The sequence below is a fragment of the Cannabis sativa genome, chromosome X, assembly GCF_029168945.1.
Source record: "Cannabis sativa cultivar Pink pepper isolate KNU-18-1 chromosome X, ASM2916894v1, whole genome shotgun sequence".
NCBI lineage: Eukaryota > Viridiplantae > Streptophyta > Magnoliopsida > Rosales > Cannabaceae > Cannabis > Cannabis sativa.
This window is the reverse complement of record NC_083610.1, coordinates 36420880-36492968: the sequence shown is the minus strand read 5'-3', so window position 1 is coordinate 36492968 and position 72089 is coordinate 36420880. Positions and strand designations below refer to the sequence as shown.

Below are 72089 nucleotides of genomic sequence, written 5' to 3'. Positions count from 1 at the left end.
TTTTTTTCTAATAAAAAATGAGATATATTGACTGAGAACTGAGAAAATTCTCTTTATTTTTTGCTTCTCTTTTTTGGTCATTGATGCCTGTAAGTTCTACCTTAAACCAATCATTAAAGAAGAATGAGTTTTTTATTCTTAATAAATAATGAACTGTTGGACATTAGTAGCACCAAAGCTACAAAGTACAAACAATAGGTAACTGTATATAACATTCTATGATTGAGATTGAGTATTTTTAATAAAGCTTCATATCTTTTTTAATTCTTATAGTCAATTTAGTATTGATAAGATTGTAATTACAAAATTTTAATATTTTTTTTAAGGATATTTGCGTTGAAATCTCTAAAATATTTACAATTATTACACATAGTCATCTTAAAAAAGTAGTAGTAAATGTACTTTATTTTATAATTTTGTTGCAGTGGTAAAGTGCCAGTTCAAAAATACGTGATTGTATATTTTTTTAGTTTATTTAATATATAGTCTACTGCTATTTTTTTTATTAGTGTCATATGTAATAATCGTAAATTATAAAGGAGTTTCGCTGTAAATATCTTTATTTTTTATTTGAATTATATTGATTTTTTTATATTATTAAATTAAATAAAATAGAGCAACAAAGTTTATTTAAGGGATAATTTTAAAAAAACATAAAAATAACAAAAAATAAATAAAAAAAAATGTGGTTTGTAAGAAATTTTATTATTTTACGATTTTTTAGATTTTATATACATAAAATACGATTTTTTTGTGTTATATTTTTGTTATTTTGTTGTTGATTTTTTATTATTTGTATATTATTTTTTATATTGTTTTGTTGTTATTTTTTTATTAATTTGATGTAATTTTTTTGTTATTTTCTTGTATTTTATTGCATATCATAAAAATGTAAAAAAAAAATTTAAACATAAAAATATAAATTTCTTTTACAAAAATGAGTGTTTTATGTAATTCCTTTATTTAATATAATATACTAGGTTCAATTCGTATTCGTATAGCAAAGATTTGCTATAACTAAATTTTTGAAGTTTTCATAGCAATTTTATCAAAGATTAAAAATTTAAGGAAAAGTTACATAAAATATTTTTGGAAAATTTTACAATTCACTCCTTTATTCTTATTTATTTTGACATTTAAAATAATTTTTTAAATTTTTTTTCTCATAGTCATGTAGATTATAGTCATTTAAGATATTTGGTAAAATTTTAAAAAATTTGAAAAAAATATAACACGTCGAAAACAAGATTCAAACAGTGTGTTGCATGCGTGACTTTTATTTTAGGCTAATTAGTAATTTTTCCCCCCGAACTTTGACATGTACTAAATTGTGCCCCCTGAACTTTTTTTGCCGTTAGAAATTCCCCCCGAACTATTGAGATTGTTAAATTTAAGAACTTTTGTCTAATTTCATTCAATTTTATTGTTTCAGTGATTGTTTATGTACTAAACCATGCTCCCAGACTTTGATATTTATCAAATCATGCCCCTGAAACTTTGATATGTACTAAATCATGCCCCTTGAACTTTCATCTATGTTAGAATTTTTTTTACTAAAATTAAACAAAAGTCCTTAAATTTAACAATCTCAATAGTTCGGGGGGAATTTTTAACGGCCAAAAAAGTTCAGGAGGCACGATTTAGTACATGTCAAAGTTCGGGGGGAAAAATTACTAATTAGCCTTTATTTTATATGTGTGTGCAATAGACAGTTTGAACACTCCTTTCTATATTGTAAATTATTCTGAACTTCTCAAAATTTTGTAAATATATCTTAAATAACTATAACATACACGAATATATATAAAAAAAAATGGGACTAAATTTTAGTAAAAAAATTCTAAACTATAGAGATTGTTAGTATACCCTTGAACATTGACATGTATCGGACTAAAGTTCACTAAAGTTCAAGGGTATACTAACAATCTCCTGAACTTTTTTGGTCGTTAAAAATTCCTCGTGAACTATCAAATAAACACTGAACTTTTTGTCTAATTTTAGTAAAAAAATTCTAACATGGATGAAAGTTCAAGGGTATAATTTAGTACATATCAAAGTTTGAGGGGCATAATTTAGTAAATATCAAAGTTTGGGAGCATGGTTTAGTACCTAAACAATCACTGAAACAGTAAAATTGAATGAAATTAGACAAAAGTCTTTAAATATAACAATCTCAATAGTTCAGGGAGAATTTTTAACGGCTAAAAAAATTCAAAAGGCATGATTTAGTACATGTCAAAGTTCGGGAGAATCCTAATTAGCCATAGATTTTTATAAAAAAACCGTATCTAAAAAAAACCTTCAAAGTAAATAGGATTATTTTACAATACACCTCTTAAAAATGATGTATTGATGCACCATCAATCTGTTTTAGCATATAGAAGAATTTTTTAGTTCAATTTTTTTTCAGATATTCTATAAAATTTTAAGAAATTCTGATAATTTACAATATAGAAAATAATATTCAAATAGTGTATTACAATATATATATTCACGCGTGTTCGGGAGTTCAGAATAATTTGAAACCTGTTTTTAACACTATTTGATAAAATCATGCCTCCTGAAAAAATCCTTAAATCTAACAATCTCTATAGTTCACGAGGAATTTTTAACGACCAAAAAAGTTCAGGAGGCATGATTTGATACATGTCAATGTTCGAGAAGAAAAAATCCTAATTAGCCAAAATAAATTTTGTATTTGTTCGTTGAACAACTAGAAAATTAGAAAGCAACCTTCTGTATTATTGGAAAATAAAAAAGAAAAAAATCCGTACAAATGTAAAATAATATAAATTCATATTTTTGTAAAACTTTTGTTAATTTTGAGTAATTATGAAAATATCCCTGTATTTAAGTTAAAATTTATGATATCCTTGTTGAATAACAAAAAAATAATAAATAATAAGGAATGTGAGTGGATGACAACCATAGCAAGTGGGGCAACATACGAAAAGAGTAAGTATATCGCAAAAGGGCTTGAGAATAAAAATTGCATGATTCAAAGTGGAATGAAGTGCCCGAATTGTGTGTTTATAAGCTTATTATAGTATTCATAAAGTGAACTTTTAGGTAGAATCACATCACATATCAAATATCTTGTTTTTTTTCTAATTAATTATATATTTGAAAGGGTGTGTTAAGTTGATTTTTCTAAAGGCATAAAAAATCATAAATATCTAAAAAAACAAATTATAAAAAATACAGTTATATAGCATTTTAAATATTTTTATGATTTTTAAATTTTATTTATAAAAAATATAGACTTTTTATATTTTCATATTATTTTTATGCTGTACTCTTGTTATTGTATTTATGGGCTAAAACAAATTACATTTTAAAAAGATTAAATATCTTCCTTTTAATTAAATAATTATATAACAAAATATAAAAAATCTCCCACAAAATATTATAATTTTTTTATCTAAAGTAAGTATAAATATTTTTTATAACAATTAAGCTCCCATAAAACAAAAATCTTGGGTCCGTTATTGATTGTTTTTTTTTTTTGAGATAAAGCCAATTCATTAATAACCAAAAGTTATAATACAAAAGGCTTAATTGAGGAGGGTAATTCCTTCCACCATGTACATTTAGTATCCACCGAGAGAGCATATTTGGCTAACAAATAAGCCGCATTATTAGCAGATCTATAAGTGTGAGAGATCTGAGCCTCTGGGAAGTTGAAAACTAAAAGAGAAATATTATTCAACAAACAATGGAAATCTGAAATATGCCTTTGAGTAGCTTGCAAGCCTTTGACCACCAATAAGGAATCCGTCTCTATGTAATGGACAGGTAGTTGAGAGTCCTTTAGCCATTGCAAACTATAGATTAGAGCCAAGGCTTCCATGATTTCTGGCTTCAAACAACCTTTAAAAGGCATAGCCATGTCAGCTATGATATCACCCGTGTCATTACGAAGGATTGCGCCAAAACCAGAAGTATTTTCCACTGCATTTACTGCTGCATCAGTGTTCAACTTCAGCCTTCCAGACGGAGGATTCATCCACGGCAGTTCCTGCTGCTGAGATCGAGTAGTAGCAGTTGTTGCATAGTCAGCAGGGGATGTGTTGAGTCGAGCTGATTGGAACTCCTCAAGATAATCCATGGCAAAAAATAAAGTCATTTCAGGTGGCTTTGTTTTAGAACCATGTCTTTCCTTATTTCTTTCATTCCAAATGCTCTAAAGGATACAAGCAAACTGCTCAATTTGTTTAGAGGACCAAATCTGAGACATATTTTGCAAAACATCCATTAGAGACATATTATGTGTCACAAAATCTGATATAGAGTAAGAGGAGAGTTGCCAGATTTTTCTTTGCCTCTTGCACCAAAACAGAGCATGCGTAGTTGATTCAATGGCTTGGTGGCACAAGGTGCATGTAGCCGAGTCACTAATGTGTCTGTGGTGAAGGATTTCAGCAACTGGTAGACAGTCATGCATAGCTCGCCATAAAAAAAAATTTATTTTTGATGGGAGAGTCAAGGACCAGAATTTTTTCCACCATTGAAGGGAGTTGTTTGAACTTGCAGAAGGCAGTTGCTCCTCAAGTCTGGTTGCAAGTGTATAGCCAGATTTTACCGAGTACATTCCAGTAGTTTCAAAGTTCCATATCAGTTGGTCATTTTGGTCACACAGAGTAAGTGGAATACTTTGTATCTTTGCCACATCCGATTCTAGAAAACATTGTTGGAGAAGGGAGTGATTCCATTGTCTTTGACTGGTGATTAACTCAGAAACCTTCATAGAAAGGCTCAGATTTTTGAAAATCAAAGGCTTGAAGGAAGTAATTCCAGGGAGCTATGGATCCGAAGCACATAAAATTTGGTTTCCATTACCCACTTTCCAACGCAATCCTTTGGTTAGGAGTTCTTTACCCCAAATAATACTTCTCCAAGTGAGAGATGGATAAGATCCGATCTCAGCCTCCAAAAAAGAATTATATTTGAAATATCGAGCCTTAAGAATCTTATGCAGGAGTGATGAAGGATTGTCAAAGATTAACCAAGCTTGTTTGGCTAGTAAGGCTTGATTATAGTGAACAAAGCTTTTAAAACCCATACCTCCTTCAACTTTTTCTTTACAAAGAGCGTTCCAAGTTTTCCAATTAATTCCTGATGAAGAAGAGTTGGAACTCCACCAAAATTTATTCATCATAACTTCAATTTGGTGAATTAGAGACTTGGATAAGCGAAAACAACTCATGGCATATGTAGGAATCGCTTGAGCCACAGCTTTTAGCAAAACTTCTTTACCGCCAACAGAAAATAGTTGTTCTTGCCATGCCGAAAGGTGATTCCAAAGCTTGTCTTTAATATCTCCAAAAAGAATTTTTTTGTCTCTTCCCGAGTAGGAAGGAAGGCCAAGATAACGCTCATGACAAGGCTTGATAGGCATTTGAAGAATTTGTTGAATATTGTGCTGTATAGCCGAGGTAGTGTTGGGAGAAAAGGATAGGACAGATTTATCCGCATTTAATCGTTGACCTGAAGCACGACAGTAGTAATCCAAAGAGTGTTTAATGGCTTGAATTGATTTTTTGTTAGCCCGGCTGAGAACCAGACTATCGTCCGCAAAGAAGAGGTGGGAAATTGATGGGGCACCACGAGCTACTTGCAGTCCATGTAAATTACCATTAGCTTCTTCATGTTGAAAGAGCCTTGAAAGTCCCTCCGCACATAGAATGAATAAGTATGGTGATAGTGGATCACCTTGACGAATGCCTCTGGAAGGTGTGACATGACCTTTGATAGAACCATTTATCAAAAAGGAGAAGGAGACACTATTGAGGCATCTCTGAATAAGATCAACAACCGGAGAAGCAAAACCCAATGCAATCATCGTACTACGAAGAAAATGCCACTCCACTCTGTCGAAAGCTTTACTCATGTCAAGCTTCATAGCTGCATAGCCTTCTTTTCCCCTTTTTAAATGCTTGAGAGAGTGCAATAATTCAAAAGCAACTAACACATTGTCTGTTATCTGACGTGATTGCAAAAAAGCACTTTGAGAATCCGAGACGACTAGTGATAGGAAAGGCTTCAATCGAATCACAATTGATTTGGAAACCAATTTGTAGAGCACGTTTCAAAGACTTATAGGACGTAGTTGAGAGACATTACTTGGATTCTTAACTTTGGGAATCAAGGTGATTAAGGTCTTGTTAAACATGGATGGATCCGCCCCATTGTTAAGAATATCAAGAATTGTTCTAGTGACTAAATCGCCCACTATATGCCAATAGTTTGTGTAGAACATCACAGACATTCCATCAAGTCCGGGGCTGCTATCTTGTCCCATGGATTTCAGAGCAGAAAAAACCTCATCATCCGTATAAGGTTGAGTCAAAATTTCATTCATCTCAGCTGTGATCATGCATGGTATAGTGGAAATAACCTGTTGAAGTGCCTCAGTATCTATACCTTCAGTAGCATAGATATTGTCAAAATAAGCTTCCACCATTCTACTGATGCCGTGAAGTGAGGAGTGAACAATACCATTGTCATCTGTTAAGGATTTTATTATGTTGAAAGATCGTCTTCCATTGGCTTTTTGATGAAAAAATTTAGTATTTGAGTCGCCGGATTGAAGCCAAGAAACACGGGATCGTTGTTTCCAATACTCTTCTTCTTGCAAAAGTAGTTCATCTAATATTGATTCACTTGATTTCAATAAATCAAAATGAGAAGAACTGGTATCAGTAGAGTTATTAAGAGAAGCCACCTTGTCTTGAGATATTTTTATCTTCCTTGGCAAATCCCCAAATTTTTCACGATGCCATGATTGAAGTTGAGCAGAAACTGTTTGGAGATTTTTGAAAAGTTGGGCAGCAGTATTTGGATCAGAATTAGACCATACCTTGCCAATAATATCAGCAAAATCCTCTTCATGTAGCCATATTTTCTCAAATCTAAACCTAGATTTAGGTTTGTGCACTGACGAATGAGATTGAGTAGTAATTTTTGCCTTAAGAGCTCTATGGTCCGATTGATAAAAATCCAAGTGGTGCAGAGCCACGGCTGCAAAGCTTCCATTCCAGCAAGAGTTGACAAAAGCATAATCTAATCTTTCTTTGACATTTATGCCGTTGACATTCTTGTTGTGCCAAGTAAACCTCTCACCTTCAAACTGAATTTCTTGTAGTCCACAGTAATCAATTGTGTTCCTGAAGTCATCAATTTGTTTTTCATTTTTTGGGGGACCACCAAGCTTATCGGAGTGCGAAATGATTTCGTTGAACTCGCCCATTACAAGCCAAGGTAAAAGGGGAGCAGTATCTCTAAGCTTTTTCAACAATTCCCACGTCAAAGGTCTTTGAGACACAACCGGTGAGCCATAGAAACCAGAAAAATGACATGTAGGACCATCATCAAGAGTCATGTAGCAGTCAATAAAGTTTATTCCATAGTGTAAAATAGTTATTTACATTAGACTTCCAAAGGAAAAGCAAACCCCCACTAAGACCTATCCTAGGAACCTCTATACCATTAGGAAATTTAAAAGCATTACGATACTTAGTAATAGCACCAGCACTAAGTTTAGACTCTATAATAAATAAAACATCAGGACTATTTTGAGAAATGAGCAAACGGAGTTGACGGAATGCCTTCAGGTTGCTCAGGCCACGAGCATTCCAACTAACAATATTCATGGGGATTGGCGAGGCTGACCGTTAGCCTTCGCCAAAGAAACACCGCTGTCATCCACTGCCAGTGAAAGTTGAGACAACTCAGAGGAAGCATCTGATTGTTGGTGATGAATTTGATTAGTAGAGTCATTGAACGGGGTAGATCTAGTGCGACATCGTTTGAGGACATTCCGAACATTACCGCCTGAACTCATCAGTTGGCGCTTTGTAAATAGAGAAGGCACTCTATTCTCAATGAATGAATTGTCGCAATCGGCAGTCAGGTTTGTTGGCTTTTGGTTCACATCATGCATTGATGCAGTAGTTGATGAGACTACAGTTGAAGATGTATTTGGTGAGGGAGGAAAAATAGATGGCAGAGGGGAAGTAGTGTGTAAATAGGCTGGTGGGACTGCTATGGGTAAGGCAATGGAGTCGGTATGATTTTTGGTTTTTGGTGGGTTGATATAGTCTTGGCCTGCCATAGAACTACAGTTGGGACTACTAGCATTTGGTGAGAGAGTGGAATGTGAAATTGAACTTTGACCAATATCAGCATAAGTTGATGGATAAGATGGTGTAACAATGCTAGGATTAACACAGGAAGGTTCAGAAGGGGTTGTGGCAATAGCTTGGATTGAATAATAGGCTTGTCTTGGCTATCAATGAGGAGAGTATTCTGATTCCGAGAGCATTGATGGGCAGTATTTATGCTATTGGATTCCACAATAGCTTTACCTTTCTCACGAATAGTTACTGCATTAGGGAGAGCAGGAAACTGTTTTGGATGATTAATAATCGGAGCAATAGTGTTCCTAGCCAACCGTGTGATAAAAGGCCAAGGCCCTTCTTTTGAAAAATCTTGTCTGTACCTATTGTACCCCGCATTTGGCAAAGCCGATCCCAGCCATCCAAGGGCCATATGGGAGATCTACTTCTAGTCCTTCATCAATCTTCTCCAAAAATTGGGGACATTTATCAAATACATGTCCAATTATACCACATTCATAGCAAAAATCCGGTAGCCTTTCATAACGGTAGTCAATCCATAGTTCATCTTTCATCCATGGGAAAGTCACAGTTTGACCTCTGAGTAATGGTTGTGAGACATCAATGGCCACTCTAATCCTTAAAAAAGGGCCCCATCCCTCATTTAGAGAGTCCTCATGGACTTCGACAAAAGTCCCAATGAGATTTCCAATAACCCGTGCAAGAGATTCGGATTTACTAAGAAAAGGCAATCTGAAAACTTGAATCCAAAAGGGAGTAATGGTGTAAGAGTCCATTGGGGCATTCTGCAGAACACTTGGGGAGCAAAGAACCAGATGCTGGTTATGGAGATGCCAAGGCTCCTTGGATAGAACTCTTTTAAGATCACCTTCACAACCAAAAGTGATCATGTATGATTCAAATTCATAGTTTGAAATAGTGACTGCAAACCTTCCTTACCAGTTTTTATTGATGAAATCATGTAATTGCTTGGGATTATATCCTTTTTTGGAAAAAACCTTGCAGATAAGTTGATGGATCGTCGGACGTGGAGGAGGAGCAGAGATGGATGATAGGTTGACCACTTCCTTTTCTCTAACAGAGAGGGCCTTGGACATATCCGGATGGAAGGAATCCATGAAAAGTGAAAAAAAAAAAACAATAACAGAGACAGATTACCACGCTTGAAAACCAAATATAGATGGTCACCAAAGGAAAAATTGGAGGAGGAGCAGGCGGTTAACAGTGGAAGACAGTGGGGCGGGATCAGTTTTCAGTAGAAAATTTGAAAAAATGATAGACAAAAATAGTTAAGAAGAAAAAACATAACTAATTGCCACAGAGCAACAAAGGGGCAGACAATGCTCAAAATTGAAAGAAGAGAATAATTTCGTCCGTTATTGATTGTTTTGTTGTTGGTTTTTTGTAATTTGTATATTATATTTATATTTTTTTTATTATTTTTATGTGGTTTTTTTATTGTTTTTGTGTTGTTTTTATATGACGACATAAAAATGTAAAAGAAATATATATATATATATATATATATTTAAACGTAAAAGTATTAAAAAGTTTACTAGAAATAATATTTTGTGCAAATTCCTTTTTTAATCATATAGTAAACTTATGGGCACTTCTATAGTGGAGACCCTTAAAACAGACACACCAATGAACACTCCTTTTGTTCTCATTTTATTGGCAGTTAAATAGATCCCATATTATTATGTTGTTGCAACACACACCAGATTGGTAAGATTAAATATTTATGCTTGTTCTGGACTCTTCAACTGTCTTCTAATCGCTACTGGTCTCCAGGGCTAAATGTTTGAAGATTTTTATTTACTAACTAAATACGACCAAATTTATGTTTACTATTATGGGTTTGTTTTGAGGAGATATATTTCTATATTTTCTTAAAAGAGAATTGTATTCCATTATAGGCATTTTTTTTATTGTTTGAATACATTTTCAGATTGTACCTATTAATTCCTTGCCCACTATTTTCTCTCTTTTTTTTTTTTTTTTTTTTTTCCATTTTTCTTTTTTAAAAGGATCTTTCTTCAATTTTTCATTAGTATGTAATTCTGGAATTTTAATTTGAAAATTATGGGTTTTTGGATCAATTGTATAGGATCTTTGGTTTAATGAGTTTATTAGTAGTTGAAACATATCAGATTTTGTTGCTAGGATGGAGTCTTAAAGATTTCAAATGGTTTCAAGGAAACATCGAGATTCAAAAAAATCCCTCCATGAAATATCATTCTGCTAACCAAACCCTTATTTAATTATCAAATTAATTTATTTCTAAAATTTACTGAACACGACAACGTGTTCCAATCAAAACATTAACTAAAGGACACAGGGGTATACCCTTTCTCACAGATGGAGTAATGACATATATATGCATCCACATTAAATGGACCCACAAACATCACTTGTAACCAATAATATAACAACAAAATAGACCTATTATTGTGTCCGTTATTAGGGTGTCTATGCTAGAATTTTCCTAAACTTATAATTAACTCAATAAAATTTATTAATTCATGATTTTACTATGGAGAAGGATTAAAAAGGTTGTATTCTTATTATGGTCTATTATTATTTCCTAGGTAGTAAAAAGATGATAGCTAAGAACATCTATAATGATAATATTGTGTTATATTTGTTACAAAAAAAATTATTATTTGATATATAGAACAATATTTAGCATTATATTGCAATGCAAAATCATAAAAGTTTATGTATTTTTTCTATTAATGTTTATTTAATATTTATTGAAAGTATATAAAAAAATATTAATTTTTTTTATATTTTAGGGTAAATACTATTTTGAATCCTGTACTTTGTAAAAATTATTGACTGGACTCTATGTTTTGTTAAATGATAATTCAGATCCTGTGTTTTTCAAAATGGTACAAAATAGACCCTGAGCTTAATTTTGTCAAATTAAAATTTAATTATAACCTGACCTGTAAGTATTATGACAAGAGTGGTTGTGATTTTTTGATATGTTCGTGCTATAACTGACTTCAGATTAGTTATATTTAAATAATGACGAAAATTGAATTTAGAGTCTATTTTTACTATTTAAAAAATACAAGGTCTGAATTATTATTTAGCAAAACAAAAGGATCAATTAATAATTTTTGCAAAATACATGGTCCAAAATAATATTTACTTATTTATTGGTAATAGCTAAAATTTAGAAGGTAAAATATTTAACATTTCATCTAATAACTTAAGATAATAATAAATAAATTAAAAATTATAGTATTTATATTTATGCAATTTTTTTTTTTTTTGACAAAGTGATTTAAATCACTCATGAATTTACGACGCCCACGTCCGCCACCGGCTCTGGAACCTCCTCGAACCAGGATAGCTCATCGTCTAACCGCAGAGCATGCTTTGCCAACCATGGGCCGCTAAAATCTTAGAGCGAGCCCCATGGAACAAAACTGTCCCCGGAAATTTAGACAATAAAGCTATAACATCTTCAAACAACGCTCCTAACTCAATAAATACTGAAGTTCCACCTGAAAAAAATATCAAAAAATAGCATAAAACTTTAATTAGAAAACTATTCAAATTGAAGAGAATCAACCAACCACCAAGACTAAGCAACTTGATCTCCCTATAAAATACTAGAACTAGCCAAAGGGATTACCCTTTGGCTAGTAACAACTAAATTATGCAAATTTGACACAACTTTTTAGTATACTATTGAAGTAATATTTTTTTCTTTATTAAATGAGTTCTATTTTAACGATGCATAAATAAGTTAGCACATAATTAGAGATGCTCTAATACAGTGGCAGATTCAGGATTAAATTTTAGGGTGGCTTAATTATACATTTAATATAATCCAAAATAATAAATAGTTAGCTAAATTTAGGTAGAATGATGGTTTAGCAACATCCTCTTATTATAGCGGTCATAAGTTTGAACCTAATTTAAATCTTGTATTTCATTTGTTTTTTCTAATAAATAAAAAATAAATACACATAGAAAAAAGGAAGGATTCAAAGGTCTCTCATGTAAATTTAAAGTATCTTAACTAATTATTCTATTTAATTATTATATATATATATGAAAATAAAAATTGGATATTAATATAATATAATATAATTTAACTTTAAAGGAGGAGAATACAATAAATTAACACTGAAAAAACTAGGAAACAAAGTGAGTCACACCATTTAGATTGGTTCTCCTCCAAAACATGAAAAGATTATTGAAAAAACAGGCTGTATTTATAAAACTAAGCTGGCCATAATTAACAAATAATAAGTTTAGTTTATATGCAAATTTTATAAACCAAAAAATAAAATAAAAAATAGTTTTAAGGTCCAACTATATATGTCGTTTATGTAAGGTAAACATATTTACACTCGTAAATATCGAAAATCTCTAGTGGATTTTTTTTTTGAGGAATTTTTTTTGTTTGAATTGACAACTTAGTTGTTCTTTTCTTTCTTTGAAAGTAAAGTTAATATTACATAAAATTTGTCTTGACGAATAAATAAGTAGTGTATACTAAATAAACAATAACGCTGAAAAGTCTAAATATATTTGATTTTAAATATATTTACATATAAAATTATATATATATTTACATATGATTTTTTAGCTGTTATTATTTATTTTAGGGTAAATAGCGGCATAAGTATCCAAAATTTTAAGTTTATAAGCCGCATAAATTTAATATTTATTTTTAGCGGTATAAGTATCAAAGTTTGTAAAATTGTAATTTTCCTATAGTTTTATTTTGAATTTATTAAAGGAATATTCGGAAGCAACTGATACTATATGTTTCTGTCTAGACCTAATGATCTAAAATCTAGACTTTATATGTGGCCTGTTTAAGAAAATAACAGTGTTTGTACTGACAAAATTAAAAAAAAATTACAATTTTATAAATATTGGATACTTATACCGCTAAAAATAAATATTGAAATTATGTCACTTACAAACTTAAAATTTTAAATATTTATGATGCTATTTACGAAAAATTTTATTATACACAACTTATTTAGCTGAGGAGAAGAGACATGAGGGAGAAAGATCCCTTCTTTCTATCAACCTCCAACTTTATCTTTCTTTTCTTCTTCTTCTATCTATGTTAATAACAAACCAAACCATATATCATGCTTATACGCATCCTACTCAATTTTTTCTAAACACTCTTGCTTATAAATTTCCAACCACAAAAGAGAAATTTGCCAAACTAACTATTTAAAATATTAAAATTTTCAAAATAATCTCACTTAATTAATTTTATGCAACCATAATGGTCGCAAAATATAAATCTATGGTCGTTTATGGTCGCACAGTGTAATTTGTGGTCGTTTTTGCGACTATAAAAAGTTATTTTATTAATAAAAATATTTGTAAAGTTATTTTACTAATAAAAATTTCATAAAAACTAGGGGTGTTCATAAAATAGTCGATCCAATTCACAAAGTGCGAATATTCGCAGTTGTGCGGATTGGAAAATTGAAAATTCGCACTTGTGCAGATCGGATGTTGATCGACATGTACAAGTAACCGATCAAATCCAATCCACATATTTATTTAAAAATTAAAAAATATATATATACAAATAACATTTTAATGTAAGAAAATAATAATTTAAAAGTCTAATATATATAATACAATTATATTTCACAACTTAATAAATCATATGTATATTCTATTCTTATATATATATATTTTTTTTTTCTGCATACAATTTTAAAAAAAATTATGTAGAAAAAAATATTAAATATTTCTTTATACATACAATTTTTTTTCTCTTGAATTTATTATTTACTATTTTATTTATTTTAATGTGTCGTTGGAGACATAAAATAACTATAACTTGTTTTATTTTATTGCTAGTTATGTGAAAAAAAAATATTAAAAAGTAACTAATCTAAAATAACCGATCCAATCCGCACTTTTGCTGATTGGATTGGATCAAAAAAATGAAATCCGCACTTAGTGTAAATCGAATGCACTATGAGTAAAATAGTGCGGATTAAATTTGATAAACACTCCTAATAAAAATTAATTTTACATCATGCTTAGATGCACTCCGCCTTTTTCTCTTAGCTTGTTTACCCTACAAATAAAACTAATGTACCAATTTTTGTTATCAAGATTCAAAACACCTATTCACATACTAATTTAGTTCACACCACTAAATATGTTAATTATTCTTAATTTTGTAATCTCTATCTAATAATAAAAATATAATCATACCTCAACTACTATCATAGACATAGTTAAATAACATTCTGTCAAATTTATTTGATATATATTTTTTTTCTTATATTATAAATATATGTGTACTATATTATAAGTATATATGTATGTTGTATAATTTCTCTAAATGAAAAAGTCTCCGCAAACATCATATCTGGAAAGTTGTTCACTTGTGAAAGTCAATCCCAAAAGTAGTCTTGTGGAATGATAGTCGAGTCCAGATGGATGTTCTCATATGATTATCATGTCCACTCCAGGTCTAGTTTTCAAGATTGCTAGCCCTCCCCTAGAAAGAAGTTCAAGCTGACTAATTGTCACTGCTGAAATGGTAGTTCTGGATAGTCGACTCCAACAGACTCAATCCTATCCAAAAGTGTCTTCAGTGAGTGTCAGTGGTTCGTGAGCCTGGGAGCTTATTTATGTTCTCGGAGGCTCTAATACTTAAGCTGATGTGGAGAATTTGCTCAAAGAGGAGTTGTTTAAGTTAGTTATTTCTAACTAACTTAACAATCTTGTTTCTTGTAGCTACCGACTTTAAGATCTTGATCCGAAGCTTATAAATACCACCTTCACTTATCTTTTTCAGAGAGATTGGATACACGTTTGAGAACTCTGTTCAAATGAGATTGAGAGTTTGAGAGAGAAAAGATTGAGAGGTAGAGAGAGAGAGGTGTAGAGAAAAGAGATAGATTGGGTTAGGATTTTGTAAGAGGAATCTTCTGTAGATGAAGAAGATTATTGGGTGTAAAGTATGAGAGTTGAAATACTTAGTAAGGGCTCAACAGAGAATCTCATCTCGACTGTATTGTACCTATTCTTGCTCAATCAATAAAGAAGAATTATGGTGGTGTTCCAGAATTGGAGTAGAGTCATAGATCACATCGATCTATCGAACTTGAACCAGTATATATCTTGATATTAATTTTTTATTTTATTTTATGCATTTAGTGTTTTTTAGTTTTCATTACTCTGTTTGCTCCTGCTTTAATTCGATTGTTATTTTCGATTTAACAATCTTGTCATCGCTAATAATAGAGTTTTATTAATTTAATTATGCACATTTAGTATAATATATCTAAAAATATATATTATAATTTATAAATATATATATGTTAATATTATATATGCACTATTACTCTAAACTCATATTTATATTGTTTTGTTCTAATACTAAATGTTAAATTAGAATCCTGAACAATTTACTTTCAGAATCTACACTCACTAATAATGTTCTTTAGCATATACATGTATCAATCGTGATCATTTTTTTTTTCTTTTTTCTTTTAAGAAAATAATAATACTCTTTACCTTTTTAAATAATCTAAAATATCACTACGATATCCTTAAAAGAAAATCTCAAAATACACGAAAGTAGCAACTTGTAGTATGATGGGGTTGAAGAAAATACAAACTACAATCCTTTTTTTTCGTCTTCAAATAATAATAAATTAGAGTAACATTCTTCAAAATTTTCAGCTCCTTTTGCCATGTGTGCTTCAATACTTGGACAATAATACACTTTGATAGCGTTTTGTTTGCGGCCAGTCTTTTTCATTTTCATTACATATTATTATTATTAGGTAAGTGTTTGTTATTATTTTGTTAGCACTTTAATATATATATGTTTGGAAAATCTCCTCTAGTACACCTTTACTCTTTTTTAGTATTCAGAATAGTTTTTGGTTTATATTGATTTGTATATATACATAATATAATTATGTGGGTTGGAGCATCTACAATTATTTATAAATTTTTAAAAAATTATAAATATTAAAAATAAAGTTTAAACATTTACTTATTATGTCTACACATATAAAAAAAACAATCTGCATCTAAATATTTAAATATTATTTTTGATATTATTAATTATTCGATTTTTTTAAAAAAATTATAGACAATTATAATGATTACATAATTAAATATGAAAATTAGTAGTTTATTAGCAATTAATTAGTTTATTATGAAATATCTGTGCAAATTAGTAATAAGCTCAATTATTAGAAAATAGATAAATATGATATAATTTCTTAATTATGAAAATTTTATTAAATTATAAGTATACTATATATGTAATATATATGATTTAATATTTTTATATTCGGCAATAGTAGAAATTTGATGGATTGGTCAAAAATATCAGTATAAATCAGTATTTAAGAGGCAGATATTTTATTAATACTTGATCATTATGAATTTATGTGGGAGAATTGAAATTGAATATTTTAACCCTAAGTTTAATATATTAGTTTATTAAGAAAAGGTATTTTAGTCATTTACCCTTTTATTTTGATGATATACATCAATTATATGTAGATAAGTTAGAATTTTTAGTAAAAATAAAAAATCAATATAACTCTTCCCTTTGCTCCATTTTTGGCCGAACCAAACAAATTTTCCTCACCAAATTTCTCTCCATCTTTGTGAGAATTCAAGGTAAGAATTGGGGTTTGGTCAATTGAAGAGCTAAAAGAGGAATCAAGGTATGAATCGGAGGTTAATTCTTTAGTTTTTATATGTGGAAGTTAGGTTTTTGTTACGGGAAGATAGAAAAACTTTAACTTATTAATGGTAAATTTTGATTCTTTGAGTCAAATTAAAAAATTAGATGCTAGTCTTGATTATAATATTCTATTGTTTAAGGAAATTTGGTTCAATTTGGATAGGTTTTGGACAAATTTAAGGGCTTAGAATTCAAAATATTAATGTTACAACCTGCCAGGAATCGAAATTTCGGTTGACAATTGGACTTCCAGATGGGGCAGTTTCAAGAACGACTAATTTTTGTATTTTGATCATAACTTTTTACTTCGATATTCATTTTGGACGTTCTATATATGGTTAGAAAGCTTGTGAAAAGCTCTACAGCATGGTATATAATTTAGAACTAAAATATGTGTGTTATTTTAGGGTATTTTCACTACGTAGTTCGGTAAAAAAACTCTAAATTTTACGCATGGGTATTAGAAAGTGTTTTAGAATAGACACTTACTAATTTATTGCTAATGTGACTTAAGACTTTCGATCATCGAGCAATTTTCCACTCAGTTTAACCGACACACTTGAATTTAGAATTAAAATAAGATTAGTAATTAGATGCACATATGCACATGTTTAGTATACATGCATTATGTATTGCCATGTAGCTAACATATCAGAAATAACAGTATTAGTGTACATATAGTTGTACCGAGATACCGATAAATATATGTTAGACAATATTAAAAAGTATGAATTAACGCTACCAACACTAGTACGACTAGAGTACTGAGTGCAGTTTAGTATTATGGTTAATTGTACTATAGTTACAAATGTTCAAGACTCACGAATATATTTCTATGTGTACATAAAGCCAAAGCAAAGACTGAATAATAGTGATATTAGAGCTTGATGAAGATTGTACATATCTAGACGTCTAGACCTAGATGGTTGCAATCTTTGAGACACTACATGCTTAATTTTGTTTATGTCGTTGGACGATACTTTTGTTTAATATGTAAATTATGTACTTTTATAAATAGATTTTGGGATCCCGAATTGGAAGTGTTTTATAAATATGTTGTATGTTTAGTAATATTTTAATTATTACAAGAATTTTATTAAACACACTTTTATAGCAAAAATATTTTACTAACAAAAGATAGCACGACAATTAAGAAAATACCATAACGTGCCTTAGCTAGTAGGGCGTTACAATTTGGTGTCAGAGCTGCAAAGTTTGTTCTCCAAAGACCGCTAGATATGTATAATCATCATCAGAGACAAGCTCGACTCACAGTTCAGTAAGCTTTTATATGTTTTAGTAGCTCAAATAAGATAGCATGATTAGAAATACATAATAGGAATCATATTAGTAGTATGACAGTTGAATAACTATAAGATTACATTTCCATGTTATGCAATAATTATGGTATGCTTATGATCACTGCTTGACCGACCTAACTTATGAATACCAGGCTCGTCCTATAGAATGGACACCCAACAAAATAATAGAAGTTAGGGTGACATGGTTGAGACTGGAGGTGGTTGGAGAAATCAGAATCCCTCTCATACTCGTAGCCAAGGAAGAGGCTGTGGTCGGGGTCATGGCGATAGTAATGCCAATCTGCATTAGGCTCTGGTAGACTGGGAACGAGGGTTTGCAGAAATACAAACTAGACTTCAGAGACAAGAAGATGAGATACAACAGCTTCGGTAGCAAGCTCCTCCTATTACACCTCCTCCTCCGGCACCCCTAGTTCTTGTTCCAAAGTTGCCAGTAGGACAACCTGCTGCTGGTAACAGGATGGAACCTCTTTACGGAAGGTTTCAAAAGTAGGGACCTCCAAATATAGATATGCTATGAATTATCTATTGTTACAATCTAAACAGTCATTGATCCTCTATAGGCGATTTATATTGAATAAGGATGAATTTACTATTTTACCCTTCAATATATTTTATCCTTAAAACACTTAGCTACATGTAAATGATATTTTAGTAAACTAATAATTACTAAAATGAGCATTAATGCCCTGGAAAGAATATTCTACTTATAAAGTGTAAGAAAAACACATCGTTGATTATCAAGTTAGTGTAAATCCAGTGCACTAATAAATCATGAGACTAAATAGTTTAAAGCATATAATAATGATTATTTTCCACTGTGTAGAAAATACTATAATCATGAATAGCTATATGTTTGAGATTTAATAAAATTTATATATTAAACATATAATCATGAAAGTAATTATGTGAACCATACAACATAAAATGATTTCTGATCTTTTATTAGTTAATAAATCTGATTATATTGAAATGGATTTTATTTAGGGCATAAAATCTCAAAAAACTCCCACTTACACTAATATAAAACTAAATACATTTCAATTAATATCGTCTTCTTGATGTCCAAATCAAGAGTGGTATGTAGTATTATCTTTGTAATAGGATCTGACAGATTGTATTTAGTATCGACCTTCTCCACCATTACATCCTCCTTAGTCACAAAATCCTTGATATTGTAAAACTCCTATCTATATGTGTACTCCTCTTAGGGTATTGGATTCTTTACTATTTCACAACTATATCCGTGTTATCAGGAAGTAACACTAGTAGTTAATATATGATTGGAATAACGCCAAAAATGGTACAGAACTTTTCATAGGCTGAATAATTATCTAGTAGCCTTCTGGAACACTTTAATATTCAGTCTCACTAGTAGAGTTAGAGACTCTGGATAAGTTTTTACACTTTCCCAAAAATTACTGCTCCACCCCAGAGTAATCACTATCCCAAATTTGGAGTTTCTAGCATTAATGTAAATCTTAGAAATCTGAGTCGGTGTAGTCTAAAGGGTTCCAAAAAATATCAACCGTATAGACTAACATATAAGTCTTCCTTAATCTTAAGATTTATTTGATTGTCTTCTAATGTTCCTTTCTTAGATTATACCGATACCTACTCATAACTCCCACTCAACATCATGTGTCTGGTCTAATGCATACCAAAACATACATGAGACCTCTCATTGTTGATGCTCAAGAAATTCTTTCCGTAACTTTTATCTTTTATAGGAATAGTTGAAAATGTTCCTTAGATAAACTCTATGTCTGGGAGTCAAATGACTTCTTTTAGAGTTAGCCATTGAAAAATGCTCTAACATCTTACAAAAGTAAGTTGCCTGCACTGGAGTAAGTAAGTTATCAGGTATACCACAAGCCATAAGTTCAAATGATCTCAAACCTATGATACTAGGATCAAGAAGTTTGCTTAAATCCATTGAATAGACCTATTATTAGAATTTCTCTTATTATCCTTATAATAGAAAACTTTTAGTTGCTCTATGTGAATAGTTTTAACCATAGTTATCTTGGCTCCAATTCTTAGTCCCTTACTAGGACTATCCATTGCTTGTTTAAACTAACAATGAACTGTCATTATTAGTGTCTTTCAAGTCATAACAAAGTGGGTTCTTAGAAAACCTCCCACTACGACGAGATACTGTGACTTTCTATCTAAGAATATCAGTGGTATTGACCTTATCGGTTGTGTTAATACAACAAAGACAGTGAGACCATCTTACATAGAATAAGATGATAGAATACTTTGGGATTTAATCAAATAGTATCTCCTCTACTTTGCTACTTTATTTTCAAATTTAGTTATGTTCTTAGAAAATTAGTATTTATTGAAACAAACACTTTCTTATCTTAATGGCCATAGGATGGTCCACCTCTAATCACTTTAGAACAGCTATTAAGTATGCAAATCTTAGTTAACAGTTCTAACTTTTCTTGAGTTCATGATCAAGGCATCCCTGAATCTAGTAATTGTACACTAAGTATACGACCATTCCATCATTTTAAGGTTTTCTTCGAATCAGACATAGATGGGACAACCTATAGAATGTCGTTTGATGTCTCTAAGATGTTGGATTAGATTTTACCAGGACCTAGATTTACTAACAAGTATGGTTATTAACATCCTAAATATGAATTTTTAAAACAATGAATCGTAAACACATATAAAGTATGAGAAACTTTACATTGGTTGCAGCGAAATTAAATGACTCCTTCCACTCAGATCTCTAATCCTTGTTCCTTTCTATCACAGAGTATAATCAAGATCTGGGCCCGACATTCCTTCAGTTGTTTGGATTCTTCACAGTCATACACACTATGATTGAGGACTAACTTGCTATGGGTGGCCATGCACTCAATCACTAAGGCTCGAATTTTTAATGTGAAGAGCACTATAGGATTTCGAAAATAGAAGAGAGAAAAGAAGAAGAAGAAGTCTCAAACTCTCTAGTTGTCAGACAAGATGTAAACTAGGTTTAGAGTCATTAGTTGGATTATGAGACTATTCTTTTCTTTTTATACTAATTCACTTAGGGTTAGGATTGAATTATATGGAATAGAAAATGATAAAATAATAGCAAAAAATACACTTAATGGTCGGCCACATAGTGGGCCCTACACTAATTATATTCTTGCCATTTTTCTCAACTATTTATCTATTATTTCACAAATACCATATTTTTAAATTCTAATCCTATAAATACCAAAACTATTTATTTAATAATGAAAATTAATTCTTAAATAAAATTATTATTTATATTATTTATTAATTAGACTCTACAAAGTCTCTCAATTAACAAATAAACCCTAAAATCCTATTTCTTCATAATCAAGCCATAACTTAGTAAAAATTTATAAATAAGACATAGTCTAATTTAGAATTATATTTGATTAAATAAAATCAATTAACTGAGTCTTACAAGCAGTTTGTCTCCATTAGTATCCTATATAATCGAGCTTCCAATAAGCATATCTAGAATTTACCAAGTAAATTTCTTAACTTATTAATTCGTCCTCGCACCACTATAAACTTAGGATTACACTCTCAATTATATAGAATGCTCTATATGTTCCACGATATAGATAAGCTATGAGATTATCCATTTGTTATAATCCTAATAATTAATGATCTTCTATAGATGATCTACACTGAGTAGGGACAAATTTACCATTACACCCTTCAATGTATTTTATCCTTAAAACACTTAGCTACCTATAAATGATATTCCAGTGAACTAATATAATCACTGAAACGAGTACTCAACCATTTATTTCTATTAAGCCAAGCTCGAAGGAAATCATCGTTTGACTTCTATATATGGATAGAGGCTATAGATTCCGTATCTATGATTAGCGGTCCCACTCAATTGAACTACAATGTTCTTAATTTATATGTCACGAGAAGATCCATTGGTTGATTTTAACGAATAGATTAATGAACATAAATAATGCAACTGAACTAGAACCTAACCATATCAAGATTGAGATCATTTGATCTAAGATCAACAAGGTGATACTGAATTGAATATATATTACGGTAAGTTTATTATATATGATTCAAGTTCAATATCAGTCCCTTCCAATGCATACTCCATACATCCAACCCAAGCTTACTTTAACCAATGCCTTGGAAATGACATAACACTTATCCAAGGTGCAAGTAAATACATTGTAGATTATCCTATCAGTTAAACCATGTGTACTAATAAATCATAGGATTATATTTAATCACACAATCTTGATTACTTTTCACTGTGTTGATAACACAATAAATAAGAATATCAATGTGATAAGGATTTGGATGAATTTATAAATCAAATAAATAAATGATCACATGAACTAAATAACACATTAAATAAGTAATGAAAATAAATCTGTGTCTTTATTAATAATTGAATAGAATAGATTATATTGAAATAAAATTTTATTTAAGGCACAAACCTCAACATAAGACATATCCCTAGAATGACTTTGGCAGTTGCTAATAACTAATTATAGACCTTACTATTTTCATCATTATGCGATTCTAAAGTTCTGGGGAGGTAAGTTTAGATATAATTCGAAGTTCAACTTAATGATCTTTGAAATGCATAACCAAAATATTTTTCCACCTCTATCAGTTCGTAAGATCTTTAACCACTTACCTTATTGGTTTTCGCCATTGCTAGAAATTCTTGAAATTTCTCAAAAATTTCAAATTTCTTTGAATAATGTATATTCTACAGTGATCGTCTCATAATTTAATGATTACTCATATCCACCTCTGAATGTACATCCATATGTTCGAATATAGATGGACACACTTTCAAGTGGATATTGGCATGTTTTCTCTTTGCAGAGAATAATCTTGTCAAAACTACTATGAACAAGATGTAAATGTCATAGATGTATTATTGTGGTCTTTTGTGATTCCTAGGCTTAGTTACAATAAATAGTTCAAGATGATTCTGGTCACAAAATATAAAACTCATAATCCATAAATTTAACATACACTTTGGATGCATTGATAGAAAATAGATATTAACAACTTGTGAAAGTTATACCGCAGTGTACAAGTATTCTAGAAACTGAAATTAAATTTTTATTTGGAATCTAAAATTTAAAGTTAAAACCATAAATTTATACCAAATATTTAATGAGTAATTATTCTAGCTTGGACCACCACTAAAGTGTTAATTTAACTCTAAGTTTAAGTTGCCTTTAGTAAGCATTTATAAGTACGAGATTTTTCTAAAATTGAGGATTGTTATCATTACGGGATAGAATATCTAGAATATGATCATTCATACCACTTATTTTTATAGAATAAAATTGAGTGACATCATAAGCAGATATTTTATAAATCTTATTGTCCAATGATATACTATCTTAAGTAATTTCTTAATGAAAAAGCTATAGAAGAAAACTAAAGAACAATTTCGATTAAAGTAAAATCCAATGATGTCCCGCTTAGGCGAGAGTTAAAGTTATTCTTATTTTACGAGTTATCCATTATTTCGACATTGTAAAAACTAGCCTAAGTTATCATCTATTAGGGATGAGTCAACTAGATTTTTTACTTACAAATACTTATCTGTCGAGATCTAATACTATTAGATTGTCTAATGGATGACCTTCCTTTAGGGGAAGGTGAAGCGCCACGAGGTCCCACTAAAAACAATCAACCAAGTTATATCACCAATGAAGTTCGAAATTGATACTACATGATTAATAACAGAAACTAATGTTGGTTCAATATAAATTTATACACAATTTTTAAAAATTTGTAAACATTCAACAAGTAATGAAGATATGAAAAAAAAAAAAATACAAAACAAACATATCTCTACTCAAATATTTTCTAAGATTTTCAACAAATTGATATAATGTCCCATTTAGGCAAAAGTTAAAGATATCATTAATCAAATAGAGTAGTCTCCTTTAGGCGAGAGTCAGAGTCATTCTTATTTTATGAACTTTTACCATTATTTCATACTCATAAATCATTTTTAAGCAGTCATCTTTAGGGATGAATCTATTCAAAAATGAATCCATGAAAATACTTATCTTTCAAGATCTTACGGTGTTATGTCTAACAGATGACCTTCCTTCAGGGAGACGTCAAGCGCCACGAGATCCCATTAAAAATAATAACCATGTAAGATTAACAATGGAGATCGAATATCTTAAAATTAAAGTTAATATTTTTTAAATAAATTGTATTTTCATTTTATATATTTATTTCAATCTATTTATTTTTATATTTATATATTTAATTAAAATTATTAATTTAGTTGAACTAAATATGAATTTTAATTTAATATTTATTGAATTTTTTTACTTAGGTAGATCTGAAAAATAAATTAAAAATTTATTTTTCATCCTTAGTATATATATCATTCAAATAAATATTGTGAAAATTACTTAATTTAAGTTGGTCTAAAATTAATTAAGAATTAATTTTTAACTTAAATTTAATTTTCTGTAAATATAATAATCATAATTTGAATCTACATGTATTTTAAAATTAAATAAAATTTTGAATTAATAAAATAAATTCTAAATAATTATTTTAATTTATGTTAATCTAAAATTAATTTAGAAATTAATTTCAACATAAATATAATTTTCTCATTTAATTAAATGTCACAAATTTTTTTAATATTTAAGTATCTTGAAAATATTAATTTTCTATTTAATTAAATATATAGAAAAATTGTAAGATAGTTTACTTAGAAATTAATTATCTAAAATTTATTTGACAAACTAAGTGTTGGTTTTCTAATTATAATATATTTAATCTATTTATTTTAGTTAATCATTAATAAAAATTACTTAATTTAAGTGAATCTAAAATTAATTAAGAATTAATTTTCAAATTTTAAATTTCCAAATTCTAACATTTTAAAAAAATGTTTTCGAAAAATAAAATAAGATATGTTCTGAAACTACTCTAATTTAAGTTGTTCTAAAATTAAAAAATTTCAACTTAAATATAATTTTCAATTTAATTAAATATATATAAAAAACTTGATTGAGTATCTTGAATATAATTCTAGTTTAAAAAAATTAATTTTATATATTTAATTAAATATATAAAAAAAATTAGATTACTAGAATTTAATTATTTAGAATTTATTTTATTAAACTATGTGCATTTTTCTAAATTAATTTCAAAATAATTTGATAAAAAAATTAATGTCATCTATTTTGAAATTAATTAGGTTGCTAATCAATTTTTAATTAGGCTAAATTAATATAATTAGTCTAATACAATTATTTAAATAAGATAAATATATGAACCTTCACTACTGGGATTGTTCATGTGAGCGAGGACTGGGTTCAGTATGTTGTATCCACTATAATGACCCCATAACTCTCACACAAGACCCAAAAGAAAGGATTTAAGACCATCTCCAATGTGAAATGTAAAAATTGTGTTATATTTAGCACAAAAAGTAGTTTTGTGGTAAATTTACACCAAATTTTGCTTTGTGCTTCAATGTACAATTGCAAAATTTTGATGTAAAATTTAATATCTAATTAATGTTTTATTAAAAAAAAATCTAATAACTTTATAATCAATTTTATTATTATTTTAATATGTAAGACAATAAACAAATAATATAAATGTTTCATAATTTAATGTGATAGTTAAATATATTAATAAAATAATATAAATGACATAAATGTAAAAAGTAGTACATTTATTGTGGTGTAAATTTTACATCATGACAAATGTTGTGCTAAATTTGGCACAAAATTTGCTATTTATATCACTTTTTGGTACACTATTGGAGTAAACTTTTTGATAAATGAGCTATATTTTAATTTTTCGCCACTTATTTACACTTTTATTGGAGATGCTCTAACCTTTAACTCAACCATTCTTATTTCAAAACCATTAAGTTATCTAGAGTAAAATTAGGTGAATTTTTATGTGTTATTTATATGAAAAGGGAAATATTTGACCTTTTTAGAAGTAGCTTAGTTTAGGTAGTTGTTAGATGTCATGTTAACTTAGTCATTGAAATTGCCTTAACTTGTTTATAGTCATTCTAATGCTGTGTTTTTAAGGTCCCAATTGAATGGTCAATAGTCCATATTTGCTGCATTGTTTCATAAATGTGATTTCACTCCCCTATCTAATAAAGTAGTAGGGTTTTTTTTTTTGGTATTGAAAATATTAATAATAACTTGTCCATCAAGAATTTATATTAATAAGATAACAATACGACCCCTTCTTCTACTCACTCAAATGACATGCTTTCAAAATTGTAGCACAAAAAGAAAAAGAACAATTAAATAACAATAAAAGAATTCGCAAAAGGGATTCTCAAACATTTTTCAAATCCATCATGGTCAACCCTTTGACTTAGTTTTCTCTATCTCTCTCACCCTCTACATTAAGCAACTCTTGTAACACCAAATTAACTCATCCATAATGTGCATCTGCTAACAAAATAATATTGAATGTTATTTTTATGGTCAAACAAAAAAAAAATCAAAAATTTAATTAATGAAAAATGCTTTTTATATATGTTCATATAAATTACTAATTAGAATTACATTATGAATACAGAATATCTTATTGTAATTCCCTCAAAAATGAAACTAAATTTTTATCATGTTATTGAATTTTTATTAAATTTTGAGTAATTATTGGATGGCTTATTTGTACAATTCCTCTTTGATTTATTTATTCGGTTATTATTACCTTCATATTTTAGAGTTAAAACTTTTAGACCATCTCCAATGAATAATGTATATTTTGAGTTAAATTTGGTTTAAAATATATCACAAAATTATATTTTGCTTAATTTTTATATTTGTGCTCCAATGCATAAGGTGTAAATTAACTAAAAAAATCAACAATATCACTAATACTCGTTGAAAATATACAAACAATTAACTTTATTTATATTATTTTAATAACTTATAAATATAAAAACATTTTTTATTAATGAGTGACAAATAGGTAATTAAAAATCAATGTTGATGCTGCCATTTTTAATGGTGCTGCAATAAATAGCTTCACTGGGGTTGTTAGGGATGCTACTGGTGCGATGGTGGAGGCATTCGGTAGCTGCCGGTCTGGGGTCTTGCAACCAGAAATGGTCGAAGCTTTGGGCATGAAGGAAGCATTGAGTTGGATTAAAAATAAAGGTTGGAAGGAAGTTGTAATCGAAACGGATAGTCTTACAGTTGTACAAGCATTGCGATATTCGACCCTTTTATTTTCTTACTTTGGGAGTATTATTTCTGACTGTAAGATGTTATTAGATGAGTTGCGTGACGTTTTTGTCAATTTTATTAGACGTTCTGCAAATAGTGTTGCTCATTGCTTGGCTCGAGCATTCTATTTAGTTGCTAATCGTGAATTCAGGAGTAGTGATGTTTCTCCTGAATTGATAATCGCTATGGATTGCCTTTAATAAAGCTGATGAATGTTTTCAAAAAAAAAAAAAAATTAGCTCAATTTTTAGCTAGGGCCAAATTTAGCACACATTTTACATCACCATTAGAATTAATTTTTAGTAAAATATTCTAAAAAATAACAATACACCACATTTATAGCTTTCCATTAAAGATACTTTACTTTATGTTTTGAGTTATAAAATGAACAATCAACATATAAAATTGTGTTACTCAAAAAGAAAAAACATAAAATTATGGAGTATATTATTATATATTATTCATAAAAAAAAAAAAAACCAAGTGGGCTTTCATTTCCTTACTTTATTTACATTTGTTAGATAAAATTACAAAGGAAATTTTGCATTTCGGGTCTGCATTTTTTCTTCTTTTTAAGTACTTTTGTTTTGTTTTCTTATAAAATGACATAGAAAAAGCTTCTTATTTGATGCAAAAAAAGAAGAAAATTTCCAACTCATATTTATATTTGGTCAGGACACGTGCTTATTTAAACACACAAAAAGCTCAATGTTTATAATTGATTAATATTACTAAAAATAGTAAATGCAATTTTATTTTTTATTACTGCATTATCATATTTTGAGAAATGTGTTCACCTTTATTTCCTTTTTTTTCCCAAAGGTCATAATATATTATGAATGATGTGCCAGACATAATAATTTAAACGAGTAACCTTAATTGACAAGTTATACCACCTCTTATTATTAATATAAATATATGTTTATTCATATAATTATACTATACATTAAAAAATAATAAAGAAAAAAGATTTGGAATTCGAAGTAAAATTTCATGTTTGCCTGTTTCTATTTTTTCTCTTTGATCTCCAACTCCAACCCCATTTTGCCTCGATAATGAAAAATAATACGGATGCTCTCTTTTTTATGTCTAGTTCAACCTTGATCCTATCCAATTTTGATAAAGTACCAAGTAATTTTTTTTTTTTTTTGCCATGCACTCTATTTAGGTGGCATTTAGTTAGAGGTAATGAAATAGAATAAAATAGAAAGAAAATATTTTTAATTGTATTTCTTTATTTGATTGCATTATAAAGTATTAGAATGCTCTTTCTACCATTTTAGTAGAATAATTATTCCATTTTAAAAAAAAATAAAAGATCATTCCAATATAATAAGAGAAAAAAATTTATAATTTTTTTTATCAATTTTTTTTTTATGCATTTTAAATTTTATTCCAATCCTATTCCTATTCCTATTCTCATTCTCATTCATATTTCTATATTTTCATTCTTCCTAACCAAGCGTCACCTTAATTTTTTACCACATGTTTTGCAAATGAGAATGAAGAAAAAGGACCTCTATTAAAATTATATAATATTATGAATTTGGGTTAATATAAATTTATTCTTTATTTACAATTAAATATATGAATATAGTGAATTATATAAGTATTTTTTGAAGAAATTCCATTGTATATTTATTTTATTTTATTTGTTTTAATTTTTACCTTTATTTTTATATTTTTTAAGATATACTCACTTTTATAGATGATGTCTATATTATACCCTTTAAGTTGATGTAAATTATGTGTTAGACTTAAGTGGAAGGTGAATGTATATTAGACAACTCACTCACAAAAGTAGGTACTTTTTAATAAAATATAATATGAGGATATTTTTTATTAATGAGTACAAAAAACAGGTATTCCTCAACTTATCTTTCTATTTCTCGTGAGCTCTAAAAGAATATTTTTTAACTGTTTCTCAACTTTATTCTTTCAAATATATTATCAAATTCAAACCTCATTTTATTTATTTTACCTCAAATTTTTATATTATATTGTACATTAATTTCTTTATTTTTTCTCTTCATTTAAATATTAAGGAAATTTTCAAAAATATTAATTTTTTTATGTTTTATTTACAATTTTACATCCTAAAATTTTTATTTATAAAAATACGCTTATAAAGTTTTAAAATTACAAAAATACACTTCGTTTAACAAAAAGTAAAAAATAATAAAAAATCAATCATTATAAATAAAGTATAAAATAACTAAAAATTACAACTTTAATATAATTATAAATAAATTATAAAAAATTAAAAAAAAAAAAACTGTTTATAATTTTTATAAAAAAAAAAATTTAAGTGAAAAAATAAAATAAAAAAAATATATAATTTAAAATTGAAATAAAAATAGTGTTAGAAAAACATAAATTGAAATAGCATGTTCTTTGTGCATGCGAATTTTCTGCTCGAACTTTAATATAGTTTGGTAGATAATTTTTTTATTAGTGCATTAATATAATTTTTTTATTAGTGCAATAATATAGATCTCCATAGAATAAACAAACATAAAAATTAATCTACCAAATTTTCTGCACTTCAAAAAAAAAAAAAAAAACTAAAATAAATAATAATCAATATGAAACTTTTTCCAATTCAAAATAAATAAAACCCGTTAATAACATGTTTATATATAATCCTACTAAATATACAAGCACTTCTATAAGTTAATAACTAATAATATATAATTATATTGATCTATTGTGGTGATGTCCAAAATTAATATTTTCTAAAAAAAAAAAAGAGAAAAGTAACGGGTATTGTATGTATTAAATTTTTTCCTTATTATGGAGAAAATTAATCCTAAATTGAATAGAGAAAAGAAAAGAATTATTTTAAAAATATACACAAATAACAAAAAAAAAAAAAATAGAAAAATACTGTTGCACGGAATTTTAAATATTTTTACAGTTTTTAAAATTTTATTTACAGTACATACGATATTTTGATATTTTTATATTGTACTATTAGAGTGTTGTTATTTTATTGTTAGTTTTTTGTTATTTGTATATTATTTTTATATAAATTATATTATTTTTTTTTTTTGAGAATATAAATTATATTATCTGAAAGTTATTTTTCTGTTGTTTCATATGATTTTTTAAACAAAAAAATAAACTTAAAAGTATAAATTTTTTACCAAATATAATATTTTGTGACATTTTTGTAAATAACACAAAAGCTCAAGGTGATTCTGTAAGAAAAGTAATGTTTCTTCGCTCTCATCGGCTTCAAAATTTGATGTTTTCTTTTAATTAATTTTTTAATCAACAGTAGTATTATATTTTAATTAATTAATTATTATTAATAGGCATTTTAAATAAAGTGAAACGCTCTCGAAAAAGCTCATAATACAAAAACTTGTTGTATTGAACCCAGAAAAGAAAAGCAGACGAGAAAGAATCGCCAAACCCCACAAACAACCAATCGTTAGCCCTAATTTTTTCCCGAGAAAATAATAATCCCACTTGAACAAAACAACTACAACACTTTCTTCTTCCACTTTTTCAATTTCCTTATGTGATGCATCAGAAGAAATCAGAAGCTCAGATCGGAAAAGAAAGCAGCGGCGTCTCTTCCGATTTCAACCCAACCCCTCCACTTCTATTCCATTCTCATCATCATCATTATTCTCACAATCCATCTTCTTCTCTGTCTCATTCATCAATCTCAATTCAATCCCTTACAAACGACGATATCAACGCTCAATTTCATCCCAAAATTCATTTGCCGCCTTACCCATCTCAAGCTCTTCCTCCTAATGATCTAACGATCCCTCCTACGACGCCGTATAAGCGTCCCCTTCTCACCCACAACGCTTCTTCTCTCTCTAAATCTCCGACCCTTTACAAGTTCCCTACTGCCAAGCAAAACCCATCTCTCAATTCCATTTCTTTATCCGCCAAGACTGCTGCTTTTCGCCTCATTCGACGCCTCAACCGGCTCCGCCGCCTGGTGATTCTTCTCTCTCTGCCTTTCTTTTACTTCCTCGTCTCACATCCCAGCCACTCTTTCTTGATTGATTTTCTCTCCGCTTTCGCTTTCTCTGCTGCTCTCCTCTTCTCCCTCAATCTCGCCCTTCCTCGCCTCCCCTCGATTCGATTGTTCCTCTCGAGGTCTCTCCCGCTAAAACTCAAGTCCAGACCGCCTTTGCCGGTGTTTTGGTCAATTGGGTCTCGGCCGAAATCGGAGAAGAGAGTGAATTCCGGTTGCTCGGTTCAGGTATACCGAAACGGCGACATTTACGAGGGAGAATTCCATAAGGGAAAGTGCTCCGGGAGTGGAGTGTATTATTATAACATGAGCGGGAGATACGAAGGTGATTGGGTTGACGGGAAGTATGATGGTTATGGGGTTGAGACTTGGGCTCGAGGGAGCCGTTACCGAGGCCAGTATAGGCAGGGACTGAGACACGGTTTCGGGGTTTATAGATTTTATACCGGTGACGTTTATGCCGGGGAATGGTCTAATGGACAGAGTCATGGGTGTGGTGTTCATACATGTGAGGATGGGAGCCGTTATGTTGGTGAATTCAAGTGGGGCGTTAAGCATGGGCTTGGTCACTACCATTTCAGGTAATTCTCCCCATTAAAGTCTGTGTAGGATTCAATGTTTAACTGGACATTTTTGGATATGCGATTTGTGTTTTATTTATATTTTTTACGTGTTTAATTGAATTTTTCTGGTGCTGCTAATCCAGAGGAATTAGCATAAACTTTCGCAAAAAGAAAGAAACATCTTTCTTGTGGTGTTTGGTGGTGACTTCATGCAAGTCTGGTGGTTCTATCGGTTGCCTAATAAGTAGATGTACATGTTATTTGATAAAGACTTAACAATCATGAAGATGGTTTTTAAATTTTAAAGATTTTCTGTTATTACCTATTCTGATAAGTAAACAGTAAAATCTCGCTTAGAAAGGAATGTGCATAAATTCTTGAGCCATCTTATAATTATGGGACTCCTCTTTTTGGCCGTTTTATACATTTTGCCTCTTGCTTACTTTATTACAATAGTAACATTTGTTCCTTAAATTTTGAAATTAATTTTGTGATTTTCTTGTTGCTGTTATTAGATTTGCATTTCTAATATGTTTTTATTTTAACCACAAAATTATTTGTTGGATTCGTTAAGTATATGGTGCTGCTGTACAACACCAGAAATTTTATGTGTTAGTATGTATTAGATTGTTTTGTATCTTTTATACCAAGGCTGCTGTTTCTTTTATTCAGAAATGGGGATACATATGCTGGAGAATATTTTGCTGACAAGATGCATGGCTTTGGAGTTTATCGATTCGCCAATGGTCACCGTTATGAGGGGGCCTGGCACGAGGGTAGAAGGCAAGGCCTAGGGATGTATACATTCAGAAATGGCGAAACACAATCTGGTCACTGGCAAAATGGAGTTCTTGATATTCCAAGCACACAAAGTACAACTCACCCTGTTTCTCCCGTGGCTGTTTATCATTCCAAAGTACTCAATGCCGTCCAGGTATTGAAAGTGCAGTCAAGGAACCCCTTTTTGTGATTGAAAATGATAAAAGATTGTTTAACGAAATATGTTTTCGTTCTTTTTTCACTATCAGGAAGCAAGAAGAGCAGCTGAGAAAGCTTATGATGTGGCCAAGGTTGATGAAAGGGTGAGCCGAGCTGTAGCGGCTGCAAACAGGGCAGCCAATGCAGCTAGAGTAGCAGCAGTTAAAGCTGTCCAGAAACAAATGATTCAAAATAGTAACGACAGCACTCCAATTCCCGTCATGTGAGAACCCCAACAGAATAACAGCAACTATTGATCAGTGAAAAAAAAATATCCATCTCATGGCAACATTAAGAAATGCCGGCTTCTGCGGTTTTTTCTTTCCAAGTAGCTTCAGCTTCATGTTCTGTCTTCGACATCTCGCTTTGAGAGGATATAATTTGAGTGCCTCTCCAACTCGATTGCAGGGAGCGCGGAAGTAGTAATCTGAAGAGGTGTAAACAATGTCCATCTATATTGCCTTTAGAAAAATCTTATGTATACAGTCCAAGTCCAAATATATAGAGCGAATATGGCGTCCTCCACCAGTTCATAGAGAGAGGGATGGCGATAATGCCATCCTTTTCCTTCGTCGTTCTTCTTCTTCTTTTTCAAGTGTTACTAATTTTGCTTTTTAAATATTTTGGTTCATTTTTGTAAAGATGAGTTAGATGTAATGTAAGGGAGGTGCTGGCGCCTAGGTAAAATTGGAGTCAGCCACTGCTATATGTGAAATTGTCGCCATTTTTAACCAAGTACTGTGTTATATTAGCTAAGAGAGTTATGAAATAATAACAATGGTATATAACCAAGAACAATTTGGTTAACTCAGAATCTTTTACCAAGCTAGTTTGTTGTACTTGATGATCGTACTGATATATGTATATATAATGACCACTGGCATTGCCATGAAACTTTTTATGTTGAAAAGTAGAATTGCCCATAATTATATAAACTACCCCAACAAAAATGGCCAAGCACGAGCATCTCACTCTAGATATTTTCATCATGACAGTAATGCTTAATGCTATGTTTGGTAGAGGTGAAAAAAGAGAGGGTAATAGTAGAGGTGACAAGAGCTAGATGTGAGGGAAAAGCCTAAAGACTCGCAAATTTCTACAGTATTTTTACTATAAAAATGTAGAAATAATTTCATGTAAAAGAGTGGTTTATGATGTGTTTGGTGAGAGGGATGGAGAGAAAGATGATGCATTACTTGAAGAAGGATGAAGAGGACAGTGAGAATATTTTGTATTGTTTGGTAAGTTAAAGAAGGAGAAAATTTATTCATTTGCTTGATATTAGAATGGAGTCCTATAAAAATGGTGCATTGATATATGCTAGTTATGGTTGGTAAATTTTAAAATGACACGACTTGAAATTGATATAAATAAGTTAGTTTGGTTGACAAATTTAATAATCGTGTTGTGTTTGTGTTTTTGTTTGAAATTTCGACATGTTTAATAATTGTTTTGTGTTTGTATTTACCTTAATTATGTCAAGCAGTAATTTTATAACACGAATAGCAGAAGATAAAATGAGTTGATAATCTTGTATTAATTAACTTGTAGAATATATAATTAAGTTTTTTGATATTGTGTTAGATTAAAACTATGTATTCTATGTGTTTGTGTGATAGGTTTCATATTCTATGTATTTATGTGATAGGTTTCATAATTTTTTTTATTGTAGTTAATAGTTATGTTTAATTATGTTAATTTTGTGCTTCTGACAGTCTCAAGTTTGTCACATGACATGTTTATTAAATCTATTAATGTCATGTTTGTGCTTATATTTATTTTAGAGCATCTCCAACAAAGAAGAAAATTAGTGATGCAAAGCTAAAATATAGCTCACTTACCAAAAATATATTCTAGTGGTGTGTTAAAAAGTGATGCAAATTTTGTTATATAACAAAACAAATTTTGGCATAACGCTACAAAATTTACATCACCATAAATGCACTACTTATTCATTTACTTTATGTCATTTATATTATTTTATTAGTATATTTAGTTATAGCATTAAATGATAGACTATTTATATTTTTTTTATTACTTTACATAATAAAATTAATGAAAAAGTTATTATTTTGATATTTTATTAAAAATATTAATAAAATATTAAATTTTGCATCAAATTTTGTAATTAAACATTGAAGCACAATGCTAAAATTAATGCAGATATATCATAATATTATTTTTTGTGTCAAATATGGCACAACTTTTACATCTCTTATTAGAGATGGTCTTAGGGCCTGTTTGGCACAGCTTTTGGAAAAGCTAAAAGCTGCTTTTCAAAAAAGCTGTGACAAAAAGGTGTTTGGTAAGCAGTTAACAAACAGCTTATTGAAGAAATTATGGAAAAGCTACAGCTAAAAGCTAAAGCTGGTACAACCCAACTTTTAGAAAAAGCTGTTTTGATTAAAAGAATTTATAATAAATTATTTTTACTAAAAATTTATTTAATTATTTATTATATATTATAAAAAATAAAAATATTTTTTAAATGAAAAAATATTTAAAAATAAATAATATTTAAATTTCTAATTTTTTATTTTATTTTAAAAAATATTTTATATTTATATTTTTATTATTAATAAATAATATCAATTTATGTTTCTTATAAACTACAATTTTATCTTTTGCAAGTGCTAAAAATATAATTTAAAAATATTAAAAATTATTTTTATCAAATGCATATAAATTTATACTATAGAAAAAAATAATTAAAAATATATAAAAAAATAAAAAATTTATATAACATATTTTTTTATATATATATTTGTAATTATAATGAACTAGATTAAAATATTATCATTATTGTAATAGAATCTTAACAACTCACAGCACTTTAAAAATTATAATTTACCAAACACTCAAATTTCAAATTTTTTCCACAAGCTTCCGTTTACAAATGCTTTTTCCCACAAAGACAACATACTGCTTCCCCACAAAGACAAATTCGTGCTAAATCCGGCCCTTAATTGTGTCGACACAATAACATAAATTGTCAACCCTAATTTTGGCAGCCCTTAACAAATTGTTACTCATTTAAAAATATGTAATAAATTTGATACAAAATTGAACATAAGTCAAATTGGCACCTAATAAATTTTACATTTTTTATTTAGTATTTTCCCCCTAAAAAATGAAACTATTTAACATTTTCTCATTATTTAACATGCATATTTATTAAATAACTTAATTGACAAATTAATTTGTAAACCACTAAATTTAGCACGTGATTTACACTATTTTAGTCTTTTCTATTGTATAAGTTTTGGAATAATTACATAAGACACCATTTTTTGTAAAATATTTACATTTTTATGTTCAAAGAATGTTTTTTTTACATTTTTTCGGTTTTCCAAAAAATAACACGAAAACAGCATAAAATCAACAAGAAAATTACATAAAAGTAACATGAAAATAACATCAAAATAACATACAGATAACAAAAAATCAACAACAAATTAACAAGATTACAACATAAAAAGACCATATTTTCTGTAAATAAAATAAAAAAAATCGTAAAAATATTTAAAATTCCGTAAAACCGTATTTCGTAATTTTTTTTTATTGTTTTTATGTTTTTGTGAAATAATCCCTAAGTTTTTTATATTTAGTTTTAGTTTATATTCAAAAAAGAAAATACTATCATAAATTTATAGTTAGTAATAAACTCCTTTAAACATATCATTTTCTTCCATGTATTGCTACACCATTTTTTTTTTTTTGAGATATATTGCTACACCATTTTACTATGGGCTATTTTCAAAAATATGGGAAAAATTATTAAGGTTATGATAAATATGGCATAAAAAGTAAATGTCACTAAATATGGCATTATCTAACCAATCAAACTAAAAATATGGTTTTTTTTTAAAAAAAAAACCATATAAAACAATAAAAAAATCTAAATTTAAAATTCATAAAAAATAAAAACTTAATTAAATTACCATAAAAAATATTAAAATTCCCTTCATATTTATTTTTTTAAAAAAAATAAAAGAAATAAAACTATAGTGATCGCCAAAGTTGTCACTCGTGCCGGAAAAGTCACCGGAGTTTACTGTCGGCACTGAAAAAGTCGTCGAAGTAGCTGTCGGTGCCGGAAAGTCGCCGAAGTTTCTGCCGGCGCCGAAAAAGTCGTCAGAATTAGCATTGTCCCTAAAAAATCACCAAGAAACTGGTTTCTTGATGTCGGTGCCGGAAATTTTACCGGTGACAATGCCAAGTCCGACGACTATTCTAGAGTTTGATGTCGGTGCCAGAAAAATCGCTGAAATAGTTGCCAGTGTAGGAAAAATCGCCGAAATAGTTGCCAGTGTAGGAAAAATCGCCGGAGTTATTGGCGTCGTAAAAAAAGTTGTCTGAATTGGTATTGTCGCCAGAAAAATTACTAGAAAAATCACCAAGAAATAGGTTTTTTCATCAAGAAACCGGTTTCTTCACCAAAAAAGTGGTTTCTTCATCAAGGAACTAATTTTGTTACACAACAATAATAAAGATTATGAAAACAAAATAAAAATGATATACACTGAAAATAATTGAAACTAGTTTCATCAATCAACCAAATAAAGAAAAAAATACAAAAAAAAAAAAAACCAGTCTCTTGGTGATTTTTCCGGTAATTTTTCCGGCGACAATGCCAATTCCGACGAATTTCCCAAAGTTTACTGTCGGTACTGAAAAAGTCACCGGAGTAGCTGTCGGTGTATTAGTCGTCAGAGTTGCTACCAACGCCAAAAAAGTCGTCAGAATTGCCATTGTCGTTAGAGAAATCACTGGAAAAATCACCAAAAAACTAGTTTCTGAGAATTTTTCTTGGTAATTTTTCCGGCGACTATGCCAATTCTGATGACTTTTCTGAAGTTTGCTGTCAGTGCCGGAAAAGTCGCCGGAGTAGCTACTAGCGTCAGAATTGGCATTGTCAACGGAAAAATCACCAGAACCAGTTTCTTGAAGAAGAAACCGGTTTCTTGGTGATTTTTTCAGTGATTTTTCTAGCGACAATGCCAATTCCGACGAATTTTCCGACGCCGACAGCAACTTTGGCGACTTTTCCGGTACTGACCACTTTTTCGGTGACTTTTCTGGCACCGGCAACAAACTCCGGTGACTTTTCCGGCATCAATAACAAATAAAACTTCCTAAACAAATAAAAACATTAAATATGGAATTTGAAAACCTAATTACATATATCTGGCATATCAAATACCATAAAAAGACCTAAAAACAAAAAAATACCATATAAATTGGTCAAACTTAAATGTGCCATATTTATCATAAGAACTTTTAAAATCCCATAGTAAGTGTAATTTCCTCATTATATTCTTAGCAGGGCGGGCCGGCCCATTTGGGTCTTTAAGAAAAATAATTTTTTTTATTTTTATAATAAGAATATATAGTAATTTTTAAAAATTCTTAAAAAAAAAAAATAAGAGAATTATTTCACAAATACACATAAACAACAAAAACAAAAATAAGGTTTCATGGAATTCTAAATATTTTTACAATTTGTTTGATTTTATTTACAGAAAATACAGTTTTTTTATGTTGTACTCTTGTTGATTTTTTGTTATATGTATGTTATTTTGTGTTGTTGTTTTGATGTTATTTAGATGTTATTTTCATATTATTTTTATGTAGTTTTCTTGTTGTTTTTGTGTTTTTTTTTATAGAAAACCGTAAAAATATAAAAAAAAAATTCTTTAAACGTAAAAATATAATTTTTTTTACAAAAAATTGTGTCTTATGTAATTATCCCCAAAAAAAAATTATATTTATTAAAAGATATTTTTTTATTTGAGCCCTTAGAATGAGTTGACCCTAAACACGGGCCATACCCGCCTTAATCTAGGACAAAGTTTAAGAAAAAAGTAAGCATAATTTTAACATTTTATTTTAAATATTTTTACATACTTAATATTTCGTTTAATTTGTATTTGTTTTGATAAAGCAACTCTATTTCTGTACCCTATCATGTTATTGTCCTTTTAACAATGTTTCATATTATCAATATTGCAAAAAGTTCCTCTACCAAAAAACAATAACAACAACAACAACAATAGTTCTAACCTTGTGTCAGGACCTACGGGCCAAGAGAATGTCTCAGGTACACATTTTCTATGGGGCGTAGGCCTCTCAAAAGGTAACGGAGGCGTGCAAATAATAATAATAATAATAAAGAAGAAAAAAAATCTTCAATTTAATTCTCATTTGACATTCCTGATTGGTTAGCTCGCTTTTCAAATTCGGGAATTATCCATAATAATTTAGGAGCAATCAACTAGGAGCTATTTTGATAGGTGATTCTATCTAATGAAGTATGCATATTTTGATTTAAAAAGTAAAATATATCTCCTCGACATACTAATGGTTAACTAAAACAAAATCAATTCAATAATAAATAACATGAGAGCTCACATCCAATCACAATTAATAACTACGCAGAATCAGCTTAGTTATTTATTGGAAAATTTGCGACAAAAGTTCTCAAAAAATTCAGTTTGATACAGATAAGTCCCCAACTTCGAAAAATAGCGGTAATAGTCCTCAAGGTCATGATTTTTATTTGTCTGTTAGTCCTAATTTTAATTGAGCCGTTTACTTTTTTAAATTACCACGTGTCGAAATATTATTGGTTTAAATTATTATTTTAATTTTAAAAAATAAATAAATAAATAAATAAATAATTTAAAAATGATTTCTTTTTTCTTTTTTTCTTCGTCTTTTTCGTCCACTCCTAACTAACGAACCCCAATTCTCGGTATTTTGAAACCCTTCTCCACTCTTGATCTTAGAAGCTATGGCATTTGGATCGTTGGGTAGGCCCAACTCCAGTTCCAAAGGATTCGATTTTGCCACAGATGATATTCTCTGCTCGTATGAAGAGTACAGTAACCAGGAATCCTCCAATGGCAGCCATGGCGATCCAGTGATCACTTCTAGCTCCGCCCAGGTACTTTGATGCTTGAAATCCCAGAGTTGATATTAATTAAGTTGTTATGTTATGGATTCTTATATAATTTAGTTTTAGGAGTGAGATAGGGTTTTGGGTCGTATCAATAATTGATGTATATCTGTTGCCCCTGCCCTGCTTGGTGACCCAAATCGGCAACCCAAACCCAGATCTATTAACCTCCTCCTCCTCGACTACTATTAAAGCTCGAATAACCTCGATGAATTCATACTCCAATAGACGCATGTTTAAGACTCATCTTCAAGCTTGGGAGACAAAAAATTAATAAGATGAAGGTGATGGAATTAAGGCTAGTTTATTAGTTTTAGGTTATTTTGGCAATGAGAAGAAGACGACAAAGAAAAGAAAGAAAAAGAAAAAAGAAATTATTTTTAAATAATTTATTTATTTATTTTTATTTTTTAAAATCAAAATAACAATTTGGACCAATAATATTTCAACACGTAACAATTTTAAAAATGTAAACAACTCAATTAAAATTAGAACTAACGTTTAAATAAAAAGCATAACCTTGAAAACTATTACCACTATTTTTCGAGATTAGATTTGAAGGCTTTTGCTGCAAATTTCCCTTATTAAAAAATAACTAAATTGGAACCCATAAGTTAAAAACAGCTCAGAGTAGTAAACAATCATATATCAAAATAGAAAGCAATCTAACAACAAAATTTGGTCCATTAAATATAAAACTTCTTGTAGCACAATAACACTTGGTAAAAAGAAGAAAAACAACAAAGAAATCTGAAACTTCCTAGCTCTCAGTCTGCTCCCTGAGCCTTCTGATGGTGCTCCTGACCGTAACAGCACTTGCGGTACTGCAAAAAAATAAGAATGAATGGATAAGAAACTAAACTTGGAATATTAATCCTAGAAAAGGTATAAATTAAGTACTAACTTGAGGGTGTAGGCTCCTCCGGCTTTAACTTTGCCGCAGTCTTTGCAGCCCCAAATTCCAACAGCCTTCCTCTTCACTGCATACTAAAAAAGCATGGAAGTTTTCATTAGATGATTTGATGCATCTAAACCTAGTTTTCGTGTATGCAATACCGGACCAAGGATTGTACGAAATCAGGGATAAGAAATCTACCTTTCCGCAAAACTCGCAGAAGTACTTGCTGTGCTGACTGACTTCCATCTTCTTAATCTGCTTCCTCAAACTAGCACCATAACGGGTACCTGAAGTAAATTAAGGCCATCATTAACACCATTAATTTAGTGTATGTGATAGAAAAACAAGAGTAAGCGGTAAAACAAAAATCTTCAATCATAAACAGAACAAAATGGAGAGTTTAGATTATGTTGTCACTATTGCAGGTCTTAGAATGATAACTAGAATTCTTCTTTACACAGTAAAGAAAACCTCAATTGAAAACTTGTAATAATACCCCATTATTATTTATAATGCAACCATTTTAAGATAATTTAATATCCTACCTTCCATCATCTTTTAACAAATCAATTTGTTCTAACTCACAATATCAGGATAATTCAATGAAACATAAGATAACAAAGAAAAACAACTTACCATATTTCCCAACAATACCGGCCTTCTTGGTTCTCTTCGTCTGCATATACAACAAGAATAACAGAGTTAAAAAACTTCACCAAATAATTACCCAGTTTACAAGTCCTGAAAGAAAATTTTCTCATCTAAATATTTCACATGTTTAACAGGCCAGTAAGAAAAAGAAAAGAACAATTTAAATTAAAAAAAAAAAAACATGAAATAATATTACCAAATCTAAACCCGAAAATTAATAGCATCAAAACATTAGAAAAAAATCCTACTTGCGCAACATTTCATTGTCCAAGCAAGCTCACACTCCATTTTCAAAATATTTAAGTATCTTTTTGGTGGCACAATGTAGATTAGAGAAAAAAATTCACACGAAAACTAAGATTTTCCTCAAATATTTACAAATGATAACTAAACAATCCCTGTTTTTCTATTCAGTCCATTCTTTCTCTCCTATAATTCTCATAACACTATTTCAATAAAATTTCAAACATTTCTAATAGCTTAATTAATAGCCTAATAAATCCCCAAAACAAATTCAAGATCTAATTAAAATTAATGTATAAATCATGCTTCGTAAACAACAAATTAATTAAAGCTATACACATAACTCCGAATAATAACAACAATAAAGAGAAAGAGTACCATTTTGGATATGGAATTTGGTGAAGCAAAAACCCTAGAAAACTCGGAGACTTTGAGCGGCCAAAGTGAAGGGTTTACATTTTCAGTACTAGCTTATATATTAGACTCCCAAATTTGCAGTCGGAGGAAGGAGGTAAGAGTTGCCCTAAGGTCTATGGGCCCTCAAGGTTTGGGCTTCATTAGATGGAGGCACATATTTAGAGATATTGCTCTAACCTTGGGCCTATGAATAAGTCAGGCCCAAAACTGCGACGGCCACACGCAACTGCAGCAAGCGCGTTCTTTTCGTTTGCTTACCTCACGCCTCACGCCTCACGTCACGCGTTACTCTATTTCCCTAAGCATGCATTAACGCAATATTACAAAAATTTACACCTTATTTGAATTTTTCTTTAGAAGAAAAATATTGGTTTTTTTTTTCTCTAATTTTTTTTGAACAATTGCTTGATTTTGTAAAATAACAATTGGGATAAATTAACTTTTTAATTACATAAAAAAAACATAAATTCACTTTTTTTCTTTTTTATTGTGTACTTGCGATAGATCAAATCTGAAGTTAGGAATGAAGTTTAGTGATGATTAATGATGTTTTGCGATGTTTGACTACAATAATAAATATTTGCGTATTTATTGATGTTTTGCAATATATTTGCAATATGAGACTAAAAATGCAAAATACATTGCTAAATCACACTCAAGTTTTTACAATGATTAACGATATTTAGCGATGTACCTTCTTTTTAGTCTTATCTAGGGCCGAGAATATATGAGCCTAAAGCGAATTAAATTTTTGGGCCATCTCTCTCAAAAATATATATAAAAAATTATTGAAAATGGATGTCATGACATTTGAACTCATGACATTATATATGTCATACACTCCAACCAACTAAGATATGAATATTTATTGTTTACAATATATTTAATTTTACTTAAATAAAAATCTAATGAAACTTTTTATTTTTTATTTTAGGTCTCGAAAAGTATGGGCCCTAGGCCCGGGCCTCGCCCGCGTATGCATAGGGCCAGCCCTGGTCATATCACAAATACATCGCAAAACATCACTAAATACGTAAACATTTAATTTTTTAGTCAAACATCGCTAATCATTACTAAACTTCATCCCTAACCTCAGAATTGCTCTATCATCACAAAAAATCGCAATAAACTGGATAACCCAAAGAAAAAAACCCAGAAAACGTGACAAATTTAAAATCCAATTTTTGGGTAAAAAAATTAAGAAAACACAAACACAAATATACACATTTGTTAAAAAACAAACTATATGTTTGGGAATCACCCAAACATAGAGCAAGAGAATGAGAGGCGCTCTTGGTGGTTTGACGTCGCTCAACAATTTGCGATGTCTCGATGAAGGGCTTGGTTCGCAGTGTGCGGTGGTGAACAGAGTGTGGTGCACGGTGGTGAGTTTAAATAGTCTTTTACGGGAGAGAGAGAATGAGATGAAGAAGATAGAGTATTGAGAAATTTAAAATGAAAGGGATATTTTTGAATTTAGGTGAAATAATAACATATTTTTCTTATTTCTATTATGGGTGAATTAATTTGAATCTATGTTTTACATTTAAATTTAAATATGATAACCCAAATTTCTCAAATAGTAATACTATATTCTAAAATTTATTCTCCAATGAATAATGTGTATTAATTTATTTACATTATTTATGCTAATTCCTTTTTTTTTTTTTTTTATATATATATATATTATTATTCTTCTTCACCTAATTCAATTATACTTTGCCTTTGACCTCACTCCAAAAGACAAATTATAATTAAAATGATTATATAAAAAGAAATATAAATTAAGAATCTTTTTTATTTTAATAAATTAAACGAGCGATATTTATTTATTTATTTTAACAAAGGAGAGTTATTTATTTTTTAACAAAAGCACTATATGAGTAAAATTAAATATTAAGTTCCACCAAATTTAATTTAATAATTATTTTAAAATATATAATATCTAAGAAGATTATCAACCACACTCTCTAAATACATTTTTAACTAAAATAAAAAGTGTACTTAAAAAAAAAATAAACTCTAACTATATAAGCAGCTACTATAATAAAGAAGACTAATATTTTAATAAAAAATATTACTATTTTTTCATTATTTTTTAAATTAATTTATATTTAACAAATTCACACAATAAATATACTATTAAGTACAAGATAGTTTTTTCATTTTTACACTTCAAAACAGTTTTTTATTTTTTTTTCATTTTTACGGAATTCTACATAGAAACATCTATTGCAACTAGCGCTGCAATTTAAATTAGAACAAAATTACAACTAAGTCTGAAATCACTTCAGAAACCCAAACCTTAAATTTTAAAAAAAAACTTAAAAATTTAGTATATCAATGATTCCCCTGAATACAATCTTATGCGAATGGTCAAATAACTTTAGGAAGCACAAGCAAATGAGACGGCTTAATTAATTAGAAGTTTTATTTTTCTTTTTAAATTTAAAAGTATAAATACTAATAACTCAATGAATTCAATAAGGGATCGATCGAAACTAGAAGTCTTAAATTAATTTTCTCCGTGTGAACTTTTCTCTATCTAATAATAATCTCCCCGTCTCTTTTCTTCGAATATCTCGAAAAATTGTTTCTATTATTCCGATTCTGCCCCTGATCCCCGCCATTATTTACCGTCGGCAACATGAATCCTATGATGCTGGTCAACTGCGCCGGCTGTCGTACTCCGCTTCAGCTACCGCCGGGAGCCCCATCCATACGCTGTACCCTCTGCCACGCCATCACTTACATCGCCGATCCACGCGCCGCTCCTCCTGCTCAACCATCGTCAACCTCACTTTACGCGCCGCAGCCTCGTCCACCGGCCCACGCGCCTCCTCCCCCGTCTCCGTATGGACACGCGCCTCCGGGACCTCCCCCGAACGCGCATGGGCGCAAAAGGGCTGTGATTTGTGGGATTTCGTACAAGTTCTCGAGGCACGAACTCAAGGGGTGCATCAACGACGCCAAGTGCATGAAGTACCTGCTGATCAACAAGTTTAAGTTTCCTCCGGAATCTATTCTCATGCTCACAGGTACGTCTTTTCGTATGTGAATTTACGGGCTTCGATGGTTTTGTGGTTTGTGGTTGTTGGATCGAATGAGTATGTATGTTGGGTTTGGTTAGAACTTAGAATTTGTTGGTACTTGGAAGAAAAAAAAGAAGCTTTTTGACGATATGGATCTTTAAAGTTTTGAAAGACAAATGGATTAATCAAACGAAGGTTTAAACGTTGAAAATTTACTGATGTTTCTGTGCATATATGTACATGTAGTTGATTGAGGTTTTAAGAACTTTTGGGTTAGGTAAGGAATTTTTTGGGTCATAAAAGTTTTGAATGATCCCAAAGTTAAAAGAATAAATTTTTTGAATGCGATAGGCATATGGAATAAAGAAAAAAGGGTTAATGATTTAGTAATTTTTTTTTATTTTTGAGTATTTCTTTCTTTCATGGGATACAATTTTGGGGTGAGCTTGATATGGCTGGTAATGATTGGTAGCAAGTTTGCTGAAAAGGGTTTCTCTTGATTGGCTTGTTTGTTTGTCATTAGGATTTTCCTTATTCTTTTGAGAATTTATATGGTTTCTCTGAAGTAATTACATGTTGGTAATTTGATAAATGCTATGAGTGTGATTGAAATTTATCAAAAAAAGAAGTTATTACATGTTGTGTTGATGTTACTGTTATTTCCGTTGAATTAGATTTGGGTTTAGGAATTTTTCTTAAACAGCAGTTAATAATTTGAGTACTAAAACTTATATTTTGTTCGGCTAACCAGCTAAGTACATACATAAATTTGAATTAGCATAATGAACTGATTAATTAGACTTGTCCATGATACGTCAAAGTTTTTTGGACTGTGCTTCATGTAATACATAAGTAAATTAAAACATGACAAAAGAACTCTGAGCTTTGTAGAATAATTTGAGGCCCCATAATCAGATTTCAAAATCTCTTTTTATATTTAATTGTGGGGGGGAGCAATGACTCCAAAAACTTTCTTTCATAGAAAATAGCATAAATGCCTTTAGATCTGATTAGCTTGTAGATTATGTGCTGGATTTGCTCACAATACAACTCAGCCACTGATACACATCAGCTTTTAATTAAAAATAAAGAGAGTTAACAACTAAGTCTAAAGTCTAGCTTAATGTGGTGGCTTATCAACATCTCCTCATTTTTTGAAAAAAAAAAAACTTAGGTAAATCCTGTATCATATGGTTTCCTTTTCCATCTTGTAAATTGTATACCAAAATCTAGGGAAATTTTATATAATTATCAAATGGATGAGTTACTTAGGCCTAGTTTTTTGGCTTTCCCACCTTTTATTTTAATATTACGCTTTTGATCTAAAAAAAAAAATGGATGAGTTACTTAGCAGGCTCCAGAAATGCCCGAAATGTTACTTGTATTATAAGATTTTCTTGTGTTCTTTCTTCTTGCTACATTAGAAAATTATGATTATTTTTCCCGCTAATAAGTGAATCTATAGTAAATTACTAGTCTTTGCACTTCTCTCTCTCTCAAAAATTGTTTCTGATATAAATTTTTACCCGCATCTTGAACTGCAGAAGAAGAAACTGATCCATACAGGATTCCAACTAAACATAACATTAGGATGGCTTTATTCTGGCTATTACAAGGATGTCAGGCGGGTGACTCCTTGGTATTTCACTACTCTGGTCATGGGTCACGGCAGAGAAACTACAATGGCGATGAAGTTGATGGATACGATGAAACTCTGTGCCCCCTAGACTTTGAAACTCAGGGTATGATTGTTGATGATGAGATCAATACATCAATTGTTAAACCTCTTCCCCATGGAGTTAAGCTTCATGCAATAATAGATGCTTGCCATAGTGGCACTGTACTAGATTTGCCATTCCTCTGCAGAATGAACAGGTTAGTTAACCAGCACGAATAAATATATGACTCTGTTAGGAGCAAATAATAAACATACCGATTTATGATCAGACATCACCTTCTTCTTAACTTATTGCTTTTTTGCTAATTTTGAATGGTTTTCAAGCCCTTTCTTCCATTTGCTTGGGAATTGGAGAATAAAACTCTCGATAATGTCAAATTTCATTGACAAAGAAAGTGTCAAATTTCTTTCATGAGCTTAGCTTTTCTTATCTTGTGATACTGATAGGAGTGGACAGTATGTATGGGAGGATCATCGGCCTAGATCAGGTGTGCAGAAAGGAACAAGTGGTGGAGAAGTTATTTCTATCAGTGGTTGCGATGATCATCAAACCTCAGCTGATACATCTGTAAGTATAAATGAAATTCAACCTGGTACCACTTTACTATTGTGATGAGTGACTTCTTATGTTTTTGACAAAAGATACAACATTTGACTATGGTTTTATATAACAGGCCTTATCAAAGATCACATCAACTGGTGCTATGACTTATTGCTTTATCCAAGCCATCGAGCGTGGACAGGGGAGCACATATGGGAGCATACTGAATTCCATGCGATCTACCATTCGGAATACAGGTAGTGGTGGGGGCGGGATTGGCGGTGGCGGTGATGTTGTTACAACTCTTATTGGCATGCTTTTGACAGGAGGCAGTGCTGGTGGTGGGCTAAGACAGGTATTGTTGTTGTGACTAATCTAGTATCTATCTGCAATGATATCTTAAATTGTCAGTTCAAACATGCTGTTTTTAGTTACTCATATCATACAGTCATATACTTCATCAGTTCTCATAAGCATTGTTTTTTTTTCTTGTGCTTGGAACAGGAGCCCCAGTTAACTTCCTGTCAGCCATTTGATGTGTATGCAAGACCTTTCTCCCTTTGATATTTTTTGTATTCATAGACTGATTTATTTACACATCTACTCTATTCTTGATTAATGAACGTTTTTTTTCTTGGGGTGACAAATAATTAGAACTGTTGGGTGTTTTAGTGAGAGTGTACCTAAGAATGTATAAAAATTTCCTACATCAAGCCATCTTTGTAATTAATTCTTACATTTGTTTGAACATCGGAATTAATGTTGAAGTCAATTACTATGTTTAATAGTTGGAATAATAGCTATTTCTATTTGATTTTTTATTATTTTTTTAAAAAGAAGCTATTTCTATTTGATTTTTTTTTTTTTTTTAAAGAAACTATTTCTATTTTATCCGAATACCCTAATACCTAAAAAGAAGGCACTTGAGATATTTAAGACAATTTAAGGATTAAAAAAAAAAGAAAAGAAAAAAGGAATAAGTGAGATGAATAAGTATCCAATTTTTGTCATAAAAAAATATGAAACAAGTGGGTTCTTTTTCCGGAGCTACCAACTTGTTGATACAAATTATATTTTGTTCACTCACATAAAAAAAAACAAATTCTATTTTATTAACTTTGAATAAATGTGATGGCACATATGTAATGTAAGTGCATATTTTAGATAGGCATATTTGCATTAAAACTTCCAACCTAAACCAAAAACCTCAAAAATTTAGCATAGAAGTTCCTAACCTTCTAATTATTTTCAATTTTCAATCTATTTTTTTGCTCTAAACCAAAGTTACAAGCATAAGTTAAAAATTTATGTTAATTTTAAATAATAAATAGGGTGTTCTTATAAAAACTACATAGCACAAATCTAAGCACAGCAAAGCAACCCAGTTCCATACCATACACAAACAAGCCAAAGAAGAGGCAATGAGATAGGGAGAACGTTTTTCAAACTTCACAAATTCCATCATTACTACCTTACACTGAGCTTTACTATCAATCCCGGATAAACCTCTCTAATATCCTTGATTTTAGAGGATTAGGTGGTCGGAATGTCTCCAAATGCAGATTAGAGTTTTTGATAATCTCGTCGAAATAGTTTTCTTTGATAGTCCCCAAGATATTTCCAAGAACATCAGCTGCAATGCCAGTGTTTACAAGGCTGCCTGGCTTCTCTCCACCTTTGTGTATTAACTGACCAATCTCTCCTAATGAAACCACATTTGCCATGATCATTTTGGCTAATATTTGACCAAGGTACTCTGGTGCTTTAGGGTCATCAATTATGGTATCCTCCAAAGTTGCCAAAACAAATTCAAGCCTGCCCAGAAGAAGAATTAGTAGTAGTAGAAAGAAAGAAAGTGCCTTATGTTCTAACAGAAAACCAACAAGTTCTCATTTTTAATTTGCATACCCTTTAATGAGATGTGATCGACTCAAAGTATCGCCATGAGACATGGTAAGAGTGACAAGGAGTTTCGCTAGAAGATCTCTCTCCATCCCCTTTTCCTCAAAAGAGTCTGTGATCCAAATAAATACCATTGTTGGGTGGAAGCTTGGGGAGTTTAACTCTTTAATGCATTGAGTAACTTCCTCCACATCCCGAGCACTGTTGTTAATTAAACAATAAGTGTTACCAAACACACCCTGAAAGTATGCATCGACATCCTGAAAGTTATGAGTAGATGGGCATTAGAAATATACATAGCTAGCAGATGAACAAACCTGTAAAATTCTTTAATAGCTGCCTTTGTCTTCTCTTGCAGTTCTTCGAGCCACATCCTCGGAATGAGATCCTTCCTTGGACTATTTCTATCAGTCAGCAAAGAAAATGATGGTGAAAGTGATCCTCTACTGGTCTCTACTCTAGAAGCATCACCCCAAAGTGGTCTTTGAGTTAAGGGAGCTGATAATGTCATGGCCTCAAAAGGCTTTCCCACATCTAAATGAACATTCTGACTGCCTAACTGAGAACTGGGAGAGAACGATTTTGCCTTTCGATAGTGAATTTCCTTTGGCCCTTCAACACTCCTCCTTTGTTGCCATTTATTCTTTCTGAGATCAATGATGTCCTTCAACATGAACCTAATCCTAAATGGCAGTTCAATATTATTTGATAAAGTTTCCATCTTTTCCAAATATTCATCAATATATGTCTTTGATTTTGGATGGTCAATGATCTCCCCTATTGTGCTTATCAGTAAGCACAATGCTTCAAGACTTTCCTCATGTGGAGTCCGGTGTTGATGCAGCAGTTTTCTAATGCAGTGATGCATTACTCTCTCAGTCAACATGTTCTTCTTGTACAGCTCCCCAACAAACTTGACATGACCCAACATACGTCTCTTCGCCTTAATTACATTCTCCTCTCTTTCCTCTTTAGATTGTTTTACTTCTCTCTCCTCATCATCATCCATATTGACTTCTTCCCTTACTCTTTCTCCTTTCTCAAACTCCTTTTGACACTTGATGGCAAGTAACCTTTTAAAAGATATGTTCTCATTTTCTTGACTAAAATGAGGCAACTCTAGTGAAAGCCGATAGCAGAAGTTAGCATACAGCTCGCAAAAAATAGGCTCTACGGGGGCTCTATCAAGGATTTGTCCTACAAGACCGAGAAGTGTCTTAGCATTATCCATGTCAACATGTATCACTTGTTTAAACAATTTGCTAAATTTTGTAGGAGTTAGTTTGTTTAATATAGCCCTCAAATGCCTCTGCTTAGCCCCTTCTTCCTCATCTCTAATTTTAGCCACTTCAACTCTACTCCTCGGCTGCCATTTATTATTTCTAAGATCAATTGCATCCTTCAGCATGAATCTAACCATAGATGATAGCTTTGTATTATTTGATAAAGTTTTCATCCAATCAAAATATGCATCCATAAGCTCCTTGCATTTTTGATGGTCAATGATCTCCCCAATTGTGCTCATCAGCACACATAAAGCTTCAAGATCTTCTTCATCAGGAGTCTCTTGTTGTCCCAACAGTTTTTTAATGCACTCATGCATTATTCTTTCAGTCAACATTTTCTTCTTGTACAGCTCCCCAATCAACCTGATATTACCCAACTTTCGTCTCCTTGTCTTAATCCTCTTCTCTGCTCTTTCCTCTTCCGATAGATTTTCCTCGCCCTCCTCATCAGCTTTGTTGGCTTCCTCTTGCTCTCTTTCTCCTCTCTCAAATTCCTCCTGGCACTTATTGATAAGTAATCTCCTAAAAGTAATCTTCTTATCACCTTCACTAAAATCAGGTAACTCTCCATGAAGGTGAAAGCAAAAGTTAGCATACATCTCACAGAAAGTAGGCTCCATAAGAACTTTGTCAAAGATCTGTGCAACAAGACCGCGAAGTGTGCCAGCATTATCAATATTAACAGATTTTACTTGCTCAAACAGTTTTTCAAAATTCTGGGGAGTGAGCTTGTTCAATATAACCTTAAACTTCTTTTGCTTGGCTTCTTCTTCCTCTTTCCCTTTACCCACTTCATACTTCTTAGTTTTGTTCATCATCAGTTACTGAAACAATTTTTCAAAGCATTACCTTCAAGTTTAGGAATTGTAAAGTAATATAAGTAATCATCTAAATTTTCTTTAGAAGTTCATCACTTTCTTATGCTTTCAATCAAAATTTTCACTTGGGCACCTCTATTTTTCTCTCTATTGCAAATCCAACACCACTTTTTTGAAGTTTTAATTTTTTGCAATTGAATTTATACATCTAATAACTCATTTGATATCCCAAATCTTTACATTAAGACCACCAATCTATAGAAAAAGAACTTACCAAAACTATAAAACAAATGATAATTCTTTGTGCCTTTAAAAATTAACTAAAACTATAAACGAAATCCACAAGTATCATCAATGACTTAAAACAATACTGATAAATAAATTATAATCATGTAGATTTATATAATGAGAAAGTGACTTACTTACCTCTTTGGAAGTTGGAAGTGGGGTTTTGGAAGAAACAAAATCCTAGAAACTTGGCAGAGTAATGGGTATGGTGTGGGATTGTTAAAATGTGAGTTGTTGTCTTTTTTATTTTTGATGAATAAAAGTAAGAATGACTAGTATAAATTTACTATTGACTATATTGTCTTGTCTACTTTTGAAAGATAGGCTGTCATCAGTTACTTCTTGGCAAAGCTAGCTTATTCTAGCCTAGCTTTAAGTCAATTTCATAATATGCCCATTGGAAAAGAAAAAAAAAAAAAGCTACATGACCATGGTATGGTATGGTATGGTATGGTATGGCATGAAAGATTACTCTTCTGCCCCTGGTAAATTTTAAGGATTTAAATCACCCTCTTAATTTGTTGGTGTGTTTACTGTTTAGATGTAATTTTGTTCTAATTCTTTAAAGGAAATTTAGGTTAGTATGCTTAAATGTAAATATGTTGTTTGAATATAACACCCAATTAAAAATAGAATATATATATTTTTAATATCTTTTTCTCCAAAAAATACCCTTACATTATAAAAAAAAAAAAAAAACTTCTCTCTAACTTTCTCACTCTCCGGCGTTGAACCCCGACCCAGAACTCCTGTTATCGAACACACAGACCCAAAATCCCAGTCGCAAGCCCCCGCTGTTGTCTTCTCTCACGACATCTCTCGTTTTTTTGCATTTTTTTCTAATTTTCTAGTTTTTTGTGATATTTTGCGATATTTAGCGATATAATTACAATGATAAACCAAATATGAGATTAAAGATGAAGTTTAGCGATGATTAACAATATTTGGTGATGTTTAAATAAATTGCCCCGCTGATTTTGAGATACTCAGCTGTATCTAAGTGACTCTAATAATCAAATCATTGCAAACCACTATTATCGGACATAAAATATAAAAAATATAAAATTTCATATATAATACTCTTAGAATTTAATAAATTCTCCATAATGGAAAATTGTATCTCTAAGGCCTGTTTGTTTCTGACAATAAATCATATTTCTTACTAAGAATTATATAATCATAAATTAACAATTAAATCTCTAATTATTTGCTAATTCTTAATTTTGCCCTATGGTGCTAATTTATGTCCAAGTCCTCGTGGTAGCCCGACTGATAGGTGTAGAAAGGTGGCTGACTTGTTAAACCCTGGTGGTGATGAGTGGAACATCTAAAAACTCCACCAACTCTATGATGAGAAGACGATTGCTAGTATTTGAAAAATAGGAAGGCATTCGAGGGAAGGAAGTGATGGGTGGATGTGGACAAAAGATAATAGTGGTGTTTTTTCCACCAAATTTTGTTACTTGGTGCAAGCTCTGGATAGAGCTGGGAGTGACGAGGTGGCCTTGGAAAGACATTAAATTTTATGGTGGTGAATTCTCTTTAGGGCGCTTCATGTTAAAAGGATCATTGACAATCATTTTGGTTTTGATAATAGAAGGGAAATTTGAATATCTATACTTACAAAACCATATTATTTTTTAACTAAACATATACTTAGTAAAATTGGTAATATACGACAATTTTACACCTTTTCCAAAACTAACCCTCCCATTTGAAATTCTAATCCCATCTCAGCCAACTCTCTCTCTCTCTCTCTCAACTCACCAACACCCAAGCCACCCAAGCCACACCACAGTCGGACCCTAACTCCACCCACGAAACGCTCACCACGGACCCACGAAACGCTCACCCAAACGCTCACCTGAACGCTCACCCACGGACCCCGACGAAAACCCCAACCCGAAGGACGGTCACCAGACAAATTCGAAATGGCCAAGGTGTGATTTTTTTGTTTTTTTTTTAGAAAGTGTTTTTAAGATTTATATTGTGTGTGACTTTGTTTGGAATTGTTAGTTGTTAGATTTAAGAAATTTTTTGGATCCGATTTTGTGGGGTTTTTTCGGATCTGTGAAAGGGTTTGGGAAGGATGTGTTTTCGGGGGTGGGAAGATGAAGGTCCGACGTTGTTGGGAGGGTCCGATGGTCAATTTCGGTTGGCCCGATTGTGAGGTCCGATGGTCATAGGGGTCCGATTTGTATGGGTCCAATGGGGTTGTTCAGGGCCCGATTGTACGGGGTCCGATGGGGTTATTCAGGTCCGATGGTCCGATTTCGTATGGGTCCGATGGTGCCATTTGTATGGGTCCGATGGCTACCAATTGGACCTCACAGTGGGTCCGATTGGTAGCCATCGGACCCGATGGTTGATTTTTTTTTTTTGTTTTTGGTTTTATTAATTGGTAATTAGTTATTGTTTAATTTTTATTGTTTTTTAATTATTAGTTATGTTGTTTGAGTAATTATTAAATATTGTTTTAGTATTAATTATTATTTTATTATTAATTATTGATTATGGTTTTTTTATTAATAATTATTTTATATTATTTACTAGGTATTGTTTTATATTAATAATTGTTTTATATTGATTATTAATTATTTTTTATTATTAATTATTAATAATTGTTTTACATTAATTATTAATAATTGTTATATTAATAACTTTTTTATTAATAATTGTTTTATATTAATGATTGATAATTATTTTATTAATAATTTTTTTATTATTAATGATTAATTATTATTTTATTATTAATTATTGATTATTGTTTTTTTTATTAATAATTATTTTATATTATTTACTAGGTATTGTTTTATATTAATAATTATTTTATATTAATTATTAATTATTTTTTATTATTAATTATTAATAATTGTTTTACATTAATTATTAATAATTGTTATATTAATAATTTGTTTATTATTGGTAAGTAATAATTTTTAATTTATTATTAATTATTAATTATTGTTTTAATTTTTATTGTTTTATTAATTATTGTTTTAGTATTAATTAGTAATTATTGTTTTAGTATTATTTATTAATTATTGTTTTATTATTAATTATTAATTTTTGTATTATTTTTTATTGTTTTATTAATTATTGTATTTTTATTAATTATTAATTAATGTTTTAGTATTAATTATTGTAGTAATTTGTATTGTGTTATTATTTATTATTTTTTACTAATTATTAGTTATTAATTATTAATTTTTATTAATTATTAATTATCATTTTATTATTAATTATTAATTATTGTTTTAATTTGTATTGTGTTATTATTTATTAATATTTTACTAATTATTAATTATTAATTATGAATTTGTATTATTTATTAATTATTGTTTTATTATTAATTATTAACTTTTGTATTAATTTTTATTGTCTTATAAATTTGTATTATTTATTAATTATTGTTTTATTATTAATTATTAACTTTTGTATTAATTTTTATTGTCTTATTAATTTTATTATTTATTGATTATTGTTTTATTATTAATGATTAATTATTGTATTAATTTTTATTGTTTTATTCATTTTTAATTATTGTTTTATTTTTTATTGTTTTTGTAATAATTACATATTGTTTTATTAATTATTAATTATTGTTTTATTAATTATTAATTATTGTTTTATCTTTTATTATTTTATTACTTATGTATTATTTTTTTAGTATAAATTATTGATTATTTTTTTTAATTTTTATTGTTTTATTGATTATTGTTTAATTATTAATTATGAATTATTGTTTTATTTTTTATTGTTTTATTCATTATTGGTTATGTTTTATTATTAATTATTTATCGTTGTTGGTTATTAATTATGTAAGTATATTACCAATTGTATTTTTGTATTATTAATTATTAATTATCGTTGTTGGTTTTTTTTTTCAGGGAAGTGCACATCTTATAATTCCAGTGTCGGACCATTACACTGGCCGTGTCACATGGCGCGGGGGTAGTTACTGTTGGAATTTATTTTACCAGGATCTTAGATCTACTCACAAGTATGTTTATTAACATCCTAAATAAGAACTTTCTAAAACGATGAAATAAACACATATAAAGTTTAGGAAACCTTACATTGGGTGCAGCGGAATAATATGACTCCTTCCGTTCAGATATCTAGCCCTTGATTCCTTTCTGTAGCAGAGCATTATCAATATCTGAACCTGGATCTCTTTCTCTGAATCTTTGATGCTGAAACTCCTTTGCTGATGATCTTTCTTCACGATCTTCCTCACTATGATTGAGGTATCACTTGCTGTGTGTGGGCACTACTCATACACTAAGAAATTTCAAAATTTCAAGAGGGAAGAGAAAGAAGAAGTGGCAGCTAAAGATAGGGAGAGAGAAAGGCTCAGGTTTTTCTCTGAAGGAAAAATAGAAAATTTTAGTGTAATTTTCCTGAAGCCTTCACTATCTATTTATAGCATTCCACTAGGGTTAGGTTTGAATTATTTGGCATTAAAATAATGAAAATATCAGTTTAAATTGCCTACAAAAGTGGTTGGGCCATGCTTAGTGGATTTGGGCCTCACTTTTGGCAATTTTTGCAGTTTTACCTTTTCTGCATCTGATTTTCTCAAAAACGCCAATTTTCTAATTCAACCATTTAAATGCCAATTCTAATTATTTAATAACTATAAATAATTATTAAATAATATTGTCATTTATCATATTTATTAATTGAACCATACAAAGTATCATAATTAACAAATATGCCCCTAAAACTCTTTCTTTACAATTTTGCCCTTACTTAGTGAAAAATTCACAAATAGACATAGTCTAAATTGAGAATTATAATTGATTAATCAAAACCAATTACATGAGTCTTACAAGCAATATTATCTCAACTAGTGGGGGGACCATGGGTCGATATAACCGAGCTTCCAATAAGTAGATCAAGAATTTAGCACTAAAATTCACTAACTTATTAATTCTTCGTTGAATCCACGCATAGAACTTAGAATTGCACTCTCAGTATATAGAATGCTCTATATGTTCCACCATATAGACACATCATTAGTTATCCATTGTTATAATCCTAATGTGATCAATGATCCTCTATATGAATGATCTACACTGTAAAGGGATTAAATTACCGTTACACCCTACAATGTATTTATTCCTTAAAACACTTGACCCCGTATAAATGATATTTCAGCTTATGTGAAATGAGTACTCCACCATTTATGTTCGTTTGGTCAAGCTCGAAGGAGATCATCCTTTGCTTACTATTCGCCAGATAGAAGCTATAGATTCCATGTTTATGATAGCGCTCCCACTCAATTGCACTATCGTGTTCCCAAAATGTACGTATCACCCTGACCTAAAAGTAGGCTTAACTAACAAATCAAAGAGCACGAATAGCCTCTCGAGATTGAGCCTAATCATATCAGGATTAAGATCATTTGATCTAGGATCAACTAGGCGATATTGACTTGAATAGATATTACGGTAAGTTTAATAAATCTAAGTCAAAGTTCAATATCGGTCCCTTCCGATGCATACTCCATGCATCCAACCTGAGCTTTACTTTAACCAATGCTCTGGAAAGAACATAGCACTTCTCCAAATGCAAGTAAACTCTTGTTGTAGATTATCATATCAGTAAAACCCTGTGTCTGATAAATCTAGGAAACTTTATTCACATAGTCATGTTTACTTTCCAATGTGTTGACGGCACAATAAACAGGATCAAGTATGTGAAAAGGGTTTCAGATGAATTTATACATTATGTACATATATTCATGAAATAAATCATGTGAACCATGCAACATTAAATGTTATTTCTGATCTATATTAATAAGTAAATCTGATTATATTGAAATGAGTTTTATTTAGGGCATAAAACCCAACAGTTACTACTACCCGAAGATTAAGGATAAATTTGAAGAATTTAACCTATTGGACAGGGTGAGGGAATCCCCTTTCAAGTAGTTTTTCGAGAGAGCGCCCATACAATTTTTTGGAGCATTTTTTCATCAGTTGATGCTTCACAAAATAAAATCTGACAAGCCGGACGAGGTCCATTTCTATGTGGGAAGGAAGAGATGTAGATTTGGGAGGGTGGAGTTCGGCTTGGTCACCGGGTTAAACTTATTGCCCGGCCCTACTGAGGAAGACATCAAACAAAATGGAAGCTCTGACCGGTTGATTCAGGAATATTTCAACGGTAGTGCTTCGATCACCTTCGGCCAACTGCGCAGAGTTTTTGAGAGCTGCACAGAAGCTGATGATGTTTACAAGTTGGGGATGGCCTTGTTTGTTATGGGCGTCCTCACTGGTAAGGAGGAGAAGACTGCCGTTCCTCCTTTTGTGATAAGAATGGTTGATAACCTTCCATTCTTCTACGAGTATCCCTGGGGAAAGATTTCTTACACCAAGCTGATGGAAAGTTGTAACAAGGATTACTTGGATGTGAAGAATAAGATGTTGAAAAAGATTGAGAAGGGAGTCACTCAGAAGGAGGCAAAATACTCAGCCTACGGCTATGCTGCAGCGTTGCAGTATTGGGCATACGAGGCCATATTACAGCTGGGCAACGAGTATGCAGTGAGGAGGTCGCATGGCTTTCCGAGAATGGTCAACTGGGAAAGTAAGCCGAAAACTACACTCGGGAAGGATGAAGTCACCAGATTATTTGCGAAAAATGTAAGTTTGTTACGCTTTATTTTGAATTCATGTTAATTTCCATATATTATATTAATATATTTGTTATATTTTTCAGTTGACAGTGTACTCCGTGTTATGTCCTCGGCCGAACGAGATTGAGTTTGTGAGTTACATAACCGGGGGTCAGCCTCCGTTATTTGTTGACTTGGAGGAACTTGTGTTGGGTGAGGATGGGCAACCAACACAGGATGCTTTGCGAAGCCAGGCCGAAAAGCTTGCCTCCACATTGGAAGAACGAGCGGAGGCAGCCCGAATATTTAAAGACTCTACACCACCTCCACCGTCTCCTCCACGTGCACCGCCCGCAGTTCCAGATGGGTCTGGTGTTGACCCATCTGCAGCTTCAGTTCCTGATGGGTCTGGTGTTGACCCACTTGCAGCGTCACAGGGTCCTCCTGTTCCCCCGTCAGCTTCCATTCCCAGCACCTCGGAGGCTCGCGATCCAGTATACCCTGCCATTTTGGCAAGGTTGGAGACAGTGGAGAGGGGGCAGGCCGCTCTGCTAAGAGGACAAACAGCGATTATGGATCAGTTGAAGACCATAATGACGCTCCTGCAAGATCCTGGAAGGCCGGCAGCAGATTCACAGCCACAGCCACAGCCACAGCCACAACCGGAAGAGGAGGCTCGGACACCGGAAGATGACTTCATTCTCCCAAATGATTACCAACCGGATGATGATGACATGTTCTGTACACCTGAGAAGACGAATATCACCAAGATCGGGGATACTCGTGGATTCTGAGGTGCAGGTGTTAGAGACAGCTCCAGAAGTCATGGAGAACCGGAGGAAGAGAAGGCGGCCTAGGTGGTTCGCTGAGTACACTGAAATGAAGAAGAAGGCTAGGGCTACTTCGACACTCGTGAATGCGGACCCACTTAGAGTGGTTGATCGGAAGCTGCTCAAGACTTTTCACAATTGGGTACTCGGCCAGATTGGGAACAATTACCCGAGAGAGTGCTTCACCGGTCGATACCATTCGTCTTGGTTCCTCGAACTGCATACTCCGAAATTTTGGCTTGGGAACGATGTAAGTTTTTAAGACTTTTTTACTGCTTTTGCTTTTAAAGACTTTATCTAACTCTTTTTTATTTAACTCTGACATATTTAATTTTCATGTTTTAGCATTTGGATGCGGCATTCCATTTGATGAGGAGGCGGCAACACTTTTATCCCGAGTCCTACCCGAATAGATGTGTCATAATGCCGTGTATTTTCCCAGCAGGAGTTATTGCTCGGTGGGAAGCTGCGGGTGATGACCAGGCTAACTATCAGTGGGACGAGGGCATATTAGATTTGATCCGAGGGGATGAAAGTCAATTCTTAGCCAGTTGGAAGAACAAGGAGAGAATATATATGGCCCTCTACTTCGATGGAGCAAAGCATTGGGTGGCATTAGAGATAGATCTGGATCATTGGTTGTTGAACATATTTGACTCCAGCCTCGGATCGATTTCCACGAACGAATTGAACCGTCACCTGGAAATGTGGGAAAAATTACTACCAAATTTGCTGCTGCAGGCTGGCCTATTCGAGAGTCATGACATGATCCTCTTGCCTCAACTTACCGCCTCAGAGAGCCAGGTCAGAAATTTCACTTCAAAAGTCATGGATCGGGCCGTTGTTCCACAGACAAAGACAAGGTAACTTAATTACAATTGATTTTTTTGTTATTTAACTTGAATTTAATTTGCACACTTTTATTCATTTACTTTTTATTGTCTCATACAGCGGTAACTGCGGGATGTACGTGATAGAGCACATCGAGTATAGTATGCTGGAGACTACGTTTGATAATGTGCACGATGAGAATATGAAGAAATTTAGAGAGCGGTGGTGTGTAGATTTGTTTTACCAGAATTTAGCATGAACAAATGTTTTTTTTATTTGGTATTTATTAAGATAACAATGTAAATGGTTTTTTTTTATTCGTATGTTTATGTTTTTTCAAGAGTTCATACAAATTTTACGCCTTTCTTTCGTGCAACAAATTATAATAATTATGTAAACATAAAATATCACAAATTCTAATGTTTAAAATAGTCCAACATTAATTCAATAACAATACATAATAGTCCAACCCATCATGATACAAATAAACTAAAAATTTATGTTAAACCTCGGTAGGTGCAAGTGCTTCTGTTGTGTCCCGTGGCACCGCACTTGCTACATTTTCGTGATTTGATAATCCTTTCACCATTACAAGCAGTTCGGTTGTTCTTAATTCTTCCAACCTTTTGCTTCTTGGGTCGCCCTACTGGTTGCTTCTCAACAGGCACTCCAACTGTCATGTTCTTTATGTCATCAGGTAATTCCCAATCATCCTCGTCACCAACTGGCATAATTGTTCCTTCGTATGTTCTCCTCCAATATTCTGTTGTGTAATATGGCGAGCATAGTGTGTACACGCTAATACTTCGCTCCTGAGATGCAGCACATGCATGAGGACAAGGAAACTTCATGCACTGGAACAAGCCGCAAGTGCAACTCTTTTCCTGGAAGTCCACTACGCCACGGTGAGAATCGTTCTTCCAGGGTGAACCTGCAACGTGTAAGGCCCGCATGAGTCAACGTTCAAAAACCGACCTTTTTCAAAATGCAATGCCAAGTCCTCCTCCATTTCTGGTGCTAGGGGTTTCGTCCACTTGTCAGCTTTTTCTTTTCGTGAAGCAAACCACTTCTGGACTTTGGACCTCAGGAATGCTACAGCAGCAGTGATCGGGAAGCCTCTTGCATCCTTAGTTGTGTTGTTGAAGCTCTCAGCCCAGTTGCTCGTCATTACATTGTAACGTACCCCTGGAAAGTACGACCGAACCCATTTTTCAAATCCGATTTCCTCAAGATATTTTGCAACCGCTGGATTCATGGCCCGAATGTTCTCAAATTCTCTGTGAAACTCTGATCTTGAATACGTGTACGCACACGTGTAAATGTGATTCGTGAAGACGTCAGTCTTGAACTTGTGGTTGACGTTCATAATAATGTGGTGGTAGCATGCACCGTGGTGTGCATCAGGGAACACGATATCCAAAGCACGAACAATACTTTGGTGCCTATCCGAAACAAAAGCTAAGTTCTCAACATCACCAATCGTTTCTTTCAATTTTCTCATAAAATAGGTCCAGGAATTGTGGTTTTCACTGTCAACTATAGCAAAAGCTATCGGAAAGATATGACTCCCTGCATCCAAAGCCACTGCACACAACATTTGCCCACCATACCTAGTCTTCAAGAAAGACCCATCAACGCATATAACAGGTCGACAAAACTTAAAACCCCGAATAGAAGGACCCAGAGAGAAGAAACAATACTTGAAGCGACCATCTTCTACCACAAAATCCGTGATGGTACCTGGATTCCGCAACTGTAGCATGTGCAAGTAACTAGGTAATAAAGAGTACGAATCTTCAGGTGTACCCCGAGTCAGGTGTATTGCCTTCTCTCTGCACCTCCATGCCTTTTCGTAACTCATTTGGATCCCATAATCCTTGTGCATACTTTTTCTTATATCAGAGGGCAACTGATCCGAGCCGTCAGTTGTGAACTTATCCTTAATTAGATGGGCAACTATTACAGGTGATGCTTGACGGTTATCTTTTCCTCGAAGATCAAGGGAACATGTATGTACATTATGAAATGTACTCACCTCAAACATGTTAGAAAGTACGTTCTTCTTCGCTCTTAATCTCCACCCACAATCTGTATCCTTACATGTGACGTACCAAATATCAGTACCGGACTTCCTAACGTAGTAGTCAAACCCTTTCTTCATTGCATACAGGCCAACAACCATCTTTAAATGCTTTTTGTCTCTAAAAAACTTTCCCACATGTAACTCCCCGCCTGGTGTGCCACCCGTAGATATATAATGACTATGATCCTCGATGTCTTCTCTTGTATACATTTTCTCCTTGAATTTACCGTAATTTGTCGAAGAAGAAAATGGATCGCTCCATCCAGTCACATTGGTACCTCCAGCATCAGTAGGACCACTAATATCATTGGTCTCTCTACCATTATTAGGACCTGTACTGTCAGTAGTTCCTCTAGCATGACTGGTTTCGCCTGGACGACTACTACTAGTACCAGGTGTTTGACAATTTTCTCTACGGGGCATTCTTTTCCGTGTCGGTGGCCTCGGTGGTATTTGGTACGATAGTGGAGTCAAGTTCAAAGGTACAGCAGCAGGGGCCTCTGCACCTTGGTCGTCTCTTACGCCATCATTGCCCTCAACATAACATTCAGGGTCTGGACCATTAAAAAAACCATCGATGAACGGCATTTGTGCTACAATATCAGCACTCGGCATCATATTGTTTAATTCAGGTAATACATCTGCAACCAACACCTCTGGATTTGTTTCTGCACCAACAAAACTCCCAACCTCGCTACGATTATCCTTAACAAAACTTGGTGTGGGACTAGGATCGACGCAAACATTCTTCTTTAACAAAGTCACAAACAAAGGAATAAATTCATCTGGCTTCTTCGCAAGTGCAGATAAAAAGTACCTTGCACGCTTATCATTTCGAATAACTTCAGGAGGATACTCATAGCCTTTCCTGTACTTGTAATTTACTTCCAATTTCAAGTCATACTCCGCTTTGTCAACATCCAGTTCTTCGTACAAAACATCAACCAAACCTGAGTAGCTTAGGTTCGGATCAATGTCAATTGTCAAAGCGGCACTCCCTTTATAAATCCAATCTCTACCATCAAGCTCCCAAACACCATTATACATAACATACGCATTAACAGTTGAATCTGTCACAAACATTTAAAAAAACACAGTTATAATTTACAACAAAAATCTCACCGAAAAAAATCTTAATTAATCATTAATAACAAAACAATAATACTTAATTGATAATAAAATAATAATTCATAATTCATAATAAAACAATAATTAATAATTCATAATAAAAATAATTTAATAATTGAAAAATAATTATTAATTGATAATAAAATATAATTAATAATTATTACTCAAACCATAAAAAATAAACAATAATTAATAATAATTCATAATTTATAGTTAATAAAATAACTAAAAAAAAATAATTCTTAAATTATTAACTAAAATAATAATTAATAACTAATAATGATTAATAAAAAAATAACTAATAACACAAATAATAAATCAATATAAAATAAATTAATAATAATAAATAAACAATAATAATAGATTACAAAAATAAACAATAATTAATAATAATTCATAATATATTAAAAAAATAATAATTAATAATAATTAATAATAATAAATAAAAAATAATAATAGATTAAAAAAATAAACAATAATTAATAATAATTCATAATTTATAGTTAATAAAATAACTAAAAAAAAATCAATTCTTAAATTATTAACTAAAATAATAATTAATAACTAATAATGATTAATAAAAAAATAACTAATAACACAAATAATAAATCAATATAAAATAAATTAATAATAATAAATAAACAATAATAATAGATTACAAAAATAAACAATAATTAATAATAATTCATAATATATTAAAAAAATAATAATTAATAATAATTAATAATAATAAATAAAAAATAATAATAGATTAAAAAAATAAACAATAATTAATAATAATTCATAATTTATAGTTAATAAAATAACTAAAAAAAATAATTCTTAAATTATTAACTAAAATAATAATTAATAACTAATAATGATTAATAAAAAAATAACTAATAACACAAATAATAAATCAATATAAAATAAATTAATAATAATAAATAAACAATAATAATAGATTACAAAAATAAACAATAATTAATAATAATTCATAATATATTAAAAAAATAATAATTAATAATAATAAATAAAAAATAATAATAGATTAAAAAAATAAACAATAATTAATAATAATTCATAATTTATAGTTAATAAAATAACTAAAAAAAAAAAAATTCTTAAAACATTAACTAAAATAATAATTAATAACTAATAATGATTAATAAAATAATAACTAATAACACAAATAATAAATCAATATAAAATAAATTAATAATAATAAATAAAAAATAATAATAGATTACAAAAATAAAAAAAAAATCCCGTAGGGTCCGATTGGTCCGATTGGTCCGACCATCGGACCCCACAAGGATGGATCGGACCTTGTATTAAAAAATTAAAAAAAAAAAATTAAAAAAAAAATTATTTGGTCCGATTGGTCCGATGGTCCGACCATCGGACCCCTATGGGGACCATCGGACCCTTGTTCCAAAAAATAAAAAAAAAGAAAAACACATCGGACCCGAGGAGGGTCCGACCATCGGACCCATTGGTGGACCATCGGACCCATCGGGTCTTCGCCCCTGCCAACAAATTTTCTTCCACGTCGGGCTAGCATCGGGCCAGCATCGGGCCCCATCGGGCCCGACGAAAAAAATGCAGAAAAACAGCAAAATCCCAGTTTTCACATGCAGCAAAAATTATAACAGAAAAAATAACAAAATAACAGCAACAATCCACAGATCAATCATCAAACACAACATTCTTAATTAAAAATGACAACAACAAACAAGATTTAGAAAAAAAAAAATTAATTACTTACCCATTGATGGAGCTTGTATGTGTTCTTGCTTCTAATGTGGTGGATTAGTGTGGTAGCTTGTAGTGTGGAAGGTTGTAGCTTTTAGTGATGAGTGAAGAGAAGAAATTTTTTTTGGTGGTTGTGGAAGCTTTCGGGTGGAAGGTTTGTTGAATTGATGAGAAAAAGGTTGGAGTGGGTAGATGTAGGTGGGGAGGGTATTATGGGAAAAATACAAAAAGTGTCATATAAAATTAATTATATATAGTTTTAGTTTAGGGGAATAATATATGGGTTATTTAAGCATGGAAATTCAAATTTCCCTAATAGAACCCGTCCCTTGTGTGAGCTTCATGGGAAAGCATGGAGCATTGTTTTGGGTATTGTGACTTTGCTTCTCACATTTAGAGGTTGTCCCCTTAGGGTCTAATGCATGTTTAGGATAGCGGAGAAAATTGTTGGGATTGGGTGAATTTCTTGTGGAGTCTTGGCAAAAAGGTACCAATTCAAGAAAGCTCTTCCTTTATGCGTCTTTTGTGGCAGATTTGATATGGAAAGCGAGGAATGAGAAGGTACATGATAACTTGTTTCTTGATAATTGTAGTATTAATTATATCATGATTACCTTTGCAGAATTTGCAACCATGATCTTCCCTCGTTCAGCCCCAACTCCTATTCGCGGCTAGACCCCTCCCCCCTCTCGATGGACTGGCTGAAGATCAACTGTGATGTTGCAATGGGATTTAATTTTACGACAGTTGCATCTGTGGATAGAAATGATCGATTTGAGATTGCCTAAGTGGCAATTAAGAAGCAACGGGATTTAATTCCATGACAATTGATTGATTTGAGATTTAATTCATAGTTTTATATGCGTAGTTTATTTTTCAACTTACTTATTTATTTTTCGAAACACAACTTATAGTTTTCTTTTAAAAAAGTTGAAAAATCTCACAAAATTTTCAAAATAGAATGAAAAAATATAAAATTCCACCTAACTCTTTGTGTTAAAAAAATTATTAGTTAAGATATTAATAAACCTACATATTAAAAAATATTGTGACAAAATAAAAAATATTATTTATATTTTACATGTACAACACCTAAAAAAGTATTTAAACAAAGTGACTTTTTTTGGTAAATAAGAATACTTTTATTTATAAATTTAAAAAGTTGTGTAAATACTATATTTATATGTATAAAAAGTATTGAATTAGTTCATCTTGTATTATAAATAAATATTTTATTATATATATGTGTGTTAATTTTAAAGAAACTATAAACAAAGAAAAATTATATATAATTTATAAAAAAAAAAATAATTATTAAAGATAGATAATTATTTATATGATAAATTATTTATTTTTATATATTAAATAAAAACTTAAAACTTATTGAGTAAGACATAAGTCAATCATCCTTGAAAGAAAAATATTTCTTAGATGAGTAAATTATGGCAAAATTCTTAATAGTTTCACTTTACTTGCAATTAACCCCTAAAAACCATATTTTGGTAGCAAAACCCCTAAAAGTACGATACCGTTAGTAATTTATAATTTCTATCCAAATTTAGTTGTTAACTGCCATGGTGGATTATACACATGAACATAATGTATACGTGACCCAATTTTATTGGTCCACATAAATAATTATATTAAAAAAATAAAATTAAAAAGATATATATTTTTGTCTACTGTATCATATTTTTAAAAAATATATTTTTTTTTTCTAATATATTTTTTCTTTTTTTCATTTGCCCTCTCTCTCTCTCTCTCTCTCTCTCTCTCTCTCTCTCTCTCTCTCTCTCTCTCTCTCTCTCTCTCTCTCTCTCTCTCTTCCATAATTTTTTTTTTTTGCAATGTTGTTGATATTTTTGTATATAAATGTTCCTATTTGGATATTATTGTGTTCTTTATTTTCAAATTTGAAGAAAGATAATAGTTGTGGAGAAATAAATTTAGGGTTTTCAGGTTTGATTTTTGGGATTGAGATTTTGTGTATATATATGTGTGTTTGTTTATTGGATTTAGATATGTTTAAATTTGGTTTAAGTTTGGTTTGAATTTTGTTTAATTTTTTTGTGAGATATATGGATTTAAAAAATAGGTTGTGGTGGTAGTTTTGGTAGTAGTGGGTGGTGGTGTTTACGGTGGCTATGGATGATGGTGGTTTTGGTAGTGGTAGGTGGTGGTGGTTACAGTAGCTATGGATGGTGGTTGTGACAGTATATAGACTGAAGAAGAAGAAGAATGAAAAAAAATATTAGAACAAATATATGATATGGTAGAAAAAAAAATATTTTTTTAGTTTTTTTATTTTAATTTTTTAATGTAATTATTTACGTGGACTAATAAAATTGTGTCATATGTACACTATGTCCACGTGTACAATCGAACATGGCAGTTAACAGCTAAATTTGGATGAAAATTGTAAATTGCTAACGGTATCGTAATTTTGGAGATTTTACCGCTAAAATTTGAGTTTTGGAGGTTAATTACAAACAAAGTAAAACTATTAGGAATTTTACCGCAATTAACTTTATATATAGATATAGATTTTTAATCAATATAGAAATGACAAATACTCAAAATTCTAAAGCTAGAAAATCATACACCAAATAGAATAGTTCAAGATATATGGAACGCAAGAGCAATTAGATAGTCTTAATAGACAAAAATTACTTTTAAATATTTGTTACAAAATTGTTATGAAATTTGAGTTTATTTTTTGAAGAGATTTTTATTTATTTTAAATATTATTAATAGATAAATTTATTTTTAGATATTTGTTACAAAATGATAATAATTCTTATATTAAATATTACACAATATTAATTTATTGTGTAATTACCAATTGTCTTGCCAGATATAAATAGAATTTCACATGTAATTACCACTTGACATCTAAATATACATTGTATTTTAAAATATAATGTTACACAGTTGCTTTCAAACGCACCCTAATATTAAAAAGAGAGTTTTAGTAATTACATTGAAGAGGAGAGCTAATTGCAACCTCATTTTCTACTTTCTCCTCTAAAATTACATGCTCGAATATTATTTTTTTAATGGAATAGTATCCATTAGTTACAACTTCATCCATGTAAATTTTTTAAAAATTACAAATAGTTTATAGTGTCATTAACAAAGTTCATGATATTCCAGTTTACCATGCGTGTTCAAAATACTTCAAACTTGATTTTAATATGGTAAATCATTTGGAATTTTTTTAAAAATTTACAGTATAATATTGTAACTATAACAAATACTACGGTAAAAAAAATATTTTGGCATGTATTTTTGAATGTGGAGATTGAGAAAGAGGTTGTAGAAGGAGGTTATAATTAATACTCCTCATAACTTTAAACGTAACATACAAAGACAAATAAGTAAATTTATACTATGAAGTTTATTTGTATATATTTAAGGGATATTAGTAGCAAAACCACTCGAATTTTATTTTTTTTAATACTTAACCACATTAATTTAATTTTTGACGGCAAAACCTACTGAACCCTCATTCTACTTTTCTCTTTACACTTCCGTACAAAAATTTCAATTAAGTGCCACAGTGGACTGCTCACGTGTACACGTGGTAAATTTTTAGTGGTCCACGTAATATTAATTCTTAAAATATTATAAAATATAATTTCAAAATTATATTTCAGTCAACAGTGATAACATGGGATTCATTTTGAAAATACAGGATACTACAAAATAATTGAAATCAACAAATAGAAATTAATAATGGTTTAACACAAAATCAATTCAGAAATTATAAGCACATAGCAATTAGGAATGATATGAGAAAATACTTAAAAAATTCAATCCTAAATAATTTCCAAGGTTTTTCAATAAACTGATATCAATGTCCCGTTTAGGCGAGAGTCAAAGTTACCATCCATTGAATAGAGTTGTCAGCTCATCTAAAATGTTAAACATTCTAGCAACCTTTTATTCGATCAAGATTGGAATCCAGCGTTGTCCCGTTTAGGCGAGAGTCAAGGCTATTCTATCTTATGAGCTACTACCATCGTTTCGCAATTTGCAAGTCAAATATGGTCGCCACCATTAGGGCGATCTATACCATATAAAACACTTACAAACTACTTATCTTTCGAGATTAAACGATGCAAAATTGCTAATGAACGTTCCTCCAATAGGGAGGATTACTCACTAAAACAAACGCGATGTAAAACCCACAATGGAGATCGAATATCTTAATAATAAAATAAATAAATTATAAACAAAAATATTTTATTTTATTCTTTGTTTATCTTTTTTTTTTCCTTTTCTTTTTATTTCTTTTTTCTTTTTTCTCTGAAACCCTAATCCTCTCCACACTAACCTATCTTCCTTCTCCTTCTTCTTCTTCTCCAGAACCACCACCACAGCCAATATCACCACCATCATAACTCCTCCCACTACCACCACCACTACATTCACCATTGCACCAAAACAAAGAAGATGTCAGAAAAGAAAAAAATCAAATATCACCTGCTATGAAAATCCAAACCCAGAATCAAATACCCAGCCAAAAGATCGTCGTCGGTGATGTTGTGGTATTTTTAACACGCAAGTATACATATCGTTAACAAGTTATATACTCATAAAGAGTGAGGTCGATCCCATAAAGATTGTAGTTAAGTACTTTAAAAGTAAATCTTTATGGTTATATCGAATTTTAAAGTAAATTAAAATTAGAAAGCAATAAAACAATGAAAATAAGAAGTAAGTAAATTAATAAGGAAATTAATGATTATTAAAAGTTAGGGTTTTCAATTTCAATTGCATCTATTGATTATGGTTTAACATGATTCTATTCCTATTAACAAATTCTATGTTATAGCAGGTTTACTTAGGTAATTTATAGTCTTCTCAGATATATAAACCTCGGTTACATGCAAATTTTCTACTGTCGTGATAAATTAAACATGTTAAAGGCATTAAACACAGAAACTCTTTAAGGTATTGAAATTTCGATTTCAATTGCATCTATTGATTATGGTTTAACATGATTCTATTCCTATTACCAAATTCTATGCTATAGCAGGTTTACTTAGGTAATTTATAGTCTTCTCAGATATATAAACCTCAATTACATGCAAATTTTCTATTGTCGAGTGTCGTGATAAACTAAACATGTTAAAGGCATTAAACACAGAAACCCTTTAAGCTATCGAAACCATATAGGTACTCTCGTCCTATATCGAAATTTGGTTCTATTTCACTATAGCATAATTGACACTTACTTCTCAAATTTTGTATCAAAATCATAAACAATTAATTGAGGGCCAAGCAATTAAATAAAATTAAGTACGGATGAAATAAAATACATAAAAATTGAGGGAGAATTAAATCACATTAAAACTAAAAATCAATGTCAAACAATATCCATCTAAACCCTAATAAACTGTTTAGCTGCTCATGTTCATCGTAGTAATTTCGCACATATTAATTTAGAGTAGAAGAAGAAAATAGAGGAGAAAAGAATGTTAAAAATTCTGTGGAGAAAGCCTTCAATATCAATTTTGCTCTCGAAAATTCGTACTCCTTGATTGCTTGTTAAAAACTATGGAAGTCCACTTCTTTTATAGCTAAAAAATGATAAAAAAAAAAGATAAAAGATGCTGAAAATCTATTCTGCTTGATATTAGAAGGGGCGGGTCGCGGCATGCACTTCCTATTTTGTGTGCAGTGAGCTTTTATTTGATCTTTTTTTCATTCCTTCAATATTTTCCCTTGTTCTTCTATTTTAAATCTACAAAAAAAAAAAAAAGATAACAAAACGTGTAAAATTGCTCCAAACAAGAGTAAAACTAAATTAAAAACACACTCAAATTAACCTAAAAATAACACTAATAATATCCTAACAGGTGACCTAATCGGACCGTCTAGTGACAAATCTAATGGCGCAAATCCTCTAAAACTAGTGTTCCTTCAATTCATGACCAGTCGAAGCACAAAAGAATTGGGGTTTTTAGGTTCGAGACCTAGTAAACACGATCTCCTGGTCTTGTTGGACCACCCACGACTGTGGATGGCTGTTTGGCCTGCTGTCATTGCACTGGGAAATTGGAAGAGAGGGAGCGAGGGAAAGATGGCGAGGAAGAGAGAGGGGGTCGAGTTCTTGGCTTTTCGAAATCGGACAACTGGGTTTCAAGGTCCCTTTGGGACCATCGACGTCAGAAACAGCCAGTTTTTTGTCTTACCACGTCGTCGAGCAAGAGAGAGAGAGAGAGAGAGAGAGAGAGAGAGAGAGAGAGAGAGAGAGAGAGAGAGAGAGAGAGAGAGAGAGAGAGAGAGAGAGAGAGAGAGAGAGAGAGAGAGAGAGAGAGAGAGAGAGAGAGAGAGAGAGAGAGAGAGAGAGAGGTTGAAATTAGGGTTCACAATTAGAGAGAAGAAAAAGAAGAAGAAGAAATATATATATATATATTATTGTTGTTGTTTTTTATAATTTTCAAATAAGTTTTTATAATATTTAAATAATTAGTATTATGTGGACCACTAAAAAATTACAGTACATGTGGACAGTCCACCGTAGCACTTAACTAAGGCTTTTGAACGGCAGTGTAAAGAGCAAAAAGAAATGTGAGTTTGGTAGGTCTTGCCGTCGAAAAAATCAATTTATGTGGTTAAGTGTTAAAAAATAAAGTTCGGGTGATTTTGCAGCCAAAATCCCTATAATTAATTGGGTAATTGGCAGCGAAACCTACTTATGTGTAATTTTTATATACTTAACTCCTGATCTTTTGTTTTAGTGATAATACCTACTTAATTTACTTTTTTGGTAAATTTGAGACGCCAGTTAAATTTCACCGTTAAATGCCAATTATGATTGCCATTGTGTATACCTATTTACATGTGAACTAAAACCTCAAAGCCAATAAAAACATGCCACGTATACACATGTATACACAGTAATAATCTATTTAGTATTTATCGGTAAAGTTTAACCGGTGCCTTAAACTTGCAAACACAAGTTAAATTAAGTGGGAATTGCCACGAAAAAAAAAAAGGATTATTTTAAAAATACCCAAAAATTTATGTTTTTACGGAATTTTAAATTTTTTAACATTTTTACAGACTTTTTTTTCTTAAAGATTTACATATTCTAAAAAAAAATATTATTTACACGTTAGTTTCACGTTGCAAAAATATAGTATAACATTACGACAATATGAAAACAAAATTAAAAC

General features: G+C 30.8%; 6 protein-coding genes across 8 annotated transcripts; 4 read left to right on the top strand and 2 right to left on the bottom strand.

The window, feature by feature from the left end:
* The first annotated feature begins 30706 nt into the window (after window positions 1-30706).
* LOC115710352 (uncharacterized) lies at window positions 30707-33766 on the top strand. Its single transcript, XM_030638724.2, has 3 exons — window positions 30707-31999; window positions 32654-32915; window positions 33010-33766. Exons 1-3 carry the CDS (start codon window positions 30948-30950, stop codon window positions 33184-33186), a joined length of 1491 nt encoding a protein of 496 aa, XP_030494584.1. The 5' UTR covers window positions 30707-30947; the 3' UTR covers window positions 33187-33766.
* Window positions 33767-40583: 6817 nt separating this feature from the next.
* On the bottom strand, window positions 40584-42217 carry LOC115710348 (large ribosomal subunit protein eL43). 2 transcript variants are annotated; one of them, XM_030638719.2, is made up of 5 exons: window positions 42088-42217; window positions 41452-41491; window positions 41014-41102; window positions 40822-40904; window positions 40584-40741 (listed from the first exon to the last, which is right to left on the bottom strand). In XM_030638719.2, the coding sequence occupies exons 1-5, from the start codon at window positions 42088-42090 to the stop codon at window positions 40678-40680; spliced, it is 279 nt and encodes a 92-aa protein (XP_030494579.1). In that variant the 5' UTR covers window positions 42091-42217; the 3' UTR covers window positions 40584-40677. The 2 variants fall into 2 exon arrangements, with proteins under 2 accessions (XP_030494579.1, XP_060961199.1); XM_061105216.1 differs by lacking the exon at window positions 42088-42217 and having other exon boundaries at window positions 41452-41497.
* Window positions 42218-44491: 2274 nt separating this feature from the next.
* On the top strand, window positions 44492-48156 carry LOC115710345 (metacaspase-1). Its single transcript, XM_030638716.2, has 5 exons — window positions 44492-45164; window positions 46703-47033; window positions 47284-47404; window positions 47511-47732; window positions 47882-48156. The coding sequence occupies exons 1-5, from the start codon at window positions 44774-44776 to the stop codon at window positions 47939-47941; spliced, it is 1125 nt and encodes a 374-aa protein (XP_030494576.2). The 5' UTR covers window positions 44492-44773; the 3' UTR covers window positions 47942-48156.
* Window positions 48157-48666: 510 nt separating this feature from the next.
* LOC115710330 (eukaryotic translation initiation factor 4G) lies at window positions 48667-52640 on the bottom strand. Of its 2 annotated transcripts, none has more exons than XM_030638709.2 (4): window positions 51806-52640; window positions 49597-51389; window positions 49286-49480; window positions 48667-49192 (listed from the first exon to the last, which is right to left on the bottom strand). In XM_030638709.2, the coding sequence occupies exons 2-4, from the start codon at window positions 51381-51383 to the stop codon at window positions 48868-48870; spliced, it is 2307 nt and encodes a 768-aa protein (XP_030494569.1). In that variant the 5' UTR covers window positions 51384-51389; window positions 51806-52640; the 3' UTR covers window positions 48667-48867. The 2 variants fall into 2 exon arrangements, with proteins under 2 accessions (XP_030494569.1, XP_030494562.1); XM_030638702.2 differs by having other exon boundaries at window positions 51810-52639.
* Window positions 52641-57618: 4978 nt separating this feature from the next.
* On the top strand, window positions 57619-59090 carry LOC133032134 (uncharacterized). The gene is made up of 2 exons (XM_061105983.1): window positions 57619-58324; window positions 58401-59090. The coding sequence occupies exons 1-2, from the start codon at window positions 57662-57664 to the stop codon at window positions 59088-59090; spliced, it is 1353 nt and encodes a 450-aa protein (XP_060961966.1). The 5' UTR covers window positions 57619-57661.
* LOC133031925 (uncharacterized) lies at window positions 59088-60274 on the top strand. Its single transcript, XM_061105705.1, has 3 exons — window positions 59088-59376; window positions 59472-59989; window positions 60078-60274. Exons 1-3 carry the CDS (start codon window positions 59122-59124, stop codon window positions 60214-60216), a joined length of 912 nt encoding a protein of 303 aa, XP_060961688.1. The 5' UTR covers window positions 59088-59121; the 3' UTR covers window positions 60217-60274.
* Window positions 60275-72089: the final 11815 nt, after the last annotated feature.

Coding starts and splice junctions, on each gene's coding strand:
- LOC115710330 (XM_030638709.2), bottom strand. CDS start 51,383: ATGATGAACAAAACTAAGAAGTATGAAGTGGGTAAAGGGAAAGAGGAA. Junction 49,481..49,596: donor GCTATTAAAGAATTTTACAG/GTTTGTTCATCT, acceptor AATTAACAACAG/TGCTCGGGATGTGGAGGAAG. Junction 49,193..49,285: donor CGATCACATCTCATTAAAGG/GTATGCAAATTA, acceptor TCTTCTGGGCAG/GCTTGAATTTGTTTTGGCAA.
- LOC115710348 (XM_061105216.1), bottom strand. CDS start 41,497: ATGCAGACGAAGAGAACCAAGAAGGCCGGTATTGTTGGGAAATATG. Junction 41,103..41,451: donor CGGTATTGTTGGGAAATATG/GTAAGTTGTTTT, acceptor AATTTACTTCAG/GTACCCGTTATGGTGCTAGT. Junction 40,742..40,821: donor GGAGGAGCCTACACCCTCAA/GTTAGTACTTAA, acceptor ATTTTTTTGCAG/TACCGCAAGTGCTGTTACGG.
- LOC115710352 (XM_030638724.2), top strand. CDS start 30,948: ATGCATCAGAAGAAATCAGAAGCTCAGATCGGAAAAGAAAGCAGCGGC. Junction 32,000..32,653: donor CTTGGTCACTACCATTTCAG/GTAATTCTCCCC, acceptor TCTTTTATTCAG/AAATGGGGATACATATGCTG. Junction 32,916..33,009: donor AAGTACTCAATGCCGTCCAG/GTATTGAAAGTG, acceptor TTTCACTATCAG/GAAGCAAGAAGAGCAGCTGA.
- LOC133032134 (XM_061105983.1), top strand. CDS start 57,662: ATGCTTCACAAAATAAAATCTGACAAGCCGGACGAGGTCCATTTCTAT. Junction 58,325..58,400: donor CCAGATTATTTGCGAAAAAT/GTAAGTTTGTTA, acceptor TATATTTTTCAG/TTGACAGTGTACTCCGTGTT.
- LOC133031925 (XM_061105705.1), top strand. CDS start 59,122: ATGGAGAACCGGAGGAAGAGAAGGCGGCCTAGGTGGTTCGCTGAGTAC. Junction 59,377..59,471: donor AATTTTGGCTTGGGAACGAT/GTAAGTTTTTAA, acceptor TTCATGTTTTAG/CATTTGGATGCGGCATTCCA. Junction 59,990..60,077: donor GTTCCACAGACAAAGACAAG/GTAACTTAATTA, acceptor TGTCTCATACAG/CGGTAACTGCGGGATGTACG.
- LOC115710345 (XM_030638716.2), top strand. CDS start 44,774: ATGAATCCTATGATGCTGGTCAACTGCGCCGGCTGTCGTACTCCGCTT. Junction 47,034..47,283: donor TTCCTCTGCAGAATGAACAG/GTTAGTTAACCA, acceptor TGATACTGATAG/GAGTGGACAGTATGTATGGG. Junction 47,405..47,510: donor AAACCTCAGCTGATACATCT/GTAAGTATAAAT, acceptor TTTATATAACAG/GCCTTATCAAAGATCACATC.